The following is a 72,089-nucleotide window of genomic DNA, read 5'->3' as shown; positions in this document are numbered from 1 at the left end:
ATTGGCCATGTGATATATATGACCAAAGTGTAGTATCACTTTTACCTTAGTGTTTGGATGTACCTAATTATCTTGAACACCCACTGACATGAATTTGTTGAAGTAGACAATTCATCATGTTGAAGTCATTGATAGTGGGAAGCCTGCTTCCTCCTTGTTTTCCAAACCGATTCAAACTTATTCTCTTTTGAAACCGATTCCCTTTTCGAAATTGAGTGCTAACAAAGTAGTAGTATGAAGCAAGAAGCGTTGTGAAGCGATTATGGAAGTGCATGACAAATGAAAAAGAAATTCATAGAAAGCAATATTAAGCAGTGAGGAAAATAAATAAAAATTGACATGAACAATACAAGTCTAAAAAAAATATCTGAAACTTGTTATAAAAAAAAATTATTATTTTTTAAAACATAAGAAGGGAGAAACAAGAGGAAAGTGACAAAGGGGATGAAACGTTAAGGAAGCTAAAGGGAATCAGATTAAAAAAAAAAGGAAGAAGCTGGTTTTCCACTAAAAAAAAATGAATAATTCTCATATTGAGAAAGGGGAAAGTTTTAAACTTTCTAAATGAGCTTTCCCATATATAGCAAGAAGCTTTAGTTAACTATGGTTCTATCTATGATCAATGGATGTAAGCCGAGGTTTTCAATAAGAGAATCAAGAAAAACTATTTTCCTGTGGAACATTTATAGCACGCTAGTTTCAATATCTGTTTTTAACTCCTTGACAACAGATAATAATGATAAATATACATATGATGGCTTTTCATAATAATGCCATCATTTTGTAATTATATATGCAGGCCACTCATCAAGGAAAAACACGTGAAGAAACAGTGGGGAGGTGACTTATATTAACCGGTTATTTTCATGCTGTGTCCAAGGAGAGATCTCCAATCAATTTGAAGGAGAAATAATATTGCATAACAAATCCATGGTGCCTCACTGTTGAGTGATTGGCACGGCAGTCACAAATCTCATTCTTCGAGAAAACCTCGCGTGTTTTGATCACATTTGCTTTGTTCACAGGTGGGATGATCAATCTAGGGCTGTTTGGGTTTGGCTCTTGATCGCTTGTCAAGAGTCTAGTTGAGCCTAAGCTTTACTAGCCGATCACCAGCTGGCTCGTTTTCTGTAAAAAAATATTTGGAAGTATTTTTTAAAGGTTGATTATATATAAAATATATGTATAATACATATATCATATATATGTATATTATTATATAGTATATATAATATATATGTATAAATATAAAATATGTAAATATATAATATGTAAAACTAGCCTATACAAGCCGAGCTGAGATTGCCATGTTCATGCTCAGTTCTTTTACCTAAACGAGCTTGCTAGTAGCTTGGCTCGATGAGCTCAGTTTTGAGTCGAGCCTAATGATGAGCTGCTCATCTCATTTTTCAGCCCTACAAATCACAACAGAAAATCCAAAAGATGTGTTCATATCGCGTTAAAATCACAATATTTTTATTTATATAGGTGTAATTTTGAAATTATCACATTTTTTAGTATAATAGTCCTAACATTTTGAAAAATCATGATATTTTTTCAAAATATCAGAAATACTTTTAACTAAGACTGACATAATTCCAAAGAACAGGGAGCAAATTGAAGTAAAGACATCACCAGTTTAGCATCCCTTCTGCGAGGGTTCCTCATCATAAAAAAAAAAAAAGACCCAGATATCACAAATAGATTAAGAAGCTGCAACACATTTTTATGAAGTGGCCCTAAAGATGGCTATGATTTACCAACGGGGTCTCAGCTTGTCTGGTAGGAGCAGCTAGTGCACGTCACCTAGTGTTAGGACATTGCAGGTTCAAAACCTACAGTATACTTGTAGCTTGCTTTTAAAAAAGAATATGGTTATGATTTTTGTTTTTCACTTGAATTGCTATAAACCTTTTTTTTTTTTTATGATGAGGAACTCTCGTTGAGAACCAGGTCACAGTGGGCCCAACCTCCTACGAGATAAACTCCGGGTGGGGTCACCCACACCCCACTATAAACTTGATTTCGATTTAAGGAATCGAGTGTAGGGAATGTAAGTATTAGAATCTTCTTTTCGGACTTTTAAAGATGAAGCTTTGTATCAAAGCACTTTTTGAAGCACAAATAGATTCAAGCCAAAGGGTACTTCCAACAAAGTTCTTTTAACCCTAAATCTATGTTGACACTTAGTTTTTACCTGCATATCGTGTCCTTTTATATACTAGGTATCTATATCTCTGTATCCCACATGACACATCCCTCAATATAATAAAGATTCCTTTTGCTTACACGTTTATAATCTAATAGCACCCTTTGCCCTAAATCCAAGAGTACACCTCTCAACAACTAAAACCCTCCTAAGGAGGGACAAGGTCTTCATCCATGCCATGTCTCAAAATAATGACCTTCATCCCCGGCTTATTCTCGTGATGGGAAGACTTTGGACCAGAGCCGTACCTGTGTTTTATGGGGCCTGAGTCGGAGGGAAAAAATGGGCCCCCTATTAATAGTAGGAGTTCGGGGGCGGCGCCACAGAATTTTTTTTTTAAAGAATCAAAATAACAATAAAGTCTGCATTCACATTAAACAAATATAATATTCTAAATATTTATATTATATTAAATAAAAATGTATAAAATATTTATATAAACTACCTAAACAATACTCATTGGCCTTAAAAATGGGCCCCTAAAATTTTTTTGGGTCCAGGGGCCCTGAGACCCAAGCCTCATTGGCCTCTTTACAGGTCCGGCTCTGCTTTGGACCTCCACCCCACCCCGTCTCTATCCTCATTTCTGCTCTCGTCTCGTTCTCGTTCTCGCATCTCACCAAATTTATAGTTTTAGTCTCTTACCACTATATTGGTTAGGAGGAAAATGAGAGGTCAAGCCGCTGAGAGGGTCGAGTTGTCACATAGAGTGGCACGAGGATCTTTGAGAGGAGATCGAAAGGGTCAACAATATCGATCAGAAGAATAAGAGAAATGAGAATAGAGGAAGTCGAAAGGGTCGTTTTAGAAATTAGGGTTAGAAATTTAGTATTATAAATATATATGTAAGAGTTATATGTAATTTTATTAAATAACTAAGGATATTTTATTCATTTTATTAACAAGGATCGGGGATCAGGGGTAAAGTGTAAGTCCATCCCCACACGGGTTTTTATTTTCACCTCCATCCCCCGTTCATTTCCCGTTTCATGTCCTCCATCCCTACCCAAACGTGGCGGGTTCAAATGGACATTAGCTCCGTACACTAATGAGAGCAAGGGATAAAACCTTGCCTCCTCTGCTAGATAGACAGTCAAGGTTCAATTCTCAAGGGTGTCACCTCTTTGAACAAGCCAACTCATAGCATAGGCCCCGGGCAGGGGTTCCTAGCCTCAAAGTTTTATGCTGCTGCCACAACATATGGCAGGGTGAGCACGACCAACTCTTTGTATCGGGTATGGTTTTTTCGGGTTATAAATCCAAAAAACAAAAACTCCGCTAGACCTAGTATACTACAAAGCAAAGCCTATGGCAAAAGCGGTATGTGTGATGTAGGCCTGTAAACCCTAGCACATACGGGGACGGATCTTGTTCAGATGGATCAGATTAGATTCTGATTATCAAGTCACAACTCACAAGGCCTGATGCAAATTAGATCAGCAACCCTATCCACATAACTGAAACTAGTCCAGACCATGTAATTGAAAGTCTCGTTATTGTAGGGTGTGCAAACGGGTTGGGTTTGGTTGGACCTTCGATCTGAATCCAACACTTTATTTTCAGATACGGATCATCAAAGTAATTAAGATACAAAACGGTATTCACATTATTATCCAAAACAGAAAATGGTATTCAGATTGGATTCATAGTTACACACTCAAATGTTTTTAAATCTGGAATGGCGTTTTATGTTGGATCTATGTCCAAATTCAGATTTAATCTGATCCATTTGCACGTTTTACATATAAAAGCCTTGATTTCAGTCTTCTTTTACCGGATCCAGTATCATGATATAGATTTCGCACTCAATTTAATTCTACATTATCAGATTTCATTCAGATTCAGACTCGAATTCAGATCAGGCAGGATCCCACCCTTATAAGATCAGTCTGTAGCACAGAATCAATACCATCAGATCCAAATTATAAATGAAACCTTATCCATATAATTGAAACTAGTCAGGAACACGTCTTAAGACCATATAATTATGAACGTAAATGGGTCAGATCTGATTCAGATTTAAGCATGATTGAATCCAACCTAATCAAATTCGGAGTCTATTTTGAATTCAAATAGAAACAGCTAATACTGAAATCCAGATCCAACTAGTATCAATAGTTAATAGGATGCATCTTTTACGTGTACTCAGATTACTTTATACTGAATGTGATTATTAACCGGATATCATTTGTACCTAATGAATCTGATTACACGAATTTGGATTATGTCAGATATCAAACCTGAATCCGAACCATTGTCATCCTAATCCAGAGTCAATACAAGGGATGTCAATCGGTTGGTTTTGGGTTGGAGATCTGACGGAATAAGAATCCGACTAGTTAGATCCAAACTGTTTGAACCCGAATCGATTTGCACCCAAACTGGGTCTCTCTCTTACAAACACCATCTTCGCTCTCTGCCACAAAGCATTGCAAGTTTTGGGGAGGATGGATGTGAAGACCTCCAGCAAATCAAAAGGTGGTTCTCACCACCACCAACACCAACGTGGTGGTCGAAGGCCTGAAACCAACAAGCCCACCAACAAGAGGCCCCAAAAAAACCGATACCCAACTCAAAATATCCACACCCACCAAAACCTTCCTTCCAATTGGGACCGCTATGAGGAAGAAGAAGAGTTGGGTGAATCTGGTTCAGAAAACCCATCTTCCCAACTTCCCAAGCAAGAAATCGTGGTGCCCAAAAGTAAAGGTGCTGACTATTCGTATTTGATCTCTGAGGCCCAATCTCAGTCTCGCGGTGTGCCCTCTTTTCATGAAGTCCTGCTTCAAGGTTGGCTTGATTTCTGCTTTTGGATGCGTTTTTTTTTTCTTTTTGTGCAATTCTTTTGAGATGGGTTCTTCTGTTTTGTATCTTTTGTTTTTGGTTTGGAGTTGTAACTTTTGTTTAGTTTGTTGGTCTTTTAGTTTTGAAGATTAGTGGACACTAAGTTGAAATGAACCCATTTCTGGAATCATGATGGGTAGTGAAGGAAAATGTTCTTTTGATAATTTCTGTTGTCTTCAATAAACGGTTTTGTCTTGAATTTCATGAGCTTCTTCCTGCCTTTGAAAACTGCCATTTTATCTTTCTATGTTCTGGGGAGGAATTTTGGTTTTCCTTTAGTTTCTTCCCAAGCAGCCATTATGTTACTTGAGATGGTTGCAAAATGCAATGTGTTGGTTATAACTTGGTTATGATTCTTGAAATTCTCCATTGCATTTGGCTGTATGGTGTAGGAGTAATTGCATAAACTATGTGGGCATGCACTACCTTGTAAGACAAACGGTGTTTCTTATGTGTTTTGTATCTTTCCATATTTTGTCCTGCCCTAATTGTACGTGCGTATGCTGTGTGATTCTCCAACGTTGAGGTAAAACTGTTCTGTAGACATATGTTTTCTGTCCTTGGTAAGGACAAAAAGAAAAGGGTTCTGATCCTAGTACATAAAATTAACAAGAAATTGCTTTTTAGATTTTTCTCAGGGAGTGAGTTCTATGCTTTCTGCCAGGGGAAAGGGATTCTTATCACAGGGTGCAGACGACAATTTTCATGTGGATGACAGTTCTGCATTAGACTATGAGGTAATCATTTCCTTTGTTCTGTCATTGATAGTGTTGGATCACTTGATACTTGATGTTTTCAATATCATTATATATTGCTGGAACAGTGTCTGCAGATGTTTTGAATACCATGTGCTTGCATTTGTTCAAAGATTTATCTATTTTTTTCTGCTTTTTTTAGATGGGAATGCATACTTTTAGATTAGTGTTACTCTGAAGAAGAGATCCAAGAATCATCTAATTGTCTTCATCCGCCTTATATTCAGCTGCAACATGAGTACAGGATTAACTTTTGTCTGTTATATGTTAACAGTTTTCCTTTTGGTTTGATGTAGGCATCTTTCTTTTCCCTGGACCTTCATCTTCTCGCTGCAGAACTTGCTAAATTAGAACCCTCGAAGAGGCTCTTTATTGAGGATGATATATTGCCTGCAAGCATGGTATGGTGTTTAATTACATTTTAGTAAACTCGTTTTTGGTCATCACTGCAGGCACCTTAAAATATGAGAACTCTCTCTCTCTCTCTCTCTCTCTCTCTCTCTCTCTCTCTCTCTATATATATATATATATATATATATATATATATATATATATATATATATATATATATATGGGAAAAGTGGTAGCTGGGCTTCTGAAGGTTTTTTTTTCATGTTTTCATACTTGATTTTATAGGAATCGACTCTTGGATCGTCTGATTCCGACATGCAGGTAGGTTTTTATAAGATTTAACAATTGCTGGTCTAGAATTTTCATAAATATTCAAGGCTTAAAAAAACAAGTTTTTAATTGAAAAAACATGATCCAAGTATTGTTTCCAAGCAAATCGACGATGCCAAACACATCTGCAGGGTCAGATTTACGAAAACAACCCAAAAGTGCCCGTTCGGTTGTGGTAGGCTGGCGGTAGGCAGCTACCACCTACTCTCTATCTCCCTCTATATATATAAACATAAAAAAAATGCACAACTATACTATATTTTATGAAATGCTTTACACATGAAGTTGTAGAGGGTGAATACGAACTAAAGATCTAAAACATGTTAAAGAAATGTAACTAACAATTCATAATAAAAAAACATATAGTTAACATTGGGCTTCATTTAATTTCGAGTGTTAAGTACACATTCATTGGATCATTAAATGGATACAATGGGTTGATTTGTGTCTGAAACTCTGTTGACCCATCCCAAAGTACCCTATACAATACTCTCTAGCTGAATCTCATAGGGGTGAGATTTATTTGACAAATTCGACCCCACAAATGTGTTCAGCATGGTTCATTTACTAGAAAATGCACTTTGGATTGGGTGGATTCAACGTAAAACTATGATTTTCTTAAATTTGAAAATTTGAGGCATTATAAACCTTTGAATTTTTTAGCCCTTAGAAAATTCGCTTATACAACAGGATCGGTCAATCTAAAACATGTTTTTGACTAAAAAAACCATATAAATTAGGTCAGTTAGGCTTGATTGCTGAAAAAACTAAGAAAATGTGAAGGACAGGCTGGTGTCTACTAGAGTTATGGTACACTCGAGGGTAGTCAATATTTTCCCCATATATATTTATATAAACTTGCTACAATTAATTGTACCTACAATCTAGCTGAAATCTCATGATGCAATGCAAGTCATTTTAACACAAACTAACCTTTTAGATGTATTTAGCATGGTCTATTTAGTGAGAATTGACCCTTGGATTGTACTTTTTTTATGAAAAAACATGTTTTGATGAGTCAAGGAAATTTGATGCATTTATAGCCATTGACTTTTGTATCGCCTGAAAAACCTGTACACATCGGATTCTGGTGATCTTATTTCTACTAAGTGGAGCATGTAGATCATATCTATGAGGTTAGATTTACGACAAAAAATAAGGGCTTTGCTAAGTCAATGTCAGGTACGATCGATTGCAGCAAGTATTAACCCTACAAACACACACACACACACACACACGCACACGCACACACACACACACACACACACGCACACACACACACACACACACACACACACACACACACACACGGTTCCAAGGCTTAATTCTATCAAGTGAATACCTCCAAAAGAAAATCCTGAATTGGATGCATGTAATGATAATTCTCACAAGTTCTATCTCATTCTATAAGTGGTTTTCATCCTCATGAAAAAATTTATGGAATTTTTGTGTGTGGTGACTATTTAAGCCATGTGAATTTAAAGAATTTGAAATGCTCAGGATGGATGTCTGTGAACATGCTCAAATCAGTATGTACTTATCATACGACATGAGGCAAGATGGAAAGTTAGAAACCAATGCAAAAGGTGCATGCAATTTAGTCAACACTGGTTCAATTAGATTATTGAAACAAGCAAAATCATATGCTTTCCTTTATTGGAGAGGGTACGTCTTAGCAAAAGTTCAACATATAAAAAATCACATAGAAACGGATATTATAAAAGTTAATGAAAACATGTCAGGGAAGCCAAATAGATGAGGCCACAGAGATACTGTGTGGATTTTTATTTTCGCTAACTATAATGTGTTGTTTACTAATTTATCAGAAAAATTTGAATATGATCATTTGTCCTTGCTACCTTTTCCACTTGATGCTTCCTAATTTATGTTTTGTTCCAAACCAAACGATAGTTGGACTGCTCAAATGGATCTGTTTGGTTTCCAACTTAAGAGGTTAGAGTCTAGACCCTGCGTGAGTTCTAGCAAATCAAATCTTCTTCTTGAACCTCCTTCTCACATGCATGTGCATTCCACAGCAACCATCTTACCACTGTCTTACCTGGCTAGATTAGTGTTTTCTCAATGCTGACAAGCCTTTTGCACCAGCTTGAATCTTAGAAATCCAGACTGAAGCTCAGGTTTTGCCTACCTTGGATCTTCATTGATATCCTGCACTGCCATTTTTGACTCCTTGAAAACATGGTATGGCAACACATTAAAATGAAATTATGTCCATATTTAAGACATTTAATTTATCAAATTCAATGCTGAAAGGGAAAAGTATGTGAATGCCTTTTTTGACACACACACACACATGCACACACTGATGCACACTCACATGCATGCACTCGTATATGTATGCGTGTTCTCTAGGTGTCACTGATTTAGCCTCTTGCCATCTTGATAGAGGGTTAAGGCGAAAAATTTGTGAAAGTTTGTGCATTATTATTTCAATTACTTCACAAAAAATCCAGTATTGCATGAGTGGTTTTCATTCCATCTTTTGTGAGAGTGGAAAATGACTAGCTGGCTGAGTTGAGTGCTAAGTTGGTACACTAAAATGTGCTCCAAGAAATATCTATAAATGTGCATGGGCATTTCATAGATGATGTTGATTATTCTTTTGCTTTCTTTGAGCAAGTGGTGGCTGGTACTGTGTCAGATCGTTCAACCTTCACTGCCTCAGCTTTTATGTATCATGTTTTTTATATGCCTTGTTCTATCCATCATCATTGTTGTTATTTTGTCAATAAAATTCTATGAAATATATGTACCTGTAACTTTGGATAGTATAATTGTTGGATGTATTTTCTGACACACCAATTTTCTGTTGACAGTGTGCTAGCGGCTCCAAACAACCCATTAATGAGGGCTCTGAAAATGTTAAAATTTCTCATGCTAGTAAATCTGAACGTGAGCGGCAGTCATTAGCAGTTAATATGGCTTGCTCTGAGGATACCAATCTGCATAAAACTGATGACACGCCAATTTCAAGCAGTGACACTCAAGGAGATGATGGCATAAGCCAGAATATATATGATGTAAAATATGAGATTACTCAAGGGAAAAGCATCCCCCAAAAGCCAACCAAAGTTTCTTATCTGGGTCAGTCAGACCAACTTGAAAACATATTGCCCTCGAAAGATGCTACTTCAAAATCAAAGAGAGAGCAAGACAATACATCAGAATCAATCGAAAATCTAGCAACAAACATATTTGAGGCAGCTGCAGCAGAGGCAGAGCTTGATATGCTGCTTGATTCATTTGGTAAGACCAAGCTCTTAGATTCATTTGACATCGAGGGAAAGACCAATGTAGCAACAAGGTTAATTGGACTATCTGTCTCTTCCTCTTCAAGAGAATCCCTGGCTTCCTCTACTTCCACAGTTGGTGGGTCATTTTCAGGATTAGCCTACAAAGAATCTAATCAGATGCCTCTCATGAAGTCTAGAGACACTGTCACTGATGGATTGGATAGGGGAATGCTTTTAGAAGCAGCAGCATCTATTGTGAGCAATGAAAAAAAATGTGGTGAGATTGGAAATGCATCATTAGTATCATTAGATGATTTTGATGAATGGCTTGACTCAATTTGAGCCTTAACTCTTCTTTGTAACTTTGTTTCTCCTTATTACATGCTTGCTTCCAAACCAGGCCTTTGGCGTGGGCGCTTTTGAGTATTTCATTTATTAGGGGGCGTTTGAATGCATGAGTCTATCTTGATTCGTGACTGGACTGACTCAGATGAGTCACTGATATTCAGCTGATTCAGTCAAGTCCATGATAAAACTCGGCCGACTTAATCAAGTCAATATTGAGACTCAGCAGAGTTTAGTCTAATATCAACTCATATGATGAAAAACACAAATGCTGTTGAGCCATACAAAATGTACCACCCGCTCGCCCCCATATGAAAAAGAGTGTGTATCAGGTCAGAGCGACCTCTGACGGATCACCCTGATGCCATTCATCCATGCAATAAACGGCATCCCAGATATACCATGATTTATCTATGTTTTTGGCCGTTCATCCAGGGCATCACAGGCTCTGAGAAAAAATATGGGACCAATGTATGAGATAGAGTCCAATTATGGTCTCTCTCTCTTTATATTTATATGGGTTAATATTTGGTGTTATTTAAGACACCAAATTATATGTGACTATTGAGCTGAAAATCATAGGTTCGAGCTTTATCTACTCAATCTGACCATTTAGATGTGTTCAGGAAGGTTCCTTTGTGAAGGATCAAACCTTTGATCATGTTATTTTGATCCAAAAATATGATTTTGTGAGTTATGAAATTTTAGTGCATTGTGGACCACTAATTTTTGAAGCACTTAAAAAACCTGTTTATGTGTTACAATCACATGATTCAAAACTCATTTAGCACTAAACAGACATTGTAGATCACATCCATAAGATTTAATTAAAAAAAAATCTAAAACCTATGATTTTCAGCTCAATAATTCCATATAATTTGGTGCCTTCGATAACACCAAAAATTAGCTATATATATTTATTTATTTATATTTTGTACAAACTATTGTACCTACAATCTAGTTTCCTTCCTCACGATATGATTTATTTTGACACAATCCAACCTCATAGATGTGTTCAACACGCTCAATTTAGCATGAATCGACTTTTGGATCATGTTTTTTTCAACAACAAAAATGTTTTTATAAATTGAGAAAAATCAATGCTTCATAACCATTGATTTTGGATCACTGAAAAAACATGTATGTAGGTAGGATTTCAGCGATCCAAAGGCCGGTTCCCACTAAACAAAACCTCTAGATAGTATCTATAGTGTTAGATGTGAGAACAAACAGACATTGTAGATCACATCTATAAGATTTAATTTACAAAAAAAATTTCTAGAACCTTTGATTTTCAGCTCAATAATTCCATATAATTCCGTGCCATCAATAACACCAAATATTAGCTATATATATATATATATATGTTTGGTACAAACTATTGTACCTACAATCTAGTTTCCTCACGATGTGATTTATTTTGACACAATCCAATCTCATTGATGTTTTCAACATGCTTGATTTAGCATGAATCTACTTTTGGATCATTTTTTTTTCAACAAAACAACATGTTTTTTATAAATTAAGAAAAATCAATGCCTTCATAGCCATTGATTTTGGATCACTGAAAAAAACTGTATACAGGTAGAATTTCAGCTATCCAAAGGCCGGTTCCCACTAAACAAAACCTGTAGATCGTATCTATCTATAGTGCTAGATGTGAGAACAAACCCAAACAAGAGGTTCCGCCCCATTTGCTAAGTCGTTTGCACGTACAAATGTATATATATATATATATATATATATATATATATATATATATATATATATATATATATACTAACTACTTGGGTCATGACTAATTTAGAAGGGGCACTTGATCAAAGAGTCTAGGCTGATGACAAGGACAATTTATCTTTAAAGCCGTTAAAGTTGGACTTTGGCAGTGGCACACAGACTATAGGGTTGCGCCAAATTCTTGATGGGTTCATCCCAGCTACAGCCCAAGTGGTTTATATTGGCTCACCAAACTGGCTACCCTTGAAAGTTACATTTCAGTAATAGTAGACTGTTTTAGATATAAAAGACAAAAATACCTTTATTGGGTATTGGTATACATTTAATTTTAACAGATACATTATGAGTTTATGACAAAACTATGATATTGCAGTATAAATGATAAGATCGCTATGTTTTTAAAAAAGATCACAATATTTTTAAAATATCACGATATTTTGATCAGGTGAAATAATATTTTCAAAAATATCGTCTATACTTGTCACCATGCACATGAGCCCATCCTTATCAGCCCACTATGTAGTATGGCAGAGCAAATGTGAGCCCATCTACCATAGCAATAGCCAATTCCTTTTTGTTGGCGTGGCCGAGAACTAGGCCACTTAATGGACCGGCCTCCCGGAGATGCAAAACCCCAGTGACGCCTATGACCACCTTGCCTTACATGGCCCACCTTTGAAAGCTACGGACACACTTGTGCACCAATGGGGTTTGATCTGATGTCTTTACAACCACCTCGTACCGCACGCGGTAGTCATAGCAATAGCCAATTTACAGAGAGAGTCTTCCTTGGGAAGAAAAGTCATGGTTGGCACGGTTTGTTGGTCAAGCCCTCAAACAGACAGTTTCTTTAAGGTGGGGGGTTGGCTAAGTGAAGGGGGGGAACCTTTTACTTTTGGACGCTTGTTGTTATCCTCTTTAAGCCAAATTTTATTCAATCTTGGTATTTAATACAATGGGCGTGTCTGCTCTGCGTTTTGACCCACACTGACCCCCATTAATGGTCAGTTGTTAGTTGGCTGGTTGGTGGGATAGCCATTCCAAAGCCAAACAACGTACAAGGGCCCATTGTTCGGTTCATGGGTTCAACATTTTGGTGATCTTAATGAGTGGTAATGTTGATCTTCTTTAGTCTCTCTCTCTCCCTCTCTTATATATATATATATAGAGAGAGAGAGAGGAAGAGAGAGAGAGAGAGAGAGAGAGAGAGAGAGAGAGAGAGCTTTTTTTTTTTTGAAAGGCAAGCTGGGGTTAGGCCGACCCCTAACTATACCAATGGGTTTTGAACCTGCAAAGTCCCAACACAAGGTAACGTGCACTACCTAGAGAGAGAAGAACTTGATTAGGTGCAAGCTCATGCAAACCGATGCTGAGCATCAGATTTCAAAGACGCCATCAAAAAATGAACTTCGGCAGTTTGAAAAAAGTCATCTTTTTCGTGTGCTATCTTATTTGTTCGTGTGTGTACATGGTGCGATATATTGTTTCAATGAGTAAAATTGAATGTACAAGTGTCTTCTACATACTTGATTTTGTAGTAATAGGCTTCTGCATCATCTAACTCCGATGCATGAGTAGGTTTTTATAGGATTTTTGTTTTTGATATTTACACAGTGAGACCATCCCCAGGATCAGAGGCTTAGATGTGCTGACTTTGCCTGCCCTACTTAAGGTCGCTATCCTAACAACGTAAAACAAACTCAGGTAGGTTTTTATAGGATATGAAAATCAACAGCTTAAAACTTTTACAAAATTTGAAACCATAAAAATTTACTTCTTAATAAAAAAATGTGATCTGTCAATTCTTAGCAAATGACCCTTGCCGAACATATTTGTGAAAAAAGTGCTAAATATAGTTCACATGTTTGGTAGTTCGCACATTCTCATTTCCCCATTTCAAATACTAAAACAAAAAACCATTCGTATGCCAATTTAGATGTGAAAACTTATATTTTGATAGTTCATTTTTTGGTGGAATAATTCATCTTTTCTTCTTTAAACTTATAATAAGATTAAGATTGTTGATTTAAACAAGTTCCTTTGTAAATGAACCATGCATGATAAGTGCGTTTAAATGGTCAAAACTATTAAAGTGCATGGATTATAAGATTCTACACGGCAGTGCTTTCACCGTACGTGTCATTGCTTACTACAAAATTAAATGTAAGATTCTCATTTACCACGTTTCTCACTAGTGGCACGCAAACGTGAGAAAATAAGGCGAACATTTCATAAGGATTTATACTTTTTTCTTTTCTTTTTTTTAGGCCAAAGGAAAACCTCCCCCAACACCTATATTACTTTGGCAGCCCTAAAATTGATGAAACCTTTGAGGTCTCTCCTGACAACCGAGTACATCCAGCTTTGACCTTGTGCAAGAGACCGCTTGTAGGTTTCGAGCTATGCTCGTCACATGTTAAATGATAAACCACGATCATCCCTAGCCAAAAACACGGAGCCCATATGAGCTAAGGTTTTAAACTTTGGTATATCATATATTCAATTTATTTCGTAAGAAAATGACACAATTATTTAAAATATTTGGTATGGGCCCAATATGTTGGTTAACTTGAAAAAGGCCTTTGAACTGCCTCATTCCATCAAAGTTGGTCTTTCGGTTTAGTTCCTTGACCATCAAAGAAGTTTCACAAAAAGATATAAAATATCAAGTAATGGTTTTGTTTTAAGATAGGAGGATCACATGGGAATGGTGTTCTTAATTTCCTTTGTTATGCAAAAAGACCCAACACCAAAACTATGAGGAATGTTCTTTTACTCCAATTGACCTCTCTCTCTCTCTCTCTTGGAACCTAACTCAGGATTAATTATAAGTCGATCTACAATGATAACCTTCATAATCAAACCTTTAGAACATTTACTCTTTTTTTTTTTGCCCGCCTAGTTGGTAAAAATTATTGAGATCCACCTTGTCTTAAAGCTCTGTTTGGGAGCTGGAGTTGAGATGAAGAAATAATGGAGATGGGAGTGTTTACAGTATCTCGGATCCGCCAAAAACAACGCTTTGCTTGTCCCAACCCCGCTCCGACCTCCCTTCCTAAATCTTCTTCCCTCTCAACTACTACAAAACAATCAGCAGATCAGAGGATCTCTGAAATCCTCATCTCTACTTCCCACACCAGCTCCCAAACAGAGCCTAAAGAGTACACCCAGCTCCGACCTTGAGGCAAGAGATGTCCCTTGTAGGTTTTGAACTCGTGGGAGCCCTTCAACTTGGCGACTTTCATGAGTTGCCTCAATCAGATGCTGTCCTTGTGGGGATGAATGAATATTTTTAAAGTTCAAAGGATAATCAAGAGTAATTAAAAAATATATCACATGTGGATCATATCAGGAATTCCAGAAAAGTGAGGCCTATTTTCGAGATTAAGGGTAAAAAGTTGGATCCTAAATAAAAAATTTCCTTTGTTTTATTGTATCGAAAGATCAAAGAGCACAATTGTAATTTACCGTATCTAATAGTGTTTAATCAAACAATGACAGGTTAAGCAGTGTCATTTTTAAAAAGTTATAAAGTATAGGCTGCATGGCAGCGTGCTTCCGTTTGAAGTATGGGCGTCATGGCCTGCCGTGAGATTGGTCAACATGGAGAGGGAGGCGGGCATCATCGGGTGTGGAGGCAGTGGTGCCAGGTTTGGCCCAACTTTGTAATTGGGCTTGGCCAGCCGCTCAACGGAGGAACTGTAGGATTCAAAATTCATCGAAAACTAAAGCAGGATCGAATACATGCTCTCCCTAAACCGTTGAAATCAAAAAACAGAATAAAACCAAAAGCGGAAGCGATACCTGAATTCAGTGTTCTGATTGATCATTTACGAGTATGATCTTCTAGAACCTGTATATCTGACCCTTTTACTTTCTCTAAGCCTGATGAGAGGGACTTAATCTCTTTCTGACAATGGGGAGTTTGCAGAAGTATGATCTATATATAAGGTTTGGGGACCATAACCTAATATATTTAAAAGTCCTTTTCCAACTCAACCCATTATAGAGTTGTAGACATGGCAGGTCTCTCCACATAGTGTAACATACCATATGAGATACCACAGAGCCCATCCTGATTAAATCACATGAACTGAACCCAAACCTAAGACAACCTTACAATGTGTGGTTCAACGTATGTAGGCCCACACGATTTTATAGCAATCTCTCACTTGGGCCACATACGTAACCTTATAATCACACATTGTAATTTTATAAGCTCAAAAATATTGTCTTATCAATTGATATTTCTACTAATCTGGTCCATTGATTATGTCAATTTAGAACCAAGGCGGTCTTTATTACAAATAACGTAATTGGACCCATCAATGATCATGTATATTGACATAACCAAATGACATGGATCAAGTATGGATGTGAAGCATGGAAATTACATGTAATGTGATCAAACATGCTTATTTTCAACTGGTTTTTTAGAAAACTTTAATGAGATCACAACATAATGAGTATAGAATGAAACTGAAACTTTAGCTTTATACTAGAGAACTTTATTATATCATAGAACATCCAAATACAAACTCTTACTAAACCAGCATATCATAAAATAATAAAACACCCATATGAGCAGTATGCTCATGAAAGACCTTGGGTGGCAAACCTTTGGTAAGCGGATCCGCAATTATAGAGTTTGTGCCAATATGTTCTATCAATAACTAACCATTCTGCACTCTTTCTTTAACAACAAGGAACTTAATGTTAATATGCATTGACTTCGACGAGCTTCTGTTGTTATTGGAATATAGCACTGCTGAATTATTGTCATAAAATAACTTCAACAGTCTTTCAACATTATCCAAAATTCGCAGCTCTGTGACAAAATTACGTAGCCATATCCTATGGTTGGATGTCTCATAACAAGCCACGAATTCTGCTACCATGGTGGAAGAAGCAATGAGTGTATGCTTAGCACTCCCCTAAGAAATAGCTCCCCCGGTCAATAGAAAAATATAGCCTGATGTGGATCTGCGACTGTCTTGGCATCCCGCAAAGTCATAATCAGAATAGCTAATGATCTCTAATTGATTTGACTTCCTGTATGTGAACATGTAACTTTTTGTTCTTTGCAAATACCGAATAACCCGTTTGGCTGTTTTTCAATGATCCATACCTGAGTTACTAAGATATCTTTCTAGCAACCTAACAATGTATGCTAAATCTGGACGCGTACATACCTGAACATACATAAGACTCCCCATAGCATATGCATAGAGAATCTGTTCTATAGCCTTAATTTCAGACTAATGTTTGGGGCACTGAGCGAGACTAAACTTGTCTCCTTTAGCAACAAGAGTATCTCCTAGTTTGCAATCCTTCATGCTATACCTTTTCAGAATCCTTTTGATATAGTTCTTTTTTATGTATCTGGATCCCTAATACAAAAGAGGCATTTCCAAGATTTTTTATTTCAAATTTTTTTGTCAGAAATCTCTTGGTTTCATGCAATATGTCTATATCATTACTGGCAAACAATATGTCATCCACATACAAAACTAGAAAAATAAATTTACTCCCACTGAACTTATGGTATATGCATTCATCAACCACATTCATCTCAAAACCAAATGAGAGGACAACTTAATGAAATTTATGATACCATTGTCGGGAAGCTTGCTTAAGTCCATAGATGGATTTCTTTAGTTTGCAAAACATCTTCTTGGCATTGCTTGAGATAAAATATTCTGGTTGGACCATATATATTGTCTCATCAATGTTCCCATTAAAGAATGCAGTTTTAACATCCATCTGGTGTAGCTCTAAGTCATAATGAGCCACAACTGCCATCATAATCCTAAAAGAGTCTTTCATGAAAATCGGAGAGAAAGTCTCTATGTAGTCAATGCCTTTCCTTTGAGTAAATCATTTTGCAACAAGACGGGCTTTATATCTTTTCACATTACCCTTTGAATCCCTTTTGGTTTTAAATATCTATTTGCAACCAATGGATTTCACACCTTCAGGTAATGGGATAAGATCCCACACGTCATTGTCACTCATGGATTTAATCTCCTTGTGCATTGCTTCAATCCGCTTTTGAGAGTTAGAACTTTGTGTGGCTTGATGGAGGTTGATTTGATAATCTTTCATTAGGCCAGATGTAAAACCCGCAAAATTTTGACAATGATCAAAATAAATAAATATTATAATTCTTGAAAATGGATATGATAAAGGGATGTAGAGTCGATCCAAATGAATCAAACGGATCCAGTATTTGGATTCAAATAAAATATATGAATTCGGATCTCAGATGGAGTCAAAACCCACTTAAAATTCAGTTTTAGATTTTCAATTTCAACTAAATTCGCAAAGCACTTTTCTAAAGTTTCATCTCTTGTGAATATTGCTTTTGTTATGACCATATCCAATTGATATACGCTTTTCAGTAATTCACATAAAATAACAAGTTTTTTTTCTTGTTTGGGTCCCAAATTCGGGGATTTACTAGTCATATGTATTATGACTTTGATTTATAATTCTCGGGACTTGATTCCTCATAAACAGTGCTCATGCCACTTTGTACGTCTTACTTACGTGATTTCGAACATCGCTCATCATTGAAGTAGTTTTAGTCGCAAAGAAGTGAAACCAAGTAAGAGTTGGCGCACTGGTATGGTTGGTTGCCTCAGCATAAACAGAACGTGAGTCGAATCCCGGTGTACGCCAGAAATTTTGTTAAAAACCGCTATTTTGTAAATTGCGTCAAAAGAGGATAAAAGGATTACGATTGCAAAAGTATGCAACGAAATAGGAAGTGGCGCACTGATGGGGCTCGTTACCCCTTAGGGAAGAGAACCCATGTTCAAATCCCTCTGTGCGCCGTTATCTTTTATTAAAGACAGTTTTTTTTTTAAAATTCAAATTTGTGTAATAACTCCTCCATTAAGAAAACCTTAATGAGGGAGGTCTCAAAACAAAGAAAATAATGAGCCACCCAAATTTCAAAATTTGGGTGGGGAGTTTCAAGACCTCAATTAAGGAGGTCGGTTACTAAGACAAAAAGAAATAAATACCTAAGACGTCATTTTTTGAAAAATCCACCACACGTCTATAAGTGGTTAAATAAAATTTTGTTGCAAAGATATGCAATGAAATTGTGTATGGCACATTGGTGGGGCTCGCTACCCCTTACGGAAGAGGACCCCAGTTCGAATCCCTTGTGCGCCAGGAAGCCTTTTCGCTAAAAACGACTTAAAAAAAAATCGTGCCTTTTGAAATTCAAAATGATTTGGAAACCTCCTCATTTAAGAAGGTTTAAATGAGGAAACACTGAACCATCAAAGGGGACGGCTGGGCAGTTTCCAAAAGAGGGAACCCAACTATTTTCCCCTTTGGAAAGATCCACTTTTCCATGTTTTCAAAATCGGGAAAAGTGGAGGTGGGGGTTACAAAAAAAAAATGAAAACAGAGAGAGGTTTACAAAAAAACGGGTTTCATGGAGACTCTTTCCCTTTCTCTCTCACTTTTCCCCTCTCAACTGTGTGATCTTCTTCCTTCATCCCTCTTACATGTTTTCCCCATTCCAGCCATTGCCATCACCATCTTTCTATCTACGCTTCTTATTGATGCTGAACCAAACAACGAAAGGAGACGTGTGGAGCAAGAGGAAGCCCTCTCGCAAAACTTCGGATTCGATCTTCAACGATGTAAGGGAAAATCTTTGTGTATTTGTGCATTGTGTTATGAAGCACATGTATGTGCTGGAATATATATATATATATATATATATATATATATATATATATATATATATATATATATATATATATATATATATATTGATTCATGTGAGTAGGTTTGAGACCATGATTATGAGTTGTGATCCTCCACATGAGCATCAAAGAATTTCTACATAGTTTGTGTTGCACGGCTACAGCAATTATAACAACTCAAGTTGCTGATCAGATCAAGATGGCACGCTGTAGTAATGTCTTGGTAGTATAAACCAACGTTGTGGTCATTGGAAACACAAAAAAGTATAGTCACTTAGCTCAAAGTCTGTCAATGTTTTGTTTTTGTTGTTTTATCACCTAGCAGTTTACAAGAATAGTCGGCATACATAAGCCCATAACCTATTGGTTCACTGGATCTCATTGTTTATACCTAAATTGCACGAACCAAATAGTGATTCACATGGAAAAGCTAATGACCCAATAGTAAACACGCATCAGCAAGATCGATGGTGATCAATTGACAGTCTGGTAGGGTTTGATAATTTTATGCGTACTCAAATTAGTAGGGTATAAATTTCTAGCGTAGTATAATCAAATCATTGTAAACAGTGCCTTTGATTACATAAATTGGTTTAGAACTTTGAAATGTAGGTTCATTCCAACCCGACTGTAGTTGTCAATATCTCCCCTGTTCTGGTTGCGTATATTCTCTCCTACTTTGAAGTTGATTCCATGTGCATGTTGGACGATAATGAACTGTCATGAATGTGAAAGCCCACTATTGATGCAATTTGTTGTTTATCAATTGTTCGATAGGTTAAAACTGAAATTTTCAATTAGCTTTATTTGGATGATTATTTAGATGTAATTGTTGATTAGGACATGTTTGATTCACGAGTTTTTCATGTGATGTAACACCACTCAAAGTGCAGTTTCTAGGCAAGTTGAGGGACTCCTACCAAGTGTCTGGTGGAACATCCCAACGGCCCTGTGAATCACACTTGGTTCCAAACTTTTGGTCCTCTTCTATTGATATTGTTGATAACCATGTCATTTGCTTAAGCTTATATGTGCTAGAGATCTAATTATTCATCGCCCATTGGATATGGATTTCACGTGTTAAAATGTCGCATATTTCTGTATTGTGTGCAAAGACGTTTTGTATTTCTTAAACTATGTCTAAATCTGATTTGACGCCAAATAAAATTTGTCTACATGTTGATTTTTGTGCTTGATCAAAACTGTTGAATTTGAGTAGAACATGATCTAGTTCATGTGATATTGTATTCTATCTGAATCTATGAAAATTCTGTTTGGACAATAAGTTATTCGGGCATCAAATGGGTTCCATTTCATTTGATTTTAACATGAATTCTGAAATATATATGAATATGAATATTTCTCGAGTTAAACAGATAGATATATGTTGATGTTTGGGAAAGAATATTGTTTCACAATTTTTGTGTTGTGCCCAGACAACCCACACAATGTTCGTGCGTTGCTTGGAGAGTGCTCACCAACTGTTCGGTGAAATGCTCTAATGATATGAATATATCGTTTGTAACTTGATTTGGTAGGGTATTTGATTGCTGATTTGTTATTTTCAAATATTGATTTGAACGGAGTTAAATAGCCCTTAATTACCTCTTGAGTAGCACCTCAATTGCGTAGTGTGCGGTTAGCGTAAACCCTGCACTCAACATATATCGGTCGTGTTCGTACTTGGATACATTGCTAGGTCATTTCCAAACATCTTCATCATATAGGCACCATTATTTGTTTACAGTACTACAATCATCTAATGCTTAAAGGTAGTGCTACGCTTGCCATATACAACTCAATTACTCTTGAAATTTTGTAAATTTCATTCGTAAATGTCATACTCCAACATATGCAAATCTATTGGAGGCATAAAGCAGTCATCGCATTAACATGTGTCATACATCGACAAATCCAAACTTGTTATGATAATAGATTGTCACTCCATTTGTGATTGTGCTACACCCGTGTATCTAAATCTCCTACGGTAGTTATGTCTGGAAAATAAAGAAAGAAGGAAATTCACTTTGTACATACATTTGTATTGCATTGGCAATTCACTATAGTATACATGCCATGAGTTGGTCAAAACTCTTCATGGTCCACCTACATTAGTCATGGCAAAGTCACCATAGTGTTCATGATTAAATAGTATGATGAATTGCTTTATTATCTGTTTATGAAGAAAAATGTATGTATTGAGGATTGAACAAGATAACAATGAGGTAGTCACATTGCCTATGGTTTTGTATGTGACTTGTTGGTAAATACATATTTTGTTATAATTGCACAATTGAGAAATACTACGAAGGCACGATAATACAAATTGAAACTGAGCATGACAAATCTTTGTGGTGTCAAATGGGCACATAAGATGCTAAGTGAATTGCATATAATTGAATTATGATTTTATGTATATGTTATGACATGTCCTGTGCCGATTGATATATGCTTGTTATGCAAATATTCGCCTAATAAAGAGCATTCATCATGTCATGATCATGTGAAGGCCTAAGCCTGAGCTTGCGGTCTTGCGAGACCATTATAGTATCATACGAGCACTTATGAAAAGTTATACTTGAGACATGCCTTATGAGTGCATGATCAGTGGGGTACGAAACGTACACCTGAGCTCAGAAATAAAACCGTAAGATGGTGAAAGTATAATTAAGTACTCGGCTCAGAGTTGAGCCAAAATTTTGAGAAATTTTGGTTGGTGCCTATTGGGCATTCGATGGGTAATGTGCATTCACTGAGATCACCCCGAGTGTGGGTTGGGATTTTAGAAATCCCTTATGGTGCAATGACTAGCACAAAGAAACAAACAAAAAATATAATATATTGACACATAACCTTAATGCGGGATTCTGGGTATATCTGAAAGATGGTATATGTTACTGGTTTTCCGGGATATTGGGTACACCTGACAACGGTATATGTTACTGGTTTTTCAGAGCTCTAGGTACACCTAGAAGATGGTGTATGTTACCGGACCCATGGTCTACCTTGGAGAGGGTAGGTGGTACAAGCTTCGAGGACATTCTTGTTTTCATGAGAGCTAGGCGTCTCACCCGGTCCCCAATCCACGTAGTTAGGGGGTCAGGACTACCAATGTGTCCTAGGTGGTAGATCTAAGTCTTCTGCAGAAGTACAGGGTGCGTCCTAATTCTTGTTCTAGCCATTGGGGAGTACTCTCTCGGTCGTGAACCGTCCCCTTTGGATATTCGTATGGCTAGTCATACGGGTTATAAAATAATAAACCCTTGTTTGGTCTCGGTCTGCTACAATGTCGAATGTCTGTGCATACCCACAGGATAATTAACAAGATGAAACATAAAGTTAGTGCATTAAGAAAAATCTTCAAGTAGTTGCATACTGCTTGATGTTGAAATTGTTGGAGTAAGCTGTGACTCCTGTAGGGCATGATTCAAATCAGTTTTCCTTTATATAAAAATTATGATAACTTATGAACGATGTGTTGAACATTGGCGTTTGTGCTTTATGCACACTTTACATGAAATGCTTTAGTTAAGTTAGGTGTACATCCACATTAGTTCCAAAGTTGTTATTACTTATATGAATATGGTTTATGCACATGATGGATCGTGCTTTGATGTTGATGGAATATATCATGAAATACTTGATTTTAGTGATTTGTACATTTATCAATTGTTAAATGGTTATTAGTTTTATCTAAACATGTTGCACATATACTTGTACACATGACACAATGCACATTCATATGGATATTATGCTTCTTACTCAAACGTGATAGTCTGACTTCTTCTGAATTAATATTTTCAGGAAAACAGTATGACGAGCAATTGCGGTCGTTGCTGCGGACAGTGCCATGTGACCATATCTTCTTCGGATGTCTTGAGGATTTTTGACTTGTAATAATTCTTCAAGTTGTAAATGATAACTTGTAGTATTTCAATGCAAGAATTTATTTTACTTAAATGCCTTGAGTCTGTGCTATTACTTGTAACTCGCTCAAATAATTTGACTAAGGATTTAATAAAGTTTTTCCGTTGTTGTTTAGAAAAAAAAATTATTCCAAAATTTTAAAGCTAAATATTTGGGGCGTTACACCAGTATCACCCTTATGTTCTTGTAGAAAGACAATATAATCATCTGAAATTACCCTTCTTCTTTCTCTAGTGAATTTTCTTAATGACACTGGTTCTTGAAATGTTTCTTGAGGTTGTTGAGTTTGAACTCTAGGAGTAAAAGCTTGATTTTGGATAGGGAGATTTAAGGCATTACTTTGATCCGAATTTGTGAGAACAATGTCAGGAATAAAAATATGATCATTGTCATCCACAACTGTAGAAAGAGAAAGAGACTCCTTTAAAAGCAATGTCTTTTACTTTATCACTCTCTCCAAACTCAGCACCCTCAAAGAAATAAGTGTTTCTCGTTTCAAAAAAAGACTTATTCGCAGGGTCATAAAACTTATAGCCCCTGGACCTTTCAGAATACTCATCAAAATAGCAGCTAACCGTTCTGGAATCCAATTTCTTTTTATATGGCGTATAGGCCCTAGCCTCAACTGGACATCTTCAAATATGAAAATATTTCATACTAAGCTTTTGGCCTATCCATAATTCATATGGGGTCTTGGTTATTGCTTTAGAGGGTACCATATTCAAAACATAGGCTATAGTTTTTAATGTTTCTCTCCAGAGGGACTCTGGTAAGGTAGAATGAGAAATCATACTCCTTACCTTATCATTAAGAGTCATGTTTTGTCTTTCAGTAACATTATTCATGCTAGGGGTGCTTGACATGGTATATTGAGAGATGATCTGACATTCTTCTAGGAATTTAGCAAAAGGCCCTGGACGTTGTTCTCCTGATCCATCATATTTGTTATAGTACTCACCACCATGGTCAGATCTGACGGCCTTAATTCATTTGCTAAGTTGGTTTTCAACTTCGATCTTATACGATTTGAACACATTAAGGGACTGAGACTTTTCATGAATCAAATATGGATACCCATAACGAGAATAGTCGTTTATGAATGTAATAAAATATTATTTACTATTCTAAGAAGTTGTAGGGAAGGGTCCACAAATATCTGTATGGATTAGTTATAGGACGTCTGTTCTCCTTTCGACACCTAATTTCCTTATGTTTGTTTGTTTTCTTTTTATACATTCAACACAAACCTGAAAGTTAGTGAAATCAAGGAAATCAAGAATCTCATTTGATACAAGACTTTCAATTCTTTATTTAGAAATGTAACATAAGCGCTTATGCCATAACAAAACAGAATTCTCATTTGTTAATTTTCATTTTGTACCATGAGAACTTAATTGCAAGATTTTAATTAAATGAGGCAATAATATCAAGCAAATAAAGGTTATCAACTATAGATAAAGAACCTGTCCTAATAAGATTTGAATTAAGAAATAATTTAAATTCATTATTTCTAAATAAACAAGAATAACTGCATTTATCCAAAATGAAAATAAAAATCAAATTCCGCCTGAAAGACGACACAATAAATGTTTTTTTAAATCTAAATAATTTTTAATCTTTAATGATAACCTAAATATCCATATTGTCTTGACTTCATTTGTTTTGTCATCGCCCACATAGATGAATCTTTCAGCATCAATTGGCGGTTGACAGCTTAGGCAACCCTGCATAGACACACTTATGTGAGTGGTAGTATCAGAATCTATCCACTAAGTATGTTCGGGCACAAAAGTAAAATTAACTTCAAAACAAACCAAAGTAAAGAGTGTGCCTTTCTTCTCACGCCAGGCATGATACTTGGTACAATCTTTCTTCATGTGACTCTCCCATTTGCAAAAGAAACAATGAGGGTCAACTGTAGCTTTCTTAGTCCTTTTCTTTTTCTTAAACATGTTCTTAGAGGTTATTGTCAGATGAACACTTTTAGTCTTCTCTTGCTTCATCGTATCCGCTTCTTGCACACAGTGTGAAATGAGCTTGTTAAGAGTTTGTTTTTTCTTTTGACGCCGGACGGACCACGATACCAGTGAATCGGCCGACGAAGGCCACCTCTTCTCGACGATGCACCCACGACATCTTGCAGACGTCAACGAGAAAACCCTACTGCCCCACGGCAGATGAAACAAAGAATGGAAAAAAAGGGGAGTTTTAAAACCCTTTCTGAAGACTGGCGAAAGACATTGGCGTTGAACCGCGACAACCCCGATGACGGCTACTCACCCTGCAGCCCGATGGCCACAAATAAAAATTGATCCTTATGCGAGTTTTTTTGTTTTTTACTCTGTCGCCCCACGATGACAGTTGCCATCTACTGGCGACACCATGTCGGCCCACGGTGACCTGGTGTCGACTGCCAGCGTCCGGTGCAGGCAAAACCCTTACCCTTTTTTATTTGGGCATTTCAGGAAACAGTTGGCACAACACCTAACTTTCCTGAAACTTATAGGGGATGCCCGTCTGAATCCTAAATACGGTGTCTGCACCTCCCTTCTTTAAGAAACTGACCCGGTTGAGGTCGAGAAGCGGGGCATCACCGTTCAGACAATGGTTCTATTGGAAAAAAGCAATGGAGAAAAAATACAGGCATAGCGTAATGTGGTCCCATAACCCAATGTTGGGGCCTGCGCAAGAGAAGGGTGATGACATACCTGGAGCGGCTATATCGATCTGCAAACAGTCGGTAGGTGAACCTGAATCGGTGACTCTGAGATATTTGACTCCTCGGTCGATCGCAGCTCTTCAATGAGCGCAAACACCTTCAACGATGATGAGCAGGATCCAATCCCAACAATGGAAATCATGTATGATATGCTTTTATTTGTTTGCAAAGAGGCATCTCATGAACACCTCCTTTTATAGCATTAATTCAGGTAACAATTAAGTAAATGTTCTCTTCCAAATTCATTGGGCTTATCCGATAGGGTTACTTTTATGGGAGTCATTAATGTGGGTAATGCACACATTAAGTGGGTGACTCCAACATTTGTTGTTTATGTGCCGTTGATGGTCAATTGACTCCTCACATTCTCTGGTTTTATACTGTCTTGTCTTAAAGACTGTTTCTAACCTCCCGACGGCAACTCCATATTTCTGTGCACAAGAAGTCTTTCGCAAGAAACTTGCTTGTTAATAAGGTTCTCCCACCTAGAAGGGAGTAGTAGATTATTCGTGTGGAGATGTCACAGGATGGTGGGTGGATTCCATATGAAATAGATTTTTATCCATTTTTTAGCCCAGCCCAGCCCAGACTGCAGCAAATAGAGCAAATAGTTTGATTTGTCCATATGAAATAGATTTTTATTAATAATTGCAGCCATTTTTTTATTTTATCTCAAAAAAAAAATTTCGGGGGCGCTGCCCCAAACCCCCGACTATCACACCAATTTTTTTTTCTACACCACCCCCACCCCCACCCTCACATGAATCCTAGCTACGCCACTGATTATATCATATGCAAGCCTCAGTCTTGAATATAACGCATGGACCAACTAAAAGAAAGGGATATACATGTCAAATTTCCATTTCTTTCCATAGGGATGAGATAAGAACAAGAGAATTACTTGTGATTGCACTCATTTTCTTACATACCATTGATACTCACTAGATCCAATACCAACTTGAATATACTTGCTATAGAACTCGATAATTTTTCCACAAAGCATAAGATCCACACAAAATGTCATAAATATGCACCACTAAAATTACGAGATTGAAGTTCCAAACCTGTCTCATCCAATGCACCTCATCACATGCAATCACATTAATTTCCCTTTTAGATAGAGAGAGCAAATTGCCTTTCTTGCCCCCATAGGATCCGAAGTCTCATGTTTGGTATAATCATAGGTATTCCAACAATTTTAAAGTGTCAGAAGCAATTGGGAGTGAGTGGTTTGTGAGAATCATGAATACCTTCATCCCCTTTTTGTTGTTTGGCACAAGTCAAAGAAACCAAAATTATTAACATTTGGACAGTACGTGTCAGTGTCCGTGCCTACTCTTGTCATCAGGTACACTCCACCAAAATAAGGTGTCATTGTGACACAGGTTGCGAGTGTGTTGAGATGAAGGCACTGGATCAAACCCACTGCCATGTAGGTTTTCCTGGTTTGATGACGGAAAAGAGTGGATCTCTTGACCGTCCTCTTTATATAAGGGATTTTAAACCCCTGATATAAAATTGGGCATTTTTTGTAGGATGGCAGACCCATTAAGTAACCCAGTTCTTGGTGAGGGTTCCTTGTCATTAAACAAAAAAATACGGACGTTTGAATGCCCTTAGGGGCGCATTTGTGTGTCATGAAAAGTGAATTGTTTTCTGCAGAAAACCCTCGATGGGCATACCATTTTACATGCTGCAGGTGGGTTTTCCGCATAAACGGTTCCCGTTGGGGGTCCGATTTCATTTTCGTGACAGTGGAATCCATGGAAGAGAGGGTGCCTCGGCACCCCATTCCTTGACATGCAAACACCCCCTAGAGCTTGGCATGAGCCCATGCTGTATCAGCATGCCCCGCACCAGCTCATATCCTCTGATATGATGTTTGAGGCATTCAAACGCACCCTAAAGTGTTTCAAACACGTCCTAATGTGAGAATTGAAACCAACATTCCATACTCTGATTTCTCTTAAAATTCCACCCAACTTTCACATCCTTATTCAAACACAACGTGAAGATTTAACCTCAGTCTTAACCCCAAGTCCACGCCTCGGAAGTCTCCTCTGGAGGCCAATGCATATGTTTTGTGTCCCTACTTGAATTCCAACATTATTTTTAGACCTAACAACATTCCACAATGCAAACCCCATCACACACATGACATGTGAGGTGTCATTTTGCTTGGAAATTTTTTCTCAAAATCACTCTGCATGGTCCCGTCCCTACACATCGTTTTCTTCCCCTCTTTTTTTTTTTTTTGTCCAAGATATTGTTGGATTGATCACGTCAATGCTTACATGTTATTCTTATCTTATTGCATCCATCCCACCATGCAAAGCTGTCATTATGCGTCACCCTTGTTGTTGTTGTTATCATTATATCAAAATCATTCACAAGTCAACCTCTAAAATTCAAGAGAAAAAAAATTACAAGAAAAATCACTCTTTCTTTTCTAACATAATATTTACAAATCTTACATCTATGCAAATAATTTTGTCACAATAAATTGCGATAATAAATAAATGAGAAACAGAAGACAGGAAATCAACCAAAGGACTCCCAGAGCTCAAATATGGAGAACAGTCGAGCCCAACAGCAAATTTTAATAATTGGTACTATCAAAACTTGGGGAGAAAATAATTGTTCTTCAAGATGATATCAAAATGTAGATGAGTCCCTCATGAGCTTGAACCAAAATGATTTATGGGGTATTGGCCCTTAGAGCCATAGTGCTCCAGCTTGTTTGAGAATTGGGATGAGCTCCCCTGTTATATGAGCTGCCATGAGGCTATCCAATCCACCCAAGAACCTTCCCCCAATGAACACAAGGGGAAGACCACCCTTGAGATCACCAAACATGGATCTCAATTCTTCAATGAATTGGAATTCCTCATCCTCAGTGAGATCGTAAACGGATGGGTTGACGCCGAGACTCAGCAGCAGCCTCTTCACAACATGACACATACAGCAAGCTCGCCGGCCAAGCACTAGCACCGTGTTCTCGGAAATGAGCTTTCGGACTTTGCCGGGGGAATTTGCCAATGCCGTGTTTTCGGTGAGAAGAGAATGAACTTTGCCGATGGAATTGTCCGGCAATTGGTGTAGTTTTCCGACAAGGGACACCGGCTCCACAGCTAGAGGAACTGGCCTTAGATGGATCTGGTTTTGCATGGTGGTGGTGCTGGTCCTGTTTGGAGTTGGGGGGATATGGTGTAGCTTAGGGACAAAGGCAGAGGGGGGAATCGAGAGAGGGGTATGTTAGAAGCCTTGGTTTAATGATAAGGGAGAGAGGCAGAGGGAGGGAGGGGAGAGGTAGAATCAAAGGGAAAGGTTTGGAGGGGTTTATATGTAAGGGGAAGTAGGGGAAATGCGGTCTTGTGTGGTAATACGGCGCGCCTCTTAAAAACGTCATTTGGGGGTAGTTATGGGATCTTCCTTTCTCACGCGTCATGTTACGTCTTGGTGATGTGTCTTTTGCATCACCACCCTCAAACTATTACCTCAGAGTGACGTAGAGTACTCTTTCTCTCTCTATAATGCGCCCCCCCCATGTCAATCTCTTTCATGTTAACCTCTCTCTATAACGAGCAATCTCTCATGTTAATCTCTCTCTCTCTCTCTCTCTCTCTCTCTCTCTCTCTCTTTATATATATATATATATATATATATATATATATATATATATATATATATATATATATATATATATAATGAGCCCCATGTCAATCTCTTTTCTTTCATGTTAACCTGTCTCTATAATGAGCAATCTCTCATGTTAATCTGTCTCTCTCTCTCTCTCTAGAATGAGTTCCCCCATGTTAAAATCTCTACTTTCTGTCAAATGAGTTCTCCATGCTAAGGTCTCTCTCTAGAATGAGTCATCCCCAAGGGGGTGGGCATGACGTGGGAGAGGAGGTTGCCACCACACCTGCATGGCCCCATCTGGATATGTTGCATATGCAGTGATTGATCCCAATTGATGTGATGATGTAAGCAACCCGTAGTCCAACCTGGAAACCGTCCTGTTCATTGTCCTTTGCTTATATCTCACCTCAGGAAATGAGCGGCCATGCTGTGGGCAGTAAATTCAGGGGTGCAGACGGATTGGATTTGAGCATGATCTTTTCAGACACAATTATGAATTTGAAATGCAAACAGTAGCTCCGAATCCAAATCCAATCTAATGATGCAAGGTTGAACTCAGATCCAAAATATCGGTGGTAAATGAAGATACTAGCAAATAAAAAACAAGACATTTACATGAAAAAATACGACAGGATCAGATTTTGATCTGAATTGCACTGCAAGAAAAATGCGAAGCAGCGACGAATGCTATCTGTCGCTAATTCGTTTAGCGATGGATTAGCGTCTGTCGCATAATCCTAATCACTAATTGGTCGTTAATTTATGATGGATTAACAACAGATCATGTCTATCGTTAATCCATCGCTAAATAAACATGGATTTAGTTGTGCGACGAAATGTAATTTGTCGCTAATACTTCACTATTTTAGCAACGAATTGACGATAAATTACATTCCGTCGCAAAACTAAATATTAGCGACAGATATTATCCGTCGCTAATCCATCATAAAATTTAAAAATAAAAAATAATAATAATTGTCGACTGATTTTGGGGGTGCAATGAAATAAAAAAAAATCAATAAAGACCAAGCAATTAACATGACAAAGGATTTCCAGCTAGATCACAAAAAAATATAGAGCTACAAGTGAATAAAAAGAAAGTGCAGTTGCTTCTCCACTTATATAAACAATGCTTAAAGAATCAAGGCTCAGAGCCTCTGCTAGCCGGAATGAGGCATGACAATCACTGAAACCATTTTCTTTTTCATTCATTGTATGCTTGCATAACCCACCAGTAGTTTGAAGTTCCAAATCCAGACTCTTATTAGCTACTACAATTTCTTCATCCATATACAGTTCTGGAGCACATGATACCATTGAACCTAAAGCACAAATACCCATCTTTGTCTAACCAACTGCATCTTCTTCTGTATTGGCCACTGGTTTGCTGTTATCTGCAGCTTCAGTATCAAGCACAGTTATGCAGTTCCCATCTTTCACTTGCGCATCATTCTTTACTGTGGTGTTCTTCTCACAATGTTTAGCCTGACCAAGAATAAAGGCAACTTCCTCTTCAGTATCAGCAACTCTACCACCAGAGTCTTCTGTCAAATCACTTCTTTTTTCAAGCTTCAGTTGAGGCATACAGTCTGGTCTTGCCATTTCTTTTTTAGAGGCAATGCCTTCATTTATATAACCCTTTTGAGAAAATGTCAAAAGCAATTTAACATTGTTCACCAGCCCAATTTAAACAAAAGTTATACTTGAGGCCCTCAAAATTAGGACTTCAAAAGAAAGAGTAAACGCCCACAGGAATTTGACATAGACATGGCCCATATAATAGGATTTTGTTTTCCTAACATATTGCCAGAAGAGATGGTGTGCATGCAAATGTACATCTATATGTGTGTATACTCACATAAGCATCATGTGTGGCCATGTCCTACTGTCCTAGTTTTATAAAAACTAGTGTGTCATACCATGTATGTTCATTTCATGTCTCATAGTTGTATTTGTGTTTATGTGACAGAGGTGATCATAAATTCAAGCCATACAACAATTTTTTGTTAATTAGGTTTTCACACTAGCCTATAGAAATACATGGGTAGGGAGTAGGGACTTACAATTAGAAGGTGTTCTGAGTCTCTTTTTCTTCTTCTTGTTTCATGTAACATTTGAAATCTAAGAGTTACTAAACCGACATAAATTCAAAAGCACACACCTGAACAAACCATGATCTAAAAGCATAACTAAATTTTATAGCTATACCAAGACAATAGATGTGTAAGGCACAACGCCCAAAGAGAGCTGAGGTTCAAATGCACAAAGCCATGATCGAACCCTGGAAGCAAGAATTAGTTCAAAGCAACAAACCTTGGATCCACTTATGTTCATCCCACATCCTGACAAACTTCCAGTTCCAAATAAACGGTCCTCCTCATCCACAAACACATGCTTATCTATCTCACCAGTATCACAAATTGCTCTTCATAATCTTTTTCTAGAATTTGCATACTTGATGACAACAAGTGATCCTCCATTCAAATCTTCAAAATAGGTGAAACCATTTGAAGAACAAATCACCATTTAAAAGATTTCTACCCAAGACACAACTGTGCTTAAGTAAGAAATAATAAGGCAAAGTATAATATACCAGTAACAATATCATCAAGAGACTCTGCATTGCATTCTAAAGCAGGACAGTTTTTTTTTTCAAAATTTCAAATATTAAATTATTAGCTTTCTCCATGGTTTTCTTCATATTATCCTCTGAGGTATGATAAGTATTACATAGAGAGGCAAGAAGATCCACACCCGTGTCATATTTCTTCACTGCAATTAATAGACCACAACATAAGTTTTAGTTGAACCCTCAAAAACTTTTAACCAAGAATTAGAAAAGTTACAACACAAATGCAAGGAGTTTAAGGATGATTACCAAAGAGTGAAGTATCATGAAGGGAAAATTTTCTGAATTGAACAGGAACATGAATTATGAGAATAGCCTGAAATATAGTTAACACAATTTAGCGCTTATCCTGATACTGTGAAAACAACATGGAAAATAATGGTTTCTTTCAGTAGATTTGATTTGAAAAAGAACTTTGAAAAAAATATCAAAAGCTAAAGAAAGGAGAAGCAGGTTTATAGTTTTTAATAACCAACCAATATTGAAATTATTCCATTTGTATAGGTCACAAGTCCTTTGCCTAATTCATCAATCAATAAGCCCATTTGGCCAAAATTTATAGCTAAATAGAAAGCAATCAACAACAAGGGACCCTAGTGATATCAATACCTGTAGTCTCTTCTCCCAATCAGATCCATAAAGATTGCTTAAAGCAGGGCTAGCTTTGAGGCAAAATTGAGACATCTCTTTACAAAAATCAACGACACTGGATGAACAGATCGTGAAAATTACATAAACTTAAAAGATGAAGCAAATCAAACCCAACTAAGATTGAAAAAAAGTACAACGGATGAATTTTTACTTGATCCTAGCAGCTTTTAACAGCTGGTATAAAGTAAAACCAGCATCAATCGCTTTGGTTTTAATTGTCTGGGAGGAACTCCCACTGCTAAGCCTCTTTACAATGTACAAAATGATCGAAAACCATAATCTTTCTGTTTCATCAGGCTGACATCAATAAAAAAGCACATCGAGCTATCAGACAAAAGCACTGCACAAAAAAATGTTCCAAACACTCTCGCACACAAAATCCAATGATTAACACTAAAAAATTTGATGGATTTACAAAAAAAAATGTTATAACAATATCAAATCAAGAAATAAGAGATGCACGCTTCTGCTTCCAAGAGCAGACATGTTTGGCAGACGAAGATGCTTGCTCTCCCGAAACAACGCTATCGCATGCCTCGTCGTGCTCTCATCAAGCGACAATCCACTCTGGAACACAAATACACCAACTTAAGGCACTAATTCTACAGATCAGAAGTCTTATAGATAAATAGAAAGGGAAAAAAAGAGAGGAAATTTTGAGCAAAACCTTGCAAAAATCAGCAAGGCGAGCCTCCATCTCAGCATCGTTCGACTGTGAATTACTCGTCGACGAGATGGACGGCTTGACGTCCTCCATGCTACCAACGCCCAGGCTCATCGTCTCACCCATGCTTCCTCCGAAAACCTAAACCGCACATCCTAAACCACCTCAACGATCAGGGAACAACACAGAAAAAGGAGCCAGAGGAAGAGAGAACACCGAACCCCTGACGCTTTTTCAAGAGAAATCTCAGCCTTATCCGCCCTCGCCACGAGAAAACCATGCTGGAAAAAAGCAGATCTCCCTTGGTCTTACGGTGATCTCATAAACGGAAGAAAAAAAGGAAGGAATCCAAAGCAACGAACTGGACGACGTCCTCATCGCCGTAGTCCCTCTTCTGCCTCTTGTAGGCGAAGCCATTGTCGTTGCCGGAGAAGAAGGTGAGGAGAGTGGTCGGCTGGGGGTGTTAGCGACGACGCTGCTCCGACGAAGCCACAGACGGAGAAAGGAAAAAGATAAGAGGGAGGAAAAGAGGCGGTGGTGGTTACGACGATAGCACCCGACTTCAGATGGGGAAAGGGAGAAGGCATCACGACGACAGTCGGGAAGCTGATTTGGGGGTAATCAGAAAGAGAGACAAAGGGAGAAAGTGTTGCAAAATTTGATGCTACTTAGCCACATAATAGCGACGGAAAATTTTTATCTTTCATCCATCGATGGATTTTACTATATAATTTTTTCCGTCGCTAATCCTGCTTTTAATTTCAATTTTAGCGACGGCTCGTTTTCTTTAGCTAATCCATCGCAAATTTGTGATTGAAAAAAAATCATGGTAATTTTTTGTTGCTAATTCACATTTTTCTTGTAGTGTCCATAATCTAATTTAGTACATCCAAATGCATGCTTGAATTATGCTCAAGGGTCTGAATACAAAAATAAATTTTACTTGGATCGGGTACCTGACCATATACGATTTGTTTGCACTCTTGCGCTGAAACTTTTCGCTTATTACACCAACCTGAAGTCCATTAATGAGCTTATATTGGCCATTAAAGGTCAGCATGGCTTAGAACAAATAAAGCCTTGATTGATATTTTGTTTCATTGGTAGTGTCATACATACCGGAAACTTCTTTTGAAAACTTTACGAGAAGCTGGCTTTTCCCGATATGAAATCAATTTTTTCTTAATATTATAAATGCATTTTTCAGGTTAAAAGAATCATATTTTCTTCTACAAATTTTCATTGGGAAAACTTACCTCTCTAGGTAATTTATGAGGCAAAAAAGTTAAAGATGCATCTAATAAAAGCAAAAAAAATTATCTATCTTTTTTATATTAGGTCTTACTCGCCTTTGCCCTTGCCCTTGCCCTTGCCCCAAACTTACTACTCGCTTGCCTCTTATGCTTTTCACAAGCTTCATGCCAATGCCATAGGTATTAAAGCATTTCTTAAGCACTTACTTAGTACTAGGGATGGCTGTGAACCGGGGCTGGGGCGGGGGACAAGGTCTCCACCCCTGCCCCATCTAAAAATCCTGCCTTCCATCCTCGCATGGGTTTTGATTTTAATCTCCATCCCTTCCTCCGTCTCAATTTCATGTCCTTCCCTGCTCGCTCTCAAAATCCTGCCTTTCATCCCCGCACCGGTTTTGATTTTAACCTCCATTCCCATTTCATGTCCTCCATCCTTGGTCCAAACGGGGTGGAGCCCCGTTTTCCCTCGATCCTCTGCCAACCCTAAAGAAGGAGTGGGGACAGGGCGGGGCAAGGTGGGGATCGCGATGGGAACGGGATGAGCGAAAGCGTAAGTCCATCACAGCCTACATTTTCGCAGGGGTTTTGATTTTAACCTCTATCACTGCCTTCATCCAGCCCAGTTTCCCCCTGTTACACTGCCATCCCTACTCCATACTTTACACTTCTCACCTAGCACATCGTTTGTGGCACCCACTTATTGCCCTCATAAATAGTGTTAATTCCACCTGTAGAGGCCCTGTTTATAGAAGCAGATCAGGTCATGCTGAACATGCTAGAAAAAAGAGAATTACTAGCATGTAAACTAAGATTTTGATGTTTTTTTTCTTAAATCTGACTATGAATGTAATCTATATGTTTGGTTTTACAAGGTTCAGCTATTGGATCATCTAATTATGATGCAAGATCAGGATTTGTTTAAGCCTCGAAAATTATCAACTTAAGATTTTTAGTAAACATTCGAGAATTCAAACATCATGTTTTTGAAAAAAAATATAATCTAAGAGTCAATTCCTAATAAATGGACCATGTTGAACGCATTTATAGGGCCAGATTGCAAAAGAAGTGTTAGAAATGCCTAGTTTGCACTCTAGTTTTGGCATATATATAGTGGAGATTGTCTCTTGGATCATGCTTTATTGATAAAAAAATATTTTTTTGTCCAAAAATTCTGAAGTGCTTATTATCTTTGATTTTTGCATTTTCTGGAAAACTTGAACACAGATTAGATTCAAACAATCCAAAAGTGGATTTCTTCTAAACAAAGCAAATAAATCATATGTATGAGGTTAAAGTTAACAAAAAAGAAAATTGCTAAGTCGATTTTAGGTACACAAAAAGATAGTAGAAAACAGTACATTTTTACTTCTCTCTCACTCTCTCTCTCTCTCAAAAAAAAAAAACACTACCTTTTTACATTTCCATTTTTTAAAATTCCAAAACTTGTAGATGTAATTTACATAGTTTCTTTTAGTAGAAAACAGGTTTTGTAGATCATAAGTTTGCAACATGTAAGTTAGGCTTTCCAAGAGCTTCAAAAATCAACAACCCACAAATTACCAAAATTTCATGACTCAAAAATTCTTTTCTTTTTACATTGAAAAAATACAATCCATGGTATGACCCACAGCAAACCAATCATGTTGAACACGTATTTGACATCAGATTGGCCGGATACAACTTGCACCTATGATTTCTAATCAGTTCAATAATCAAAAGCGTCCCTTTCAAACTGGTTTTGGATCGGGATGACCCAGTCCAAACCACTCCAATCCTCCGAGAATGGTTTGATTACAACAACGATTGACAAAACCAAAGTAAATTTATTAACATGATGATGATGATGATGCTAATCCATCCCCTTGAAAATTGAGAAAACCCAGACAACCTTTGATTATTACAACAGATTGACATAACAAAACATTCGAATTTCAAATATCGACTTGTTGGGTGATGTTGATCCCTTTAAATTAATTTTGAGAACACCTAATGTTGAAAGGGACCCACAACAACCAAACACAGAGTTGCAACTTTTAGAAAACTCCACAAACAAATACCGTCAGATCCACATGATCGGACGGACCGCCTTGCATCCTTATCCAAAGCAGATTGGTTCACATGGTCAAGGGGGATGAGCAGCACCCATATAGTTAGGTAAAAAGTCCAAAAAAAAAAAAAGGTTCATCGCAAGTGACGTCATCTCCAAGATCAATGACGTCAATATATCATTAAAAAAAACAAATAAATTCCAGATCTCGGTACATGTCGTATAGATTGCCTGTAAAGACGACGCATGGGTTGTTTTTGCTTTAGATTTGGAAGGTGAACGCCCGCATTGACCGTGGCGTGCATGCGTGCTTACATAGTCCGTGGACAGAACAGACGTGCAAACCTATTGATTCTCCAATATTCGCAAATAAAGTTTTGCATTGGCAAATAAAGTATGAACTTTACGATTATAACCTGCGAACTTCCTTTAAGTAAATACTTCTCAAAGAGAGAGGGCTAATTGTCAGCTAAACAGGCAAGGTACTACCCCAGCAGTTCATAACATCTTGTCTCCATTGATTGACCTAAGGTACCTATGTCATCATGCTCTCTCATTTTTATTGTGAAGTATGAAACCAGAAGAGACAAATAAATTGAGAATGACCTAGATGCCCCCCGACAGGTTTCTCCCTCAGTTCCTATGTTTCGACCCAGCATAACCAAACCTGGATCTTAGATTCGAAAATGAGTGGGTCTTCCTCAAAGACCCGAATATACAGATTCATTCCAAAAACATCACCAAGAACTTCCACAAGAGAATCGTAGACAAAAAAAAAATGAGAAGAGGGGTTCCAAAGGCCTTCATAGCAATTTAAAAAAGAAAGGGACCCCCACCAGTAAGAGCCTCAAGAGCACGGAGCCTCTAAAGGATCCTAACATTGGTGCATGAAAAGTGCACACGGCATACTGGTTCTCCTTAATGGAAGACATGAAAGTTAGTGTATTAACTTTTATTTATGAAATTTGGTAGGAGTCTGCTTAACCCAAACTTGCTTTTCAAAAAAAAAATCTTCTTTAAGTAAATACTCTTTAAAGAAATCCGCAAATGTATGTTGACAATCTCAAATACCTATTGTGAATATCTCTAACATTTAAACTCTAACGAGACTTCTGCAAATACAATACAAACTTTATGAATACTACTTATAAATCTTCTTTTAGTAAATACTCTTCAGAGTGGTTAGCAAATAAAGTACAACCTTCGCAATTATAGTATAAACTTCACGAATATAACATATGGACCTTTGTTAAGTAAATACTTTTTGATGAGATCTACAAATGTATGCTTACATTAATCTTGCAATCTAATCTGTAAAATGTTATATATATATATATATATATCACTATTCATTGAATAATTTGTTATATACGTATGAAGCATATTTTTTAGGATAATTAGTCTTAATACAAAAATACATTTATTAACATAATTAATTTAATTCTTGCAACTATCTTCGATTTTGAGATGAGCATTACCTTGAAAGGCGTGGCATGCATTACCGGATTGAAGTCTTACAATGAGCAAGTAAATGTACCTCAGTTTTAAAGATTTGAAGTATCGATGATGAAAACATACAACAACAACAAAATTAGGAGAACGAAAGAGAATATACCATGAGTTGGACAGAATGGCAGTCACGTGAGAGTCAGGGGAAAGCCGCCCTCAACCAATCTGCACGGTGTCAATTATGGAGGGGAAAGTAAAAGGGGTAGGATTGTGAGAACCCCTGTACCATTGAAGCAAGGGAGGCTCCGGGCTGACCCATGAGAAGGGGGGGAAGGATACTTTCTTGTTCCTGCCATTCTTCACTGCTCAATTGTTTCCAGCGGCGGAGCCAGCCACGCGCACAAGCAACCAGGTTTGGGTCATTGGAGTCGCACGGGAGGAAACAGTGGAAGCTCCGGCACCACCAATCACCAGAGCATACTGAGAGATATTGAGCCGAACGGAGCTTGCTAATGGGTCGACGATCCTTTTTGGATCCAACGACCATCCATCATTTTACATCAGAACTCGAAGGAGAGAAGAAGGGTGGTCGAGTGATGGCTGAGACCTCAGCAAAGACCAGAGCTTCACGTCGGAGTCCACGAATGAAGGAGGCAATAAAGGGTATGGTGAGGGAGCCAGTAGAGATGCAGACACAAACAATGGAGGACACCTGAAGGAAGAAATCCAAGGGAAGCTTAGAAAGTCTTTTTGATTGATTGGAAACATGCAGCAGGGACCAGCGGTTTAGGGTTTTGAGAAGGTAAGAAAGAATCACTCTGTTGAAGCCAGCCGAATGGTGGGGTGAGATGCCCCACAAGTCATGAGGGAAGCATTGGCAATGTGCAAAGAAATGTGTGGGAGGCGAAAAAACAGTGGCAGGATCTCTATGAGAAGATCGATGTGGAAGGGGACGACAAGTGGCAGCGATAAGATTAGAAAAAGCACATTGAATGGGAAGGTCGCGACGAGAGGGATAACTCAGTGAAGGGCATCCCCCAAGGATGAACGGGGCGAGGAGGAAGGGACGACGACGACTGGAGGAAGCCATCCGAAGAGTTCAAGCCTCAATCTCCATCTGTCTATTTCATTCAGTAACTGGAATATTACATTCTCATCAATGATTCCCAATGCATACGTTTCCATTATACAAACAAATCATATTTAATTAAAACAATGCATTTATTATGTGAGATATAGCTACTGTTGGTCATAGTGATGATTTAAGCCTAGCTAAAAATATATATATATATCATTTGATAGTCACTAGAATATGAGAACTAATATGTGAACCATGATTTTCATAGATTTTTTTGTTTATTCTCTTGAATCTAATCGTATCCTTTATAAAAAACTGCTCTTGAATCATCAGATTTTGATGCATAAATGAGATTTTTTTTAAAGATTTTAAATCAATAGCTTAATCTTCATAAATATTTAAGCATTCAAAAATCATATTTTTTCATTAAAAATACTCTATCTAATGGTTGATTCCTAGCAAATTAACAATGCCTAACACATCCACATGGTTGGATTTGCAAAAAAAGTATTTGAAATTCATATTTCAGTTTTCATATTCTAGCGACTCTCATTTGATGTACCTATTTTTAACGTGTCATGCGGGTATGCTCAACAAGATTTGAACACTATCATACATCTTCAAGGCACAACGGCCATACCAACCCCGAAAGAACGTGAAATTTACTGAAATATTTTAGAGCTCTGCACTTTAGGCTCTCATTAGGAGCTTTGAATTAGTATGTTGTGATTTCCACCAGCGCTCTCATGCTTTTTGCTGCCCGGGGGCCTTGGTGTTGCAAAACACTACACTGGGAATGAAATTAGCAGTAGGGTGGGTTGGATCTACCTAGGATGAAGGTTTTAAAAAATTTGGCTGTTTTGGATCGGACAGGATCTAACTTATATATTTAGTTGTTTTGAATCCAACCCGTTTGCATCTCTAGTTGGAAGCTCAACACCACATTTAAACACCATTCTCACGAGGATGCTTTTGACACAACCCATCCTTAACACAACATTTTGGCAAAACCATATTTTGGAAACACATGAAAATGGTGTTTCCATCTCAATGCAAAGCTCCCAAACATAACCTTATAGAAATAGCAAAAACTTATTTTTCTAGAACAAAGTGGCAAGGGATTTGGGTTGAAGTTCATACTATCAAGTCAATAATCTGGTTGGCAATTTGAGGTAGCATTTTGAGTCCGAACATTGAAAATGGAATTTGTAGCCTTTTCATAATTTGATAAATTAAATAGTTCGAGGGGTTCAGAATTTTTAAGTTCTTCAGAGGTAACACCGCCTCTCTTAATCTCTCAGGTAGGCTGGTTTGGTTTGGACCCAGGTGGAACCAGACCTGGCCCCAATTTTTGGGTATGGTATCAGATCCGGATCCAAGTTCAAAATGACCCACCATAAGAGAAACCATACCCAGACCCAGATCAAACAATATTTCTTTATTATTTTTACATTGAAAAATGTGGGTCTTAATCAGAACTCGGGTTGGGCCCGGATTTGGTATAAAATTTCACAAACTATACCAAGGTCCATGAATTAATCGGACCTGAGTCTTAAACGGGTCTTCTTATTTATCACCACATTCGGACATTATAAGGTTTTGTTCAGGTCAGATCCCCCGACCCGTTACAACCCTAGGGGTAACCCCGTGGGATTTGAACCTAAGATTCCTCATGATATTATGACTTACCATCCAAGCATTGATTTGGTGCCCAATACTCTCTCTCTCTCTCTCTCTCTCTCTCTCTCTCTCTCTCTCTCTCTCTCTCTCTCTAAGAAAGCCCAATCTTCCTGAGAAATATCTTTCCGAGGACAAGTGGGCATGTTTGGTTTTGTTACAGGTGAGATGAGTTATCATACCTGAGAAAGTTCAAGCTGTGATTGTTGGTTACAAGGTCAGTATGTTATTTGATTGGCAAGCTTGGGGTTAGGCAGACCTACCATTTATATCTCAAGATAGGCCTACATGCAACTAGGACTTGGATACCATTCAAGTGGTTTATTCTTCCAAATGTTTTACATGCAAGGTCAGTCTTGTGACCAACTTTCTCAAGAAGGACCATTTTCAAATGAGAATCAGAATCTCACCTTGCACTTCTCGTATTTCACTAAACTTAAAAAAGTGTTGTGATTGTGATTTTCAATCATAGCATCTCTTGGAAATCTAACCTTTACATAGCATTGCAATTGTGAATGTAATATGTGTGTTCCAACTCCGTCGCTAGGACCCTCGATCGCTTCTCAGGGCCAATGCTGGGCATCAGCTTATGGAAGAGGATGACCATAGTTACCGGAACCCTAAGGGGAGAACTGCTTCTCAAATCGCTTCCCTCCACCATCCCACTCGTTTTCCCTCGCTTCCCACTTGTTTTTCTTGTTTTCAAGTTATTGTTTATTTTTCTCATTTATTCCACTACAACAAAATATAGCCATTAGCGGCAGTCAAAAACTGCCCTATAGCCTCCTGTAAATGCCACTGAAGCAAACATCGGCAGTTCTACCGATGACACTGTAGGTGCTGCAGCTATAGGTTACCTATATTTAGCAGCAGTTTTGAACGGCCTCTGTAGGTTTCAGCAGTTCAAAATTTGTCGTTGTAGGTTACTGAAAAGCATAAATTTAGAGGCAATTTTGGACTGCCACTGTAGGTTACCTAAACGAGAAAACCATAGATTTAGCGTCAATTTTAAACTGTCGCTGTAAGTTACCTATATTTAATTAATTGCAGTTTTGAAATGCGCTGTAGGTTACCTGTAGCAGTTTCCGGTAAAACCTTCATCAGTGGTAATTTTATAAATTGGCCGCTGTACAAAATGCCGCTGTTTCCATTTTTTGTTGTAGTGTTCTTTGCTTCACCCTTGCTTCCCACTCGCTTTCTTCAAGTTTTCTTTTTTTCACTTATCACACACTTCTACAACCACTTCCAAACTGAATCTTACTTCACACTTCATACTATTATTTTACACTTGCTTCTCCACTTTCGCTTCAAGCATCGCTTGTTGCTAACTATGAATATATATGACACCTACAAGATTCGAACCTTAACAAACCCAACCCCACTTTGCCAACCCCCTAGGGGCTAACCTAATTGAAGTTGGCCTTACAATTTACAGAGAGGATTGTCACCGTTAACCCCCAGCTTGCCTAACTAGAAAGGCCTACTTGCAAGTAGAAGATTTGGTATGAGTTCCCTAAGATATTAAAGGGTTTCACCCCCAGCACATATGTTGGAATGCACACACAAGTTCGATTTTGGCCCCATGTACACATTCCTGAATCCAACATAATCAGATGTAGTAGATTTGGATTCTGAGTCTGATTCAGACATGAGTGGAGAAAGCCTTTACCAAACCCAGACCCATTTAAGTGTTTGTCCTAATTGAACATATATTTACATGTAAATGGAGTTGGATCCAGAGTCAGATTCATATTAGAATGTAGATAACTGAAACCAAGTTTTTTGACCCATTAACTCAATCAGACCAAAAAGAGTTTGTCAAATTGAACTAAACAGATTGGGGTACCTTAAATTGTGGAATGATCAAGTTAGGTCCAACACCCCCCATGCCTTGGCTCACGCACGCTGGATATATATGGAAATGGATCTCGTTCACGCTGCCTGGGAATCTTTTCACATGTACATACGTTGCCCTTGGAGACACATTTTGAAAAGGTTACCTCCATACCAAGGCAGTGCAAGTCTGTTTAAAGGGTCGATCCACATCAGATCGAATCCGATCCGATTCAAACTGGACCTCATGTCTTTGGAATGAAAAGACCTACTAGCTACCAAGTACGAAAACCATTCTTTGGAGAGCAACCCCAATATGCTTTGGTCAAGTAGCCCAAGAATCCAAGATAAGAAGCATCGCTTGGGTGTGTTTAATACACTTGGATTTGAATCCCTAAGATAAAAGAAATCTGTGGTTGTTACATGCACACCCTTTTGGACGATTTGGGTTTGGATCTCAACCACATTGAGTTGAACCTCATTTTGAGGATTTACCATGTAATTTTTTTTGACATGTGGGCTTAGAAGGACTAGTTATATGTTAGTTACGGGTCTATTGGATCTAGGAGATCCATTATATCTAGAATTAAAGATGGATCAATTATGCCTAAGGGAAGCCAAAGAGGTTTAATGCATCACATGGGGAAATTTGTGAGAGGAATCAAGGTTGTTAAATGCGATGAGGCGAAGCGAGGCGTTGAGCCTGCGCCTCGCCTCTGAGGCGTACGCCTCAGGTACTGAGGCGTACGCCTCTCACAACTGGTATGAAAGTGAAGCGGTGGGAGGGGAGGCAGGGAGCGGTGGTGGAGCAGCTGGCCGGCACCTGGCGGTGGATCCACCGGCACTTGGGGTTAGCACAGCCGACAAATCGGGCGGAGGAGGAAGACTTGGGGATGAAGGAAGGCTTCAGTAGGTGGATCCACCGGCAATTTGCGCATCACAGCACGCCTCAGTACCTTGAGCGTGCGCCTCGCCTCTGAGGCGTACGCTTCAGGTACTGAGGCGTACGCCTCTCACAACACTGAGAGGAATAACTAGACTTATTAAAGAGAAGATAGTAGATACATGAGGTAGCCTGTGGAAGAAGCCTCTCCATATATAAGCTTGGACCATAGCCTTGATTTGTAACCTATGAGTCATTAATAGAATTGGGTTCCCATGTGGGAATTCTCAATGGAAGATGTTCACTACCTTTAACTAGTGAAGGGAGATCCCACACTACCTTTCACTAGTGAAGGGAGATCCCTCACTACCTTTAATTAGTGAGAAGAGTTCATAGGGATGGTACTTTCCATCTATAGGAGAATAAACATCAAATATACTGAAATTTACACTTAGTTTAGACTTGATCCCCTTCACCAATTATGTCACCCTAAAATAATCGTCCCCTCAGAGTAGCCCTAAGAGCACAATTCCTATACTTCCCCACACTCTTTCTATTTCTGGGTCTCCCTATGTTCAAAAACTGACTAAACTCTATTCTAACCCGCTGTACATGTAACAGTAAATTTCTAGTCTTAATTGGAGAGGGGGGGTGTTTGGGGATGGATGGGGGTAGGGATTTCAACGGGTCGGATATTATCTGGCATCTTACCTGAATCTGAATCCCATTAGTCGTATCCGGTGGGTAAACTAGGACCAGATTAATAGTCAAATCTGACTCGGCATTGGATTTTGCATCCACATCCAAGTCCAACTAAAATCCGAATCAAAATACATGTAAATGCCAGATTTTATGGTAATCAGATCCAGATCCAGATTCAGTTCTGGCTGATCTCATCTGACTCTGAATCTTAACCTGAATCCGATTAGGTCAGATTTGGTATTGCCTAGATCTGACCCGTGTCCAAGCCGTTTACATCCCTAATAGAGAGTGAAGGTCAGGTCACAAATCCACAGATCTGAGATCCTAGGATCTTGGGTTGAGACATTAGGATCTCATATTCTGCTGTATTCAAGTGTTGGGGCTGCAAATGGATCGGATTTGGTTGGATATCCAATCCGAGGCCGACATGTTATTTCCATATATAGATCCTTTAAGTAAAATCCAAATGTGCATTCGGATCGAATTTAGATCTGTTCAGCCTGATTACTTTTGGATTCGGGTCAGATTCAGATCCACAATTTAAGTCAGATCTAGAGTTTATCCGAATCAAAATCCGACCTGATCAGACTTTCTACATGTAAATAGCTTGTTTTTGTTCTTTTTTTCTGGATCTAGTATTTCCACAAGTATTTCGGAATCAAATTTGACCTTAGGTCCTCAGATCTGAATCCTTATTCGGATCTAATGTTTCTATTTTGGATGTGGAAATATCCAGCCAAAATTCGACCCGTTTGCACCCCTATCAAGCTTACCCTTTATGCGTTCAAGTCCCAAGCATTGGGTCCCATAAATTTCGTATATACTAAATCCTGCATAGGTCTCAGATGTGCTGATTACTGCAAAACATACCCATATTGAAGTACAACTGAGCAGTTTCTTCATAGTGGGAGCCAATAGAAACTGGTTTTGAGTCTTTGACCACCAGTCCCAATGGTTCTCTTGCTCACGTTTATCTAGCTGGAACCATCACATTAAAGATGGGTTTTTTTTTTTTCGAATCTTAACTTATGGTGCTGTATATCTCAACTCATAAAGGGATGTGCTAGCTTTTTTATAATATAATATAAAGTAATACAAAACAAATAAAAAATATATCCCTTCCAATTTCCCATGGCTCAAAATGGATACTTTGCATATAAGATAACAGGTGTGAGTTTGACCTCACCAACAGAGCCCACACACAATTGGTGGTAAACCCCAAAAGTGGGCTACCGTGTTGGCTTTGAGGTGGAGTCATGGAGAAGGAACCCTCCCACATTAATTGATCACCTTTATCTCTTACATAAGAGAGAACCTATGCCACAAGACAAGATGATGCAACCATATTGTATTCTTTTTACATTCTCTCACTCAAAGATTGATGCCATGAATGATGAATCCAGCAGGCTAGACTCAAGATGGATAGCCTCCTAGACTTCAAAACAAACAATGGTTTTTTTGTTTTTTTTATGTAATTGTAATAAAGAATTGGGTAATGTACATAGAGGAGCCTACCATATGGCAAAATTGTGGTAAGTGGCTTTAGTTTTCAAATATTTAAGACAAGCACCTGTTTTTTCAAGAATTTGCTCGGATTGAAACAGTCACAAGAGCAATTTTCTTAGAAAAAGAGGCATTTATCTTAAATATTTAAAAATTGATCCCGCTAAACGTAAATTCACCTTACATTGTGCGGTTATATGAAAAACAAAATGGTTAAGTTGATTAAGAGTCTTTTCTTGTAGTCCACTCTAACCCAAAAATTGATCTTTTAACCCTTTTTTTTTTCACCCGACCTCAAGGTAAGACGTCACTGAAGCAGGCGTTTCTTTCTTGCTTTTCACATGATGACCGACTCGGTTCCAATGTCAATTTTATTTGAGGAGACTTGCAAAACAAGCAAGTTGTTTATTGTACAAAGACCAAATCTGGTATGCATCATTCCACACGGACTCTCTCTTCTCTCTCTTTGTACCTATATATGTAAGATTTGAAGATTGCTTTGCCTTCTTCTCTGATGCTGATATCTTGGTTTGGTTGGTGTCAGAAAGGCATGTGATGGGAGTAGGAGTGGTGGTGGTGGTGAGGGGTCAAATAATAATAATGAGATGAAAAACTGTGAGAGCCAGAGCGTTTGCAGTAGCAGAAGCTGCCCTTCGTGTGGCCACACCATCCAACGCCAAGATGGTGATCACAAGGTACGTGCATATCGAGGAGACACCCTCTTCTCTTCCTTGTCTTTAGATTTGAGAGAGAGAGAGAGATCAAACAAAGTTTTCCTCTCTTCTATTATGTTTAGAATTCAAAATTATTGATAATTTGAAAATTGGCTCACAAAGTTTTCCTGTCTTCTATTATGTTTAGAATTTAAAATTATAGATAATTTGAAAATTGGCTCTCGGTTTGATGATTTGATCTCTCTTCGTAATACTAACTAATTTGAAATTGAGGCTCTTTCTCTCTCACGTAGAGAGAGCAAAGCCGGTTTGATCTCTCGCTTCGCGATACTAACTAATTTAAAACTCTCTCTCTCTCTCTCTCTGTCATAGAGAGAACAAATCGACTTTGTTCTCTATTCGTAATACTAAATAATCTGAAATTTAGCGCTCTCTCTCACTCTCATAGAGAGAGAAAGTCGGTTTGGTCTTTCTTCGGAATACGCAATAATTTGAAATTTCTCTCTCTCTCTCTCTCTCATCGGTCGTAATTGTTAAAGAGGAGTCTTTTGCGCTTGATCTGCTCCTAGGCCCTATTGAAATTAGACGTTGCAAGCGGTGGAGACTGATCTGGAAGACATGGTTGCTTACTACTTAGTGGTTTGTTTGGATGGCACGCAATGATGCTACTTTCCGTCAAATTCCGGTCATCCTTAACAATCTTGTCCATAATATCTTGGTTGATGTATACGCGATTCTACGTATGCATCTTAGAGACCTCTCCTTCCGTCTGAACAACGTTCACTCATCGGTGGTTCCTTCTTTTCTAGAGGATCCTGGTTGAGTTTGGCTTTGTTGTTTGTTGCTAGCTGGCTGTAGTTTCTTTTCCTTTTGCTTTTGTTTTTCTATATTTTAGTTTTGTTTTCTATTTTGTTGGGTTCAACATTTTGTTGATCTTCATGTGTGATAATGTTGATCCTCTTTCGGCTCTCTCTCATCGTTTCTAATCCAACGGATCCTGGTTGTGCTTGGCTTTGTTGTTTGTTGCTAGCTGTCTCTAGTTTCTTTATTCTTTAGCTTTTGTTTTTCTATATTTTAGTTTTGTTTTCTATACTGTTTGGTTCATGGGTTCAACATTTTGTTGATCTTCATGAGTGGTAATGTTGATCTTCTTTCGTCTTTCGTCTCTCTCTCTCTCTCTCTCTCTCTATATATATATATATATATATATATATATATATATATATATATATATATATATATTATAGAGAGAGCAAAGTCGCGTGGTTGATCTCTCTTTGTATTACTAAAAAAGCTGACAATTAGCCCTCTCTTTAAGGTATTGATTGAGTAAATAATTTTTAAACAAAAGAAACAGGTTATAGCACTTTACAATTTGCCTGGATTGCCGGCTGGGGTGAAGTTTGATCCCACGGATCAGGAGCTGCTTGAGCATCTGGAAGGGAAGGTGAAGGCTGACGTTTCCAAGCTTCACCCGCTGCTTGGTGAGTTCATCCCACTGATTCAAGGAGATGAAGGCATCTGCTATACCCACCCGGAGAAGCTCCCAGGTTTGTTCCTGTATAAATTACTACTATTTACTGTCTTTCATCCATAGATTAAAGAATGAAAAGCATCTAATATATTAGAAATAACCACGTTAACTAGTTTTTTATTGGTGTTGTTGATTCTGTTCATGCTGTCCATTAACAGTTTTTTTTTTAATTCTCAAAAGAACACAAAACAGTTATATTAAAGGAAATAATGTACGATATAAAAATAATAAGTGGTGACAAAAGGAGGCACCAGAATAAATTGATAAAAATTATCACAACATACACGAAACATTCTCAGACATGATCAATGCAACAAATATCGGCATCAGAATTTTCTTGGCCAGCGAAATTCTTGGTATAAATTAAAACTTGTTTGGGGAAAATATCAACAAGATATCAGCATGTTCAAAGTTTAAAGTATAAGCAATACTTAAAAAATAAAAAAAGTATAAGCAATATCTCATAAGGGGCACTTTTTTTTTTTAATTATTGCTTTTTCAAAGTATATGTACTTTTGAAGCTATGGAGATAAAATCATGATATTTTCAATTATCGACCGTAATTTTGACTATATTGCAATAGATACCTTGCGTACAAATAGGGCTGGTAAACGAGCTGAACAAACCGAACAGGTCATGTTCGTGCTCGGCTCGTTTACCAGTGGATTGTGCTTGTGGCTTGGCTCATGTTCGTGTTTAGCCAAGCCGACCTCATGTTCGGCTCGTTCCTGAGTGATATGAGCTGACTCGTGTAAAAACATTTCATGTTATTTATATATGAAATATTTTTATATTAGACTTGAAAATATTTTATATATATATATATATATATATATATATATATATATATATATATATATATATATATATATATATATATATATATATATATTCGTTCATCCTTTTCTTTATATATATATATATTGCATTCTTCTTTATATATTATATATATCAAAAAGTATATATATTATGAATATGCGCTCTCATTACACTAGTTGAACTGTACACCTTGTGTTTGGGCTTGACTCATTTAAGCTAAATCAGCTGCTATTGTGGCTTGCCTTGCCTACTAAACAAACCGATCACGACGAGCCGAAAGTGAGCTGAGTCATGAGATGCTTGGTTTGTTTATCAGGCGCCCTACGTACAGATCCCTCTAAGGAGGTTGAAATGGATCATATTTTGATCCATATTATCATCCAAGATAAGCTTTTGGTTCTCTTTAATGAAGGGTCGAGTAGAGTTTTCTTGATGTTCACGCAAAATACAATATGAGCTGCCCTCAGGACCCGCAAAAGAGTCCTGCTTTAGTTTGATAAAAATTAAGGGTGTCAACGGGCCTTGTTTACCAGCAACCGACCCGAACCAAACCCTGTAGGGTTCGGGGATGGTGATAAATAAGAAGACCCGGGTCCGGACCCAAAGGTCCGATTAATACATGGACATGTGTATAGTGCATGAAATTTATGTCAGACCCAGACCTGATCCAAGTTTCGCTTAATTAAGACCCACAATTTTTCAATGTAAAAATAATAAAAAAATATGGTTTTACCGGGTATGGTCTGGGTTTGTTTCATGTAGTTCTTATCGTGTCCGGGTATGGTTTTTTTATAATGGACCCGATTAGAGCCATGTCCGGATCTGATACCATACTCAAAAATCTGGTCCTGGGTCCGAAGCAAACCCGACCTGTTCACTCCCTTAGATAAAATAATACAAAACCCTAATTAACCAACTTGTTTTAGAATCATTTAAAACTAAAGGTGGCCAATATATAGCTAATAAATAGTTCTCTGTCGTCAAGGAAGGTCACGACCCATTTCACATGCAAGGCCTAATTATTCCCTCAAATGTCATGTTGGCCCCAGAACTTTGTCATTCTGAGGTGTATAGTGTCTTTAAACTGAACAGAAAGGGGGCAAAAAAAACCTTGGCATTGCTTTTTCATGGAGGATTGGAGGTACCCTTTTGGATAAGTCCTTTATATAGAGAAGAGCACAAGATAGAGCTTAGTGCTTTTGTCCAGATTAAGTCCCTTTTTTTTTGGCTAATTAAATCATTTTTTTCTAGAGGTCACGTTTTATGGGCACTAGCTTCTTCATACATGTACTAATAAAAAATTAGATATGTTCTGTGAATTCACAAAAGAATGCAAAAAAACCTTTTGCAATTGGTTGGCAAACAGCAACGGAACTCGTTTTCCAAACTACTAGCTTGATCATGCAGTTACCTTTTCATATTTAGACAACTTGCCCTTGAATTCAGAAAGATTCTAGTGAGTATCATAGTGAGAGAAGAGCACTACTAGAACACCATTTACCATAGAATAAGATAGCCTTCTTCAGTTTTTGAAGAGGTGATGTTGATCAAAAGGAAAACGTGCATGGAACTGGTTGATGGAGTAGGCTCTCTTATTTTTCATTCTGGCAAAAAAAGTCTGGGTAAAGAGGCCATCTTATGATCAGAACAAGAAAGTTGTATAGTTCCAGTTCAGTAGCTGAATATAGTCTGCCAAGAACTTAAATAAGGGCCAGTGGCCTCTTCATGCATGCAGAAGGTGAAAGGTAAGGCCATCCCTAGTGCACCCCTTCTTAGTACCCAGAGTTTGGCACTGAACTAGGTGATGTATGGATGTGTGCGCTCTCTTGGACATCCCATGATCGATTTCACATATGGACAACCTTGCAATAAAACCAAAAAGAGTGACTTCTTAGTGAACCATGAAGCGTTTTGTTATATATATATATATATATATAACCCCACCACCTTGTATGTACAGCCTGTCAGCTGTGGGGCCTAACACAGCAGATGGTGGGTCATCAGGTGCAGCAGCACGTTTGAGTGTGCAATCACATCACACTTGATCTCGATTTGCTCCATAGGCACAAACCCATCAAACGGAATGTGACACCCTACAAGGTTTTCCTGTCGTTTGAAGAAAAAGAATAGTCTTTTGCCATGAGCCCGAGCCTAAAAAAGGCACGACATTTTGTTATGAACTTTTGTAAAGGGACATACAAAGTTCCAAAAATGAGGCGTAGCGGTTTTATGATTGGACCCTTTAATTTAAAAGGGAGTGTGAATTGTGACTAACTTTATTCATTACCAATGTGCCGCATGGCACGTGTTGTGGCAGTGCCTTGGTGATATGCATTGCTATGTGAAAAGCTCATGTTGATGGCACAATGCAACACAATATGCTTGTTAGCAGCTCAACAAGCAAGCATCAGTGTGCGCCTAACATATCAAGTGGATCTGCTCAACTCCATGCTCCATGCCACGGAGTCTCTCCGACCACCTGCAGCCAGGTGCCATGACACAAGGGCGTGTTATGTCACCTGCGGCTTATCTCAATTTCATGTTCGCAATCAAAGGCGTTTCATGCTAAATTCATTAAACGTAGAGTATTTTTTTGCACAATCAAACATGGGGAACACATTCACGAAGTCAAAACACTAAAAAGGGCAACTTTTCTCAGGGTGTTGTGTCAGCACCCACGCGAGCTTGCGTAACTTCATGCACATTGAGAATTTTTGAGCCAAGATCAAAATCTTGTTGACACATTCAAATTTAACTAAGACCTTGTGTGGTCATTTTTGCAAAATACGAGACTTCATTCCGAAGCACTATTAGGAACAAAAACTTATGCTTTCCCAAGTATTTTTCATGTTCCTACAAGCATAAGGTAAACTCCCATAACACCTATATAGGGGACTTTTCATTTGTCTTGCTTGTGTTACATCAATCATGTGGTCTTGGCTAGGCATGCAAATTCTTCAGACATCTCTAGCATGTGTGGAGCCCACACTCATTATCATCCATGTCGCTCAACCTTATACCTTGTAAGAGTTTGGACGAGTGCATGTCGAGCAATGATGATTCATTTTGACTATGGAATTTCACTATGTCAAACTAGCAATTGGCTTCGGCTGAAAGTCGAAAGACCTTCTCTACAACAACTGGTGGTCTCTCATGGGGCCCTCTATACACATGTGGGGTGTACAAATCCCAGGACTCATTGTTTGTACGATTCAGTGCCTCTTCAAAATTCAATGCACTCTATTGTCTGTGATGTTTGTTCAGACTCATTGTTGGTTCTTTGACCCTCAATTGTCTGTGCACTCGTCACAGAAAGGTGACGCACCCATCCCTCGTAGGCTTAGGTGCTATACGTCAAAGGCATTGGTACTACCCCGCGATCAACCCACTCGACTTGGCTATATGAAATCATTTTGATGTTTAAGCATGCATGAGATATGCATGGGCCATGGCTCCTGGTCCGCTTTGGCTCTCCAAGGCTTATGTAGCTCATTGTCCAAAGCTTTTGCACTTCTTCAAGAGCGAGTTGCGTGCCCAACAAAGAATCCGCTAAGCTCCATTTCGGCGAGATGAAAGGAATGATAACTTTTGGTCCATGATAGGAGGCATGAGAGGATCAGGTGCAATGTGATTCTACACTTGTGTTGCTGTACCTGACTACCTAGGATATAGCCTGTCAATTGTGGGGCCCAACAACAAGTGGTGGGTGATCAGGACCAGCAGCACATTGAAAGTGTATAATCACATTGCTGTTGATCCTCACTCTACGGTCATACAAGGCATCCAATGGTTGGGTGTTGGGGTCAGGTACAAATTATATTGCACGATTGCAATGTGCCACTGCACCTGATCACCATCCATCTGCTGTTGGGCCCTAATGCAACAAAAGATGGAGGGTGATTAGGTGCTGCGGCATGCATTTGTGCAATGTGATTGTACCTGATCCGGCTTCAGTGGTTGGGTCCAAACACATACAATGTGTTCTGCCCGATCACTGAATCTGCTCACCAAAAAAACATGCAACTACAAATGCTTCAAACCAAGCTACCAGAGATGGAATCATAGTGAAAATAGGAGCAAGGCATAGTAAATTTAGATTCAAGTTGCGATAAAATGACTGGCAAATAACCCAAAAAATCGAGTTTCATCTTGTCATGCTACCAGTTTTACAAAAATTGTGCATTTTTTAAAATTTACAGAAAAAAGTGGAAGGCCATTTTGGAACCGAAACATTAGATTTAACAAAATGATTTTGCCAAATTTCTTTTTTTATCTTCCACTGAAAATTTGAAATAGGAAATGCATATGCATAACTTTTTAACTACAAAAATTTGGATGTTGGTTTCATTTGAATTTTTATTTCATCTTATGTTTTGGTCTATAAATAGCATTAGGTCTTCAAGGATCTGATTTCCTTCCTATTATTTAGAGCTTTATGTTGGTGCAGTCTTCAATAATATAGCAACTAACATAAAATAAAATTTCTTATAAGGTGCCAAAAGAAGTTGGTATGGATTTAACAGTAAAAGTATATACTAAGCATCTAATAATGTGCATGTGATATCTTCAATAGGGGTTAGCATGGATGGCCTTGCTAGGCACTTCTTCCACTATCCATCAAAGGCGTACACAACAGGGACAAGGAAGAGAAGAAAGGTGCAAACAGATGAACAGGGTGGGGAGACAAGATGGCACAAGACTGGGAAGACAAGGCCCATTTTGGTAGGTGGGAAGGTGAAAGGCTACAAGAAGATTTTGGTGCTCTACACCAACTATGGGAGGTTGAGGAAGCCCCAAAAGACCAACTGGGTGATGCATCAGTACCACTTGGGCTCACAGGAGGAAGAAAGGGATGGGGAGTTGGTAGTCTCCAAAGTCTTCTATCAGACACAACCTAGACAGTGTGCTGCCTCTACACGTCCTATTATTTCACCCAAGTCAAAGTTTCATCCTGTGCACACCAACCCAGCTGCAGAGATTCTAGATTTCTATAAGCCTGTACTATCAACACAACCAATGAAAGAAATGATGCAGAATCATCAGTTGAACCAGTTGAACCTGGACCAGTCACCTCGCAGGCCTGCTAGCTATGATTCATCAACAGAGACATTTAACCAAATATCTTCTCCACAACTAACACCAAAATTACCTTTACATGTTGACACAGCATCATTCTTGACCTAACCATGACTCTTGACTCTCTCTCTCTCTCTCTCTCTCTCTCTCTCTCTCTCTCTCTCTCTCTCTCTCTCTCTCTCTCTCTCTCTCTCTCTCTCTCTCTGTGAGCCATTCTTTCAATGTTTGTACAATAAGCATGATATTTGTTAATGGCTGCCATATTTGTACCTTGATATCTTGTAATGGAAACAGTATTGGATTTGTAGATAAACAGGTATTGCACTAGAAGGCAATCTGCTTTACTTAGAAGAAAGAGAACTCTAGGTTGTGAACTGAAGAAAACTTTCCATCTTACTTCGTTTCGTTCCAAGCCTCACTTTCTTGCGTGTTGGGGAGCACCACATTGTGCATGATTTTTTTCTACTAACTAAAAGAAAACATGCACAATATGGTTTTTATCTTCTCGTGAGTGCATTTGTGAAAAGTTCCCACATGCTTGGTACCAAGAGTGTTGATCAAGTGCGATATGATTGCATACTTTTTGCGTGCTGCTGCGGGAGGGTGGTGTATGTTCTCCCCCGATGATTCACTGAATCCCACGTCTATGTTCGGGGGTCTGGATGAGTGCCACGTATGTAAGCACATGGGGCTTGTATTCCTGTGTATGTTGACATCATTTAGCATCAGAGTTTGGCGTGGTTGCAAAGACTTAAGTACTCTTTCTTGCTATTCTTGACATAAAACGATGGTTTGAGAAAATGATAAAATGCCCCTTCATTCAAAAAAAGGGAAACAAACAGTTCAAAAAAAGGACAAACATGTCCTCCATCCAAAAAGTCAAGGATGATGTTGACTCTTCAAAGTCTACACAGCTAAACGAACCTTAGCCGGCGATCCGATGGTGAGTCGGCGATCTGATGGTGATCCGGCAAAACGAACCTGAGCCATCAAAAATTTATGTTTGAACTTTTCGTCGTCATCTTCTTCTTCTTCCTTCTCCATAAAACATTGTAAAACCCACTCTCTCTCTCTAGAGAAGAAATCAAGGGAGGCAAAGAGTCGGCAATCCGATGGTGATCGTCATCCTCTTTCTACTAGCAGAGGCCGGAATGCTGCTCTCGTCCAGCGGGCAATCGACTGTGGTGGATCATCCACCTTTGAGGGACACCTACAACGAAATCTTCCTCCAGTACACCAACAACGGAGTATGCTGCTCTCGTCTAGCGGGCAACCGACTGTGGCGGCTCCTCCTCCGCCTTCGAGGGACACCTACAACAGAATCTTCCTCCAGTACACCTACAACAGAGTATGTTGCTCTCGTCCAGCGAGCAACCGACTGCGGCGGCTCCTCCTCCGCCTTCGAGGGATACCTACAATGGAATCTTCCTCCAGTACACCTACAATGGAGTATAGCCTTCGGCTTCCCCATCATGAACCTCAAGACTGCCATCGGGATGGCTGGCGACTACAGCCTGATCACGGCGAAGATCGTGCTCAAGGGGCGGTGTTCGGCATTGCGATTTATGAAAATTGTGTCGCGCAAAAAAATGGCAAATCGCAAAATCGAGTAGCGATTTATGAAAATCGCTTAGCAAAAAAATAAATAAATGGCAAATTGCTATATGATTTTCCATAAATCGCTATATCGAGTAGCAAAAAAAAATGGCAAAACACTATTGATTTTCGTAAATCGCTATATCGAGTAGCGATTTACGAAAATCACATAGCGAAAAAAATGGCAAATCGCAAAATCGAGTAGCAATTTATGAAAATTGCACAGGGAAAAAAATGACAAATCGAGTAACGATTTACGAAAATCGCAAAGCAAAAAAAAAACAAAAAAAAATGTGAGAAAGGTTGTTACGAAAACCTCGAGCAAGAAACAACCGAAGAAAACATGAGCACCACGATTTAACAAAACACTTTATTGCTCTTTTTCGATAGTTACAAGAGGGAAAGAAAAGAAAAAATTTATACAAGGCCCCAAAAAAATTTGGCTCGGGAGGCGCTGCCCCCCCCTCCCGCCAGGAGCTGCCCCTTCTGGACCGCTGACCGCGCAGCGAGACCCGCACTGAGGGGAGCCCCCGGACCCTCCTTCTGTAAGGGCAAAAACTCTGAATCAAGTTCCACAACTCATCAAGTTGAATGATGCTACCTATGCTGGGGAGAGCCCCCAGACCCCCCTCCTATAAGGACAAAAACTTTGAATCAGGCTCTACAACTCATCGAGTTGAACGATGCTACAGTCAGTGTGCAGGTCAGTCGGTGCTTGATGGAGCAATGTAGGATCGTCTGCTGGATGTGCACAGAAGCAAAAATTGAAGGGAGAGAGTGTGAGAGGGTTGATGTTCGTGGCTTTCTCTAGGGGGATTCCTTTCTCAAATAATCTTGCAGTGCAGGGACTGTGTCTTAAATAATCATCTTCGGGGTACTTAAGTCTTTACAACCACTCCTTTTATAGAATCATCATTTTTTTTGCACCAATGGAGGAGAGGGTAGTTAAGTCTTTACAATCGCATCAAACTCTAATGCTAAGTGATGCTGACAAACATGGGGATATGAGCCGCACATGCTTACATATGTGGTGCTCTTTAGGGACCCCCGAACATGAGATGTAGCTACCTCCCTGTTCGGGGGGGGGGACATATAACCTGCTTCGTGCTACTGCACCTCATCACCCACCATATGATGTTGAGCCCCACAAAAGCGCACAAAAAGTGTGCAATGACATTGCACCTGATCTGCCCTTGGTGCCAATATGTTTTTCGTAGTATTGTCTCAAGCTATGTCACAGGGATGCACCATTTTGGCCTTGTGTCCCTGGTGGCACGAGGGCACACACTGATTTAGATACTGACACATAGATGTAATTATTCTAAAACACTTTAATGTTTTTAATAGTTTTTAATAGTTTTTAATATTATTTCAATAAAAATATATTTTAAATTTTTAAAAGATTAAGAAAATATCCTATTTTTCAACCAAAAAAAAACAAATTTGTGAGTTGAAACCTGTATCACGTGTGCTTGCGTCTTCATTTCTCCGTGATATAGATCTCAAGGCTCATCTTTCTACGAACAACAACATGCTTGGAATCGTAAGATATGCTTTGGGTCTGGTTTTATATAACTAGTTATAAGGGAGGTTTTTTAAATCAAGGAACATGCATGCTTCAAAGAGAGGATCAGGTGCAATGTAATTGCATACTTTTAGTGTGTTGCTGCCACGGATGTTGGGCGGATGTTAGGTGATGAATGCAATCACATTGCACACATCAAGTGTGTTGTTGGATCTAACGACCACACATCTTTGGGATACAACTGTGACCTATGGGGGGCAACAATAGATGTTTGACGTTCAGGTGCAGCAGCACACCAAAAATGTGCAATCACATTGCACTTGATCTTCCCTTCATGCTTCAAGAAGCAGTAGTGTAAAACTCTAGCCCCTAAAGTTGCCTATAAGAGGTCATGGCCATATCATGTGCCTCAAGGATATATAAATGATTAATAAGAAACCATAAGGGTTTGTTTGTGTGTCATCAAAGAGGGTGCCACGATAACTTTTTTCGCTCTTTCCTTTCCATAGAAAGAGATTTGACCCCCCCCCCCACACACACACACACACACGCCACCACCATCAACACACACACACACACTGGAACACCTTCCGCTGAAAAGGGGGATCCTGTGTATTTTGGGCTCTCTTTTCTTGCTGAAAGAGAGTCCTTCGTTTGTTTGATCATAGTGGATCCTGCAAAAAGGTACACCCCTTATATAGGTGTGATGCTTGGGTTAGCAGCAGCAGAGAGTCCTTCGTTAGCAGCAGCAAAAACAATTTTGTCTCAAACTCTGTCGCAACTTCGTGATGGCTCAATAGCAGAAATTTTCTATCGCTACTCCGTCGCACATTTGCGACGGCGTTTGCGACAAAATTTTGCCATCGTGAATCTGTCACTAAATTTTTTGTAAATCCCTAATGCGAGCCCCTTTTCTCTTTCTATTTCATCAGTCGGCCGTCTGCCTCTCATCGCCCATTGCCCGCCCGATCGGTGACCTCTCATCACCAGACCGACTGGCGCTCGTTGACCTCCCATCGCCCGCCCGATGCCCATCGACCTCTCGACGACCTCCTCTCTCTTTCTCCTCTAGTTCTCTCTCTCTCTCTCTCGTTGCTCCTCTCTGGGTTTTCCGACGAGCCCTGTTCATAGGTAACCCTCCCCCTTTCCCCTACGGTGTAGCCGCCCCCTTCCCCCTATGGTTGTCGGAGGTCTAGCAGAGGCTCGATAGCCTTTGTCGAGCCCTCCCCACCCATGTGTAGTCGGCAGGGGCTGGTAGAGGCCCCGATCACCTCTATCAGACCCTCCCCTTGCCCTTGATCTCTTCAGCATGACAAGGGGCTCTACACCTATCCTCTTTTTCTTTGGCATGACAGGGGGCTTCGCCCTATTCTTTCGAATGCTGACAGAGGGGCCCTGTCCTCTTGACTTTGCCGATAGGGGACCCCTGTCCTCTTGACTTTGTTGACAGGGCTCCCCCTGTTCACTGCAGAAGAATGATCGACATGAGGAGAAGCCCTCTGTCCTTTTGTTTTCCCTAGCAGTGGGTGAATTCACCCCGTGTCCTCGATAATTTTGACAGGGGGCATTCCTTTTTTTTCCCTAGCAGTGGGTGAATTCGCCCCGTGTCCTCGATAATTTTGACAAGGGGCGAAGCCCCTCTTCCCCTTGTCTTTTTTGCCCGACAGAGGGCGGATCCCTCTGCCAAGAAATTTTGCCTCGGTAGGGGGCGAGACCCCCTGCCTCATGAATGATACGGGAGGGGGCAAAACCTCCCTGCCTTGACCTTACTGCCGGTAGGGGCAGTGCCCCTGTCTGTCTCGCTTTCACCAGAGGGTTGTGTCTCCCTATCTGGGCTCGTTTTCGACAGGGAGTGTCACCCTCCTTGTTATCAGGTAATAAACTTCATTTTAACAAAGTGTCTTTTGCAGATTTATGAACGGATCTCGCTTGTGCCTCGCGACCCATTGTAAGTAAGTGACAAAAATAATGCAAATCGGGTAAATACCCGTCGTGAGTAAGTGATGAATGTGCATCACAGGTTATTTAATTTCTTAGATGCAATACTTTTCTGTTCACACACTCAATTAGTTGTGGATATCTAGGACTGCTTTGATGAAGTTCGAAGATCTTGTTGAGCATGATTTTAATGTATGAAAATAGAAGTGCTCTTATTTTTGGAGTTCGGCTTTCATGCTAGTCATGGTAGTAGTTAGCGGGATATTGAAGTGTGTTTGTTGCATGTACATGTTTGATATTGTTTTGATATGAATGATTTGAATGTATTGCAATGTTTGATGTGATTGTATCCACACTTGCATGAAGTTACTTTTAATTTGATTATGACTTCCATGTGAAATTGTATCATGAAAACATGCTTCAAATAAATGTATCGTGTTATGAATGAGTGTGCACTTGAAAATGAATGATAAGTTATCAATGCTTCAAACATGCTTCAAATGAATAGTTTTGCACATGAAAATGTTAAGTTATCAATGCATGCATCATAGTTCTTATGATTGTATGATATTTTATATGTATATATATATATATGTGCGTATGTGATATATATCAAATCATTACATCTACCACGAATGCATGACAAATTTGATATTTTCTTCATCATAACATTCTGATGATTCTCTTTTAACTAGTTAGGATAATATTTGTAACATCATACGACAAAATGACTGCAAAGCGTAAATGGTGTATCATAGGATAGTTGACAATGAGGTATCGCTTGAATATATGGATGGTGTTGACAGTTTTATTGAATTTGCAATGGCAAGTGTCAGTACAATTGATCCCACAGGTCAGTATAGGTGTCCTTGCACGATGTGTAAGAATAATCAATTTGTAAAACCTTATAGTATTAGACATCACATATACATGAAGGGTTTTATGAGTGATTATCAGAATTGAATGTTTCATGGTGAAGAATTTAGGAATAATTTTGATGCACTGGTGGATATGGTGCACGATAATCTATATGTAAATTTGATATTTGATGTCGCAGGACCAGAACTGGGTTCTGCTATGGGTCCTAGTGATGTACCAACTTGGGTAGAGGAAGAAGCATCAAACTATGCAACTAGTAGATTTTATGATTTACTTAGAGATGATGATGAACTACTTTGGAATGGTTGTGTGAGTCACATTATCTTGTCTGCAGTTCTTCAACTACTGAATCTGAAGTCCGAGTTTAATTTGAGTCAATCATGTTTTGACCGTCTGTTCTCTATTATGAAGAGTATGTTGCCCAAAGATGAGAAATTGCCATAAAATTTCTATCGTGTGAAGGTTATGGTCAACGCTCTAGGTATGGAGTATCAAAAGATAGATACTTGTCCAAATCACTGCATGTTGTATTTCAAAGATCAAAAAAATAGCAAATCATGTCTGTCATGTGGGCATCCTAGGTTTAAGTCAAAGACAATAGGCAATGGTAGCACGAGGTCAAAAGAAGTGTCATACAGGTCGCTCTGCTACTTTTCTCTCACCCTTAGATTGCAACAATTATATATGTCTTCGAGGACAGTTGAACAGATGAGATGGCATGTAAATAAAGTTTACCGTGATAAAGACAAGATCATGCATCATGTTGACGCGGAAGCTTGGAAACACTTTGATCGTGCTCATTAGACCTTCGCAATGAAAGTGAGAAATATTAGGCTTGATTTATATACAGATGAATTTAATCCATTTAAGGGTAGATCAACTTCATACTCGTGTTAGCCAGTATTTGTAACCCCATACAACCTTCCTCCAAGCTTGTGTACGAAGCATCAAAATCTTTTCTTGTCTCTATTGATCTCTTGTTCGACCTCTTCGGGTTAAAATCTTGATGTATATTTAAGATCATTGATTGATGAACTGAAAGTACTATGGGATGACGATGTTCTCACGTACGATGCCCACAAAAAATAAAACTTTAATATAAAAGTTGTTATTTTATGGACAATCAGTGACTTCCCTGCATATGGCATGTTATCTGGTTGCAACACACATTGGAGGTTGGCATGTCCGTACTGCATGGAGGATACAAAATCTTTTAGATTGACGCATGGAAGGAAGTCATGCTGATTTGATTGTCACCGTCGATTTCTACCCAACGACCATCCGTTCTGATGATAAAAGAATATGTTTCGAGCACGCACAATTGAAATGGAAGGCCTTTATTTGATGTGAATTATTTGAATGTATTGAAATGTATTGCAATAACTTAAATGATTTGAATGTATTGCAATGTTTAAATGTATTGCATGAAGTTAATTTCGATTTGATTATATATCTTTGATAGGTATAGAGTTATGATTTGAATGTATTGAAATGTATTGCAATGACTTTAATGATTTAAATGTATTGCAATGTTTGAATGTATTGCATGAAGTTAATTTCGATTTGATTATGTATCTTCAATAGGTATAGAGTTATGATTTGAATGTATTGAAATGTATTGCATTGACTTGAATGTATTGTAATGTTTGAATATCTTGCATGAAGTTATTTTTGATTCGATTATGTATCCATGATGATATAGAATTGTGTAACTAATCAAATTGTATTGCAAGTTAAGGATAAGTTATCCATGATTAGCAAGTGATGTCATATCTTATGTTTTAATGTGTTATAACATTTGATGTGAATGATTTAAATGATTTGAATGTATTGCAATGACTTGAATGTATTGCAATGTTTGAATGTACTGCATGAAGTTATTTCCGATTTGATTATGTATCTTCGATAGGTATAGAGTTGTGTTTTGAGTGTATTGAAATGTATTGCAATGGCTTGATTGATTTGAATGTATTGTAATGTTTGAATGTCCTGGATAAAGTTATTTTCGATTTGATTATGTATCCATGATGATATAAAGTTGTGTAACTGATTAAATTATATTGCAAGTTAACGATAAGTTGTCCATAATTAGCAAGTGATGTCATATCTTATGTTTTAATGTATTACAATATTTGATGTAAATTATTTGAATGCATTAAAATGTATTACGATGATTTGAATGATTTGAAGGTATTGCAATGTTTGAATGTATTGCATGACATTTTTTATTTGTTAGAATATGGTTCGTGGAGGTTACAATGGTCGAGCACCTAGTGGTAGTCAGTCTCAGCCTTCATCTTCACGGGCTACTTCGATAGGTATATCATTTAACTAATTGTATATTTGATTAGTTTAATTGCGCATTATATGAATTTTGTAACTCATTTTTCCATAGATGATGTTTTTCCTGCACATGACCCACCTACACTAGTTGTTCATACAAGTCACGAGACAACGCTGAATGCAGGGTCTTCTCAGTCTGACACACGATGACTCATTCAAATAGTGTATATCGATAATAGACCGTAGTATTTTATTTGTATTTATCCTATACTTATCTTATAAATATTATATATTGATAGTTAATGTGTATCAATTCATGTGCAGTGCAAGGTTTGAGCCACAAGAGGTAATACGAGAGATTAGGCATTCACTAGTTCAACATCTACCAGGATCGGTCGCTCAATGAAATGAGTACCTGAAGGAGGTGTTGGACAGATTGTGATCCCCATTCATGGTATACAATCGTTTCTCATAGTTAATGTGTTTCATATTTATTTATTTTTTATAGTCATGTTTACTAACTTTCTGAAATTATTTATAGGCTTCAAATCACTTTGCGACTATGATGGAGGAGCAGAACATGAGGAAAATGTGGCATAAGGTGGCTGTCAGTCGATTTGCAGACATGCTACACAATATAAAGACTCCAGTAAGAAAAGCATCCCGCGAGATAGATGATCCACTGCAATAGAAGGGTCATGACCCTCCTACTATCAAGTCAAATGTTTGGGATGCAATGTGCGACAAGTGGGCGGGGCATGAATTTTGAAATTGCTCAGTGAAGGCTGCACAAAACCGAGCGAAGATGCCCGATGCCCATCTACACACAGGTGGATCTAAGACTTTGGGGAGCCACCTGAAAAAAACAGTAACTCATCAATATATATTATCAATTTTACAAGTATTGTTGCATACCTGTTAAATAATTTTTTTATCATTTAACTTTGCAGGAAGCAGGAAAATGAGACATTGTGTCATACAAGAATGTGTTTGTTTAAACACATAAACGTAAGACCACAGGAGAGTTTGTATTAGAGAAGGCGAGAATGACAACGGTATGTACTTATTGTATTAATAAATATTATAATATACAAGTTATCATAAACATTATAATTCTTAATTATTAATCTACATTGTAATCATTACTTAATAGGAGTCATACAAGCAACAGATGGTAAAGCGATAAGGCGATAACTTCACTCAGCATCCGTCTTTTGATCCTGTAGCATAGGTGACTGCAACAAGTGAACCCAAAAAGGGTCGTGCGTTCGAGTTTGAGAGTATAATGAACACCTCACCAGTTGTTGCCTCCTCCAGTCACGGCTCTCAGACTTTTCCCGTCAGCATCAGCTCCAAGCATCCGACTGACCCACCTAATTTTTGGGATGGTGTCCGCCAGCTTGTTAAGGACACAATGTGTGACTATTTACATGAAGTAATTTCTGACGTTGTCCGTAATAAGTTGTGCAACTTTTTTTGGGACAAGAAAACTTCATCTGTAGGTACCTCTTAGGTATGAAAGTTTCATGTGATTTGTTTCATATCGTTAGATTTCAAGCTAATATATGCATGATTAGAACACTTATTTGCATGATTGAATCATTATGAATTTTTTATGTCAGCCTCAGAACACATCTGAATTCTGATAATATCTTTTACTTTATTGCTAGATAGATTATGTAATTCACTCATGTTACTTTGATTGCCTTAACTTAGGTGTATTGCATATAATTTATTTCATTATATTTTGTTTATCAATACTAACATTTCTTTTCTCTTGTAGGATACTGGAGATAATCAACGTAAAGAAGCTGAAGGGGCAGATCGAGACAATGAAGAAGATGATGCATAGAATCTTGGCGATGATTAGATTCATCTGTTGAATTTGTTGTACCTTCTTGTTGTTTCAAAAGAAAATCTTTGTAAATGTTCACTTGTAAATAATTAAAACTTGGCGTGAATTATAGTGGACTGATAAATTGTTTTAGTTATTTTTTATATGTATTTTTTATACGCAGGAAATATAAATTGTATCACGAGAATTTTTTTCTCAATATTTATGTTTTAAACAATTTTTTTTTAAAAAAATTGATTGTTAGCAACGGATATTATCCATCGCTATTTAGTATCGGCGTCTAATTTAGCGACGGATTAGGGACGAATATTTATCTATCGAAAAAGTGAATCAGTTAATGTTTTTGTTACGAATTTTAATCTGTCGGTACAATAGCGACGGATTAAAATTTGTCACTAAACCAAATCTTTGTATATTAACGATGACCTTGCGACGAATCATGACATTTGTTAATTCATCACAAATTAGCGACAGAACTTGCGACAGATAGTTTTCATCACTAATTAGCGACTAGAATTTTGCGATGGAAGTTATCTGTCGCTAAACTATCGCTAATTTGTAGCTAAACTGTTTAAAGATGGATTGACGAAGGATTAGCGATGGATTGAGGTCGTCGTTAATCCATAGATTTCTTGTAGTGATTGAACCTTATAGATGGATTCAGCATGGTCCAAATACTATGAATCGACATTTGGATCATGTTTTTTTTTTAACTTAAAAACACAATTTTAAGTGTTTGAAATACCACATATTATATGTGGTTAATTTTCTAAGCCTTATGAAAACCTACCTACATGTAATCGAGCAATCTAAAGTTGATTCTCACTAAAAAAACATGTATCACATCTCTATGGTTAGTTTCATGAAAAACAACTAAAAATAAAAAATTAAAGTGTTTGCATAGCTTATAATAACTAGGGCTGTAAGCGGATGTTGGCTAAATGGATTTGAATCTGGATTTGTATTTTGATGGTGAAAAGCACATACCATATCCACTTTTTTACATGTAAACAATTTGGTATATCTGTCAAATTCAGATATTTTTCAAATTTGATAGAAAAAATTTAAATCATATCCACATCTGATTATAATAGTTTTGGCTTACCAAATGCAATTAAATGAAATCAAACTCGGTTGGATATTGGATAAAATCCAATTCATTGACATCCCTAATAATAACAGTAGCAAATATTAACCTTATGTAATATTGGAATAAGCAATGTACATAGCATGTAATTTAAGAGGGTAGATCATGAGGTGCCATCGCATTTCACAAAATGATGTGATGTTCAACCTGGCAGCCCAACACCTGTTTAATCTGACAGTGAGCCTCTACAAAATTGGACAGGTTTGCATGTTCCATGGGTCCTGCAATGGTGTGATGCCAACATTTATTTTGTACAGTTATATTTCAGTACTTTTATTTTACGGGAAATCACCCTGAGGATCAGAGACCTAGTCGTGTTGGCTCAGCCTACATTCTCAATTGTGTAAACTGGTGACACACCCCTTGCCCCCAAAGTGTAGCCCGACTTCAACTGAGCAAGGGGTGTGTCACTGGGACCTGAATTAGTTACAATTGGATCATTAATCAAATCCTCCATGTTAAAAAATCAGTCTCTTTGTACATAATAATTAAGACAATTGATGGATTTAACCAATATTAAACTTAGGGATTTTTACAAAAATAGCTCGAGTTTTATTGGTGATTTGCCAAAATGTCATTGCCTCCTAATAAGAAATTATAATATTTTTTATTTTTTGATGTCTCTTGCCCTTCTGACCCGTCATTCTTGAGATGTGATCAACATCTTTGGGTCAGTAAACTTGAATCAATGTTATTTCAATGTGTATGTAAGATTTTAAAGAGTTGGAACAATCAACCACTTAAGGTGTATCAAATTCTCAATCTTTATTACGTAGGAAAAATACCATCTAATAGCATGAACACATTCACAGGATTAGATTTGATCAAAACAAACCCCTGAATTAAAGGGTTCCTTTCCCGCGAGCGGTACCAAATACTTTTAAAAAATCTCTAATTTTGTGATACCAAATACCGCCAGAATCGGGTCTTCAGTGCTAAATTGCTGATGGAAAAGGAACCTTCTAGATAAACAGTCAAACACCAACTTCGAAGTGATAACATGATCAGGTGATTTGTCAAATCACTTTGGAGAAGTGATCAGAGATCCTTACCGTCCAACTTGCATAGGGAACCGTGAGATTGAAACAACGGACAGTGGGGATCTCAGGACAGTTTTTCAATGTGATTTTGGCGGATCACCTGATTTGCCCCTTCGAAGCTTCCAATCCACGCGACGTCCTCTTCCTTTTCCCTTACAAAACGCCTTAATGGCGGCAAAATTGGGAAGCAGAGCATCCCTCGTTGAATGTACCTGCACCAAAGTTCACATGAGTATGTTCTTGCCCTACTTTTTTTTTTTGAATTTATAATCCGAAGAAACCGCATCCGGCACGAAGACCTGGTCTAAAACTCCGAGGTATGTTCTTGCCCTACTTCTTCTTCTTCTGTCTGCTTTTAATCGAATCTTGTTCCCTTCAAAACGCAATACCAAGATCTCGGAATTTCTTATCCTTCAGGTTGTCTTGATCAGAAAACGTCTATAGTCGTGTGTGATCTTCTGTTGTGAAATTGGAAAATGAGAAAGAATGCAGAAGAATTTCCATGCGAAATCATTATTATGTCAATGTTAGAAGGGATTCTATGCGTGCTGAATGTTCGATCAGACGCGTAGTTGAGGTGTGGGAGGAAATGGGGCAGTCGTTGTTTTTAGTGCAGTGCTTTTCGAGGCGTGTAAGGAAATAGGTAGGCGTTGTTGTCGGTGCAGATGCTTATTTGAGGGGTGGGATGAAATGGGTATGCGTTGTTTTTGGGCGCAGATGCCTATTTTAGGTGTGGGATGAAATGGGTATGCGTTGTTTTTTCGGTGCAGATGCCTATTTGAGGTGTTTGAGGAAATGGGTATGCGTTGCTTTTTGGTGCAGATGCCTATTTGAGGTGTGGAAGGATCATTTCTGAGGCCTGGCCTGTGCATAGTAGTTGTTTGGTGGGATGCTTGGGAGAGGTAAGGAAAGGGTTAATAATGATTAGATTGATGGGTTTAGGTGCTTTTCGTATTGCTTCTCGCAGAGCAGTTTTTTCTTGTCAAATTGTTCTTCTTTCCAATGGTATCATTTAGGTTAAGTTTGTGGTTCTTCCAAATGGTCACTGATTATGGTGATTTGCCCATTTCACGTGGATAGCTGCTTTTAGCCATTTTCCGTTTATCTCTTTGACAACAAGCGTATTTTTGCCTATTGCCGAACTATGGTACTTTTTGAGGTTCTTTTTTAGTGTTGTTATCATGCCTTTCTTGCACTGTGTTCTTATGTTAATAGTATTTTATCTATTTCAAATAAATTAGCGTCGTACTCATGATACGAAGAATCAGATTATTTCTGTCCAATCCATTGCATGATTTGGCGGATTGCTCTTGCTTCTATAACTCTTCAAATTTTTTTCCATCCTCACATCCAGAAACTGCCAATAGCATGTGACTACAAAATACATGAGAGAAAGGCTAACATACTATATATCCAGCTCATAATATATTCTTAGATGGGTTTCTGACTTGATCTGAGAATTGGTGCTCGGTGTTTAGCTTGCTCCCAGTGTACACACATATTGCAGAGAAACATGTGCATAATATGAATTATGGATCCTATAGTAAATTCTGGGCTGTCAATCCATATTATTTTTAATCAACATACTATGACTAGAATGTCCATGTTACTTTTCTTTCCCTGAAGTAGCGCTAACACTTGATGTTCGTGGACCACATATCATGTTGTTGATGTTTTCGGATAGCTTATCATCTCATGCTAACGATGACTCAGTCACTTGCAGGGAGCATTTGGATAATATGTAAAATCCACCAGAGCTTTATGACTGAAGCAAATTGAATAACAAAGGAATGAGCAAGGACTCTGAAATGCTGAAACTCCCAATTTTGCCTCAGAATATTCATTCAGAGGCAGACTTGGGAATTTGGGGAGCGGCTCTACTAGTATCGGGTTTCATTTTCTTGTTGGGATTTTTCTATGCTGCCATTCTGTCTAAGCTGCTACCACCATCTGGAAATCAGATCATATCTGCCATTCAAAATGACAGGTGCGTTTTTTGGTCATTGTAGATCCGAAACAATCAGCAGCTTGTGTTCTAATAATTTACCTGAGCACCAGTATATTTGGTTGATGCCTAGTTTGAAGAGGCCTTTTGTTGGGTTATGCATGAGATGAGCCCCTGTTTGCATCATGCTTGCAGTTTTCTGGTGTTGCTCAAATAATTTACCCTTTTGTTTTCTCCTTCTGGCTGGTGCAATTTTAAAGTTGTTTTTGTCCTTTCCTCCTTTTGTACTTTTCATTCATTTGAAGAGCTGAAACATTTAGCTATGAAAATGATCATTTTTTTTTCAATTATTTCATAACTGTCATATATCTGTTGGCAATTTTGTGTTCCCTGTGTACATATATTTTCATCTTGTAATGGGCTAGACTGGTTAGCGGAATCATTGCATGCATTTCTTCAATGTCTAATATGCCAAGATCATTTTCATCACTTTGCCTGTGTTGCATATTTTTTGTTCCTGGTTATTTCCCCAGTGAGCCTTTTTGTCAAAACCTAAGTTCCTGTTGCATTTGATTGCTTGGAAGAGAGGAACATCTTATTCAGCAGTTTTGGAATAACTCATGCAGTTCATATCAATAAGGTTCCATGAATCACATTTGACTGGAAAAGCATGTTAATTTGATTTAAAGGGTACATGTGGATAATATGATGTGTGGATTTGGATTCTTGAACAGCTAATGCCAACCTTTGGAGCGTATCCTATTTTCCATTAGTGCATCTGTGTGGATGAAAGGCCATATGGAGCACCCCACAGTTTCATGACAATGAACAGTAAATTGTCTAGATGTGTAACCTTATCAGTTGAGCACGTTCTTTGAGAAGCCAAATGCTTTCATGGATTAACAAAGCCCTAGGGGTGCGTTTTCTTGCTGCAGATCAGGTATGCCCATTGAAATTGGGGCTCTCTTTCTGCGGGGAAAGATAGCCCTGTCTTTGCATTGCGTGGTGGGGCCTGTAGAAATGCCTCATAGTGTGTGCTTCCACGGAAAGCCCCTGCTTTCTGTGGCATTCAAACACACTCTAGATGTATTGGACTTATTGTTGCATGCCAATCATATGTTTGCTAAGTTTTCTCTGAAGCCTGTTGAGGCACCTACTACGTTATCCCACTAACCTTATTCTGAAGTCGGTATAGATATATTTCTGTCAGAGTTGGTGGTATGTTGGCTTAAAAGGATAGATGCCAATGCCAGCATGTACATTTTAGTGCTTTTTTTGCAGTTAACATGGTCGATATGAAGAATCCTTAAGTATCTTAGATACTAAGCATCTGAGATAGGTAAAGTAAATATTTCAAGCAGCAGAACTTTGATTAACACAAATCTGTTTTACAACTCTCACCCAATAAGCATAGATACAGATATGCATTCTATATGTTTCAACTTTCACCACAATAGATCCTAAATCCATCTATATTAAGAAGAATTGATGTCAAGGAAGGGGATTCTTATTTGTCTAAATGGTGCTTTGAACTTGGAATGAGAATGGAGAGATTAATGATACATCGATACTTGTGGACTTCATATGGATGCAATGTCTGTCACTACCACAACTAGACAAAGAAAATTAAATCTTACAACCTTGATTGATGCATTGAATTGTAGATGTGAAAAAGTTCATATCTAGCCAGGGAAAATGCATCACTGTTCATAGGAAATGGGTTTTCTTTCATTTTTCTTGGATCTGATCTCTTGGATTTGTTGAGTAGCTTTTGCTATGTGATTCTGGTTTCCAATGATTGAGAAGCACAAAGGCAGTCTTTTTCAAAATGAACCTCTAGGGAAGTGATGCTAGTGAAAAATATGGTTGTATAGCACAGAATAATAGTAAAACTTTTGTTGACAGCTGGGATAAAAGTGAAGGTAACAAAATAAAGAAATACAGTTAGACCGATCTGATCATCGGTTGTTATTGAAAATACTAAGGCCATGTAGTAGTGGTGATGAGCATCAAAAGTTCACCTTCTTTTGAGGATGGTGATCCTTATGTGCCCTTAATTCTTAAATTAGTGATGGTTAACTATTAACATTTTCAAGCATCAATATATCATTATTGCTAGTCTTATCCACTGGGAGCCATTATTGGTGATCAAGTAGTAGTGGGAAATGGTTGTCAAACAATGCTTTGTTCTCAGTGTGATGATATAGGCCTTGCCTTTTTTCTCAGATATTCATTGTGTCCTCAATCTTAAATCCGTAAGTGTTAACAGGAACATGCTCAAGCATTGACGTATGAGCTTTCATAATTTGTACTAGGCTGTCTGTGTAACTGTGCATTATGAACTTTCAGGATGCTAACTCTGTTTTAAAAAGATGTAATTTTGCTTCATGATATGATCAACTGGACATGTGGACTGTCCTTAGTTGCTACATAAGCCCAGAAAGTTGTTGCTTCAATGGTGTGAATTTCTAAATGCTACAAATTCCTCTCCAACACTCGAGTCGCTCAGCTCCTAACCTTGCACAGCCACAATCAAGTAGTGCTGATTTCAAATTCGACCTTGCACGGCCACAATCAAGTGGTGTTGATTTCAAATTCTAAGTCCGGTTCCATGTAAATTTGAGAGATCTTGGAATTTGGTGAATAACATGTACTTTCCTGCAATACTAAAAGTCTAGTAACACTTATTACATATCAATTACACTAATGACTACTATACAATGAGTTTGACAAAGGAATATTAAAATGTTCATAATGCGTGTAATGTTGTACTGTGAACAACTTCAAAATGTACAAGAATGCTAGAATTCAGGAGCCAATGCATTGCATTTAGCACCAAATGGTGATGCCTTTTGCTGTTTGCCTTGTATTCAATGGTCATGTTTTATGATCCGTATTAAGCGAATTTCAAAAGTTGTTTTTATTCCCTTTGATTGTTTCCCGATATTGAAAACTGTGCTCGCTTTAGGTTGCATACGTTGTCAATTTTAGCCAGCATTACCACCAGGTGTGATGGCTTCTTGGTGATTGTACTTTGCTGGGGAATACAGTAACAAGGTTCCAGTATGGAGAATCTCTCTCTCTCTCTCTCTCTCTCTCTCTCTCATGTGCATGCATACACACGGATTCATGTGCACGAGATTCTATATGCTTTAACTTGCAGTGCGACCAAAGTTGTATGGTTCCTCATTCACTATTTACACATCAAACATGAGTTCTTCTCCTGATTTTACTGTTATATTTAGCATACTGTAGTTCTTATGTTTGTTCAATAAAATAATCCCTTTAGTCATTTTGCCCACAATGTATCTTCCATCCAAAAAGTCATTTTTAAATCGGTTTCTTGTTGCTATTTTACATTTTTTTTTCTTTCTTAGGTATTATTGCCTCTTGGTGTCCGTTACTCTCCCTGTTCTTGTGGTAGCTGTTTATTTGCATTGGCTGAGCATGAAACTCTTCAAGCATGCATGAGGTAATTCATGTTGTATTCTTCCCATCTTTTAAATGAATATTAAACTTTGGTTGTGGGAATGGAATAAGTTTGTTGCTCCCTTAATTTCAAGATAGCT

General features: G+C 38.2%; 4 protein-coding genes across 12 annotated transcripts; 2 read left to right on the top strand and 2 right to left on the bottom strand.

Moving 5' to 3' along the window:
• Nucleotides 1-4,640: 4,640 nt before the first annotated feature.
• Nucleotides 4,641-10,092, top strand: LOC149819744 (uncharacterized). 2 transcript variants are annotated; one of them, XM_089982551.1, is made up of 4 exons: nt 4,641-4,999; nt 5,692-5,790; nt 6,105-6,209; nt 9,327-10,092. In XM_089982551.1, the coding sequence occupies exons 1-4, from the start codon at nt 4,982-4,984 to the stop codon at nt 10,083-10,085; spliced, it is 981 nt and encodes a 326-aa protein (XP_089838677.1). In that variant the 5' UTR covers nt 4,641-4,981; the 3' UTR covers nt 10,086-10,092. The 2 variants fall into 2 exon arrangements, with proteins under 2 accessions (XP_089838677.1, XP_089838676.1); XM_089982550.1 differs by having other exon boundaries at nt 4,647-4,999; nt 5,681-5,790.
• Nucleotides 10,093-28,913: 18,821 nt separating this feature from the next.
• LOC149819743 (glutaredoxin-C9-like) lies at nt 28,914-29,366 on the bottom strand. Its single transcript, XM_089983476.1, has one exon. The coding sequence runs from the start codon at nt 29,364-29,366 to the stop codon at nt 28,914-28,916; it is 453 nt and encodes a 150-aa protein (XP_089839602.1).
• A 1,480-nt stretch (nt 29,367-30,846) lies between these two features.
• LOC149819742 (uncharacterized) lies at nt 30,847-34,395 on the bottom strand. Of its 7 annotated transcripts, XR_016426627.1 has the most exons (6): nt 33,788-34,395; nt 33,272-33,687; nt 33,079-33,175; nt 32,719-32,785; nt 32,154-32,612; nt 30,849-31,325 (listed from the first exon to the last, which is right to left on the bottom strand). XR_016426627.1 is itself a non-coding variant. In XM_089983124.1 (5 exons), the coding sequence occupies exons 4-5, from the start codon at nt 33,151-33,153 to the stop codon at nt 31,188-31,190; spliced, it is 366 nt and encodes a 121-aa protein (XP_089839250.1). In that variant the 5' UTR covers nt 33,154-33,175; nt 33,272-33,417; nt 33,605-33,687; nt 33,788-34,395; the 3' UTR covers nt 30,861-31,187. The 7 variants fall into 7 exon arrangements, 3 of the variants coding, with proteins under 3 accessions (XP_089839250.1, XP_089839248.1, XP_089839249.1); XR_016426626.1 differs by having other exon boundaries at nt 30,847-31,325; nt 32,154-32,785; XR_016426625.1 differs by lacking the exon at nt 32,719-32,785 and having other exon boundaries at nt 30,852-31,325.
• Nucleotides 34,396-46,720: 12,325 nt separating this feature from the next.
• LOC149819741 (NAC domain-containing protein 73-like) lies at nt 46,721-54,424 on the top strand. 2 transcript variants are annotated; one of them, XM_089983146.1, is made up of 3 exons: nt 46,721-46,904; nt 48,241-48,433; nt 53,810-54,424. In XM_089983146.1, the coding sequence occupies exons 1-3, from the start codon at nt 46,815-46,817 to the stop codon at nt 54,418-54,420; spliced, it is 894 nt and encodes a 297-aa protein (XP_089839272.1). In that variant the 5' UTR covers nt 46,721-46,814; the 3' UTR covers nt 54,421-54,424. The 2 variants fall into 2 exon arrangements, with proteins under 2 accessions (XP_089839272.1, XP_089839271.1); XM_089983145.1 differs by having other exon boundaries at nt 48,235-48,433.
• Nucleotides 54,425-72,089: the final 17,665 nt, after the last annotated feature.

The sequence above is a fragment of the Nuphar pumila genome, chromosome 12 (assembly GCF_984573655.1).
Source record: "Nuphar pumila chromosome 12, dmNupPumi1.hap1.1, whole genome shotgun sequence".
NCBI lineage: Eukaryota > Viridiplantae > Streptophyta > Magnoliopsida > Nymphaeales > Nymphaeaceae > Nuphar > Nuphar pumila.
The sequence above is the reverse complement of the archived record's forward strand: the minus strand, read 5'-3'. Positions and strand labels throughout refer to the sequence as shown.

Excerpts from the sequence above, each read along its gene's own strand:
- LOC149819744 (XM_089982550.1), top strand. The coding sequence starts at position 4,657 with ATGGATGTGAAGACCTCCAGCAAATCAAAAGGTGGTTCTCACCACCAC. Across the intron at positions 5,000-5,680 it reads TCATGAAGTCCTGCTTCAAG|ATTTTTCTCAGGGAGTGAGT; the intron begins GTTGGCTTGATT and ends ATTGCTTTTTAG. Across the intron at positions 6,210-9,326 it reads ATATATTGCCTGCAAGCATG|TGTGCTAGCGGCTCCAAACA; the intron begins GTATGGTGTTTA and ends TTCTGTTGACAG.
- LOC149819743 (XM_089983476.1), bottom strand. The coding sequence starts at position 29,366 with ATGCAAAACCAGATCCATCTAAGGCCAGTTCCTCTAGCTGTGGAGCCG.
- LOC149819742 (XM_089983124.1), bottom strand. The coding sequence starts at position 33,153 with ATGTCTCAATTTTGCCTCAAAGCTAGCCCTGCTTTAAGCAATCTTTAT. Across the intron at positions 31,479-33,078 it reads ATTGGGAGAAGAGACTACAG|GGTTATATAAATGAAGGCAT; the intron begins GTATTGATATCA and ends TTTTCTCAAAAG.
- LOC149819741 (XM_089983145.1), top strand. The coding sequence starts at position 46,815 with ATGAAAAACTGTGAGAGCCAGAGCGTTTGCAGTAGCAGAAGCTGCCCT. Across the intron at positions 46,905-48,234 it reads GCCAAGATGGTGATCACAAG|AAACAGGTTATAGCACTTTA; the intron begins GTACGTGCATAT and ends TTTAAACAAAAG. Across the intron at positions 48,434-53,809 it reads CCACCCGGAGAAGCTCCCAG|GGGTTAGCATGGATGGCCTT; the intron begins GTTTGTTCCTGT and ends TATCTTCAATAG.